The sequence below is a fragment of the Engystomops pustulosus genome, chromosome 5, assembly GCF_040894005.1.
Source record: "Engystomops pustulosus chromosome 5, aEngPut4.maternal, whole genome shotgun sequence".
Taxonomy (NCBI): domain Eukaryota; kingdom Metazoa; phylum Chordata; class Amphibia; order Anura; family Leptodactylidae; genus Engystomops; species Engystomops pustulosus.
In genome coordinates this window covers 188,130,216-188,202,304 of record NC_092415.1, presented here as the reverse complement: position 1 = coordinate 188,202,304, position 72,089 = coordinate 188,130,216, and the positions used below count along the sequence as shown (strand labels likewise).

The 72,089-nt window shown below is 44.1% G+C and overlaps 1 protein-coding gene across 1 annotated transcript; it reads right to left on the bottom strand.

The window, feature by feature from the left end:
* Nucleotides 1–17,687: 17,687 nt before the first annotated feature.
* MAP3K8 (mitogen-activated protein kinase kinase kinase 8) lies at nucleotides 17,688–47,343 on the bottom strand. Its single transcript, XM_072154078.1, has 8 exons — nucleotides 47,063–47,343; nucleotides 36,276–36,634; nucleotides 28,902–29,069; nucleotides 25,561–25,822; nucleotides 23,693–23,799; nucleotides 23,148–23,300; nucleotides 21,621–21,864; nucleotides 17,688–18,510 (listed from the first exon to the last, which is right to left on the bottom strand). The coding sequence occupies exons 1-8, from the start codon at nucleotides 47,085–47,087 to the stop codon at nucleotides 18,377–18,379; spliced, it is 1,452 nt and encodes a 483-aa protein (XP_072010179.1). The 5' UTR covers nucleotides 47,088–47,343; the 3' UTR covers nucleotides 17,688–18,376.
* Nucleotides 47,344–72,089: the final 24,746 nt, after the last annotated feature.

Below are 72,089 nucleotides of genomic sequence, written 5' to 3'. Positions count from 1 at the left end.
CGCCAATCCAAGCCCCTGTCTCTAGGCTACTCCCCAAACAGCACTTCTAAGAACCTTTTGTATAAGATCAAGTGTAGTAGCGTTCTTATAAGTTTAGGATATGGCGGGTGAGGGGAATGTAAACAGATGCGCAAGAAGCGCTGAAATAATATCCGTAAATGGTAAAAGTTTGCCAGTGTATTTTGTGGATAACACAGCAGGGTGGCGACAAAGTTAACAACTTTGATGTGGAATCCATGAAAACAACCCAAATTTCGGCCTGACAAACCTCGTTTGATAAAGGGACGATGTATGGAGGCAGCTATATGGACGACTTTTGGAGGTAGCAATGGAGACAACGTGTGGAGGCTGCTATGGAGACAATTCAATTTGGATAGTGCCTGTATGTGGCAGTCCAAAAAATTTTTCAAACCAGAGGAGCAGGTAGGTGGCCCTCCAGAAAAATGGAATAGATTGAGTGCCTGTATGTGGCAGTCCAAAAAAGTTTTTAAACCAGAGGAGCAGGTAGGTGGCCCTCCAGAAAAATGGAATAGATTGAGTGCCTGTATGTGGCAGTCCAAAAAAGTTTTTAAACCAGAGGAGCAGGTAGGTGGCCCTCCAGAAAAATGGAATAGATTGAGTGCCTGTATGTGGCAGTCCCAAAAAATTGTTTAAAACAGAGGACCGGAAAGGTGGCCCTCCAGAAAAATTGAATAGATTGAGTGCCTGTATGTGGCACTCCCAAAAATTGTTTAAAACAGAGGACCGTGTCGGTGGCCCTCCAGAAAAATTAAATGCATAAAGTACTATACCTAAAGCCAGTGGGCCCTGTCAAAAAACAGCCAGTTTCCTCTGCTTTACTGTAGAAAGAGGAGGAGAAGGAGGAAAATGAGGAGGAGGAGGAGTGGATAAATTATTCAGGTTGAGCTTCCTTCACCTGCTGGAGATTTGAAATTAGGAGAAATCCATGCTTTATTCATCTTGATAAGCGTCAGCCTGTCAGCGCTGTCAGTCGACAGGCGTGTACGCTTATCGGTGATGATGCCACCAGCTGCACTGAAAACCCGCTCTGACAAGACGCTAGCGGCAGGGCAGGCAAGAACCTCCAAGGCGTAGAGCGCCAGTTCGTGCCACATGTCCAGCTTTGAAACCCAGTAGTTGTAGGGAGCTGTGTGATCATTTAGGACGATGGTATGGTCAGCTACGTACTCCCTCACCATCTTTCTGTAAAGATCAGCCCTACTCTGCCGAGACTGGGGACAGGTGACAGTGTCTTGCTGGGGTGACATAAAGCTGGCAAAAGCCTTGTAAAGCGTACCCTTGCCAGTGCTGGACAAGCTGCCTGCTCGCCTACTCTCCCTCGCTACTTGTCCCGCAGAACTACGCACTCTGCCGCTAGCGCTGTCAGAAGGGAAATACTGTTTCAGCTTGTGCACCAGGGCCTGCTGGTATTCATGCATTCTCACACTCCTTTCCTCTCCAGGGATGAGAGTGGAAAGATTTTGCTTGTACCGTGGGTCCAGGAGAGTGAACACCCAGTAATCGGTGCTGGAATAAATTCTTTGAACGCGAGGGTCACGGGATAGGCAGCCTAGCATGAAATCTGCCATATGCGCCAGAGTACCAACGCGTAAGAATTCACTCCCCTCACTGGCCTGACTGTCCATTTCCTCCTCCTCCAACTCCTCTTCTTCTGCCCATACACGCTCAACAGTGTAGGACTCAACAATGGTCCCCTCTTGTGTCTCGCCAACATCCTCCTCTTCCTCCTCATCCTCCTCCACCTCCACCTCCTCCGATATGCGCTGAGAAACAGACCTAAGGGTGCTTTGGCTATCAACAAGGGAATCTTCTTCCCCTGTCTCTTGTGAGGAGCGCAAAGCTTCCGACTTCATGCTGACCAGAGAGTTTTTCAACAGGCCAAGCAGCGGGATGGTGAGGCTGATGATGGCGGCATCGCCACTGACCATCTGTGTTGACTCCTCAAAGTTACTCAGCACCTGACAGATATCAGACATCCACGTCCACTCCTCATTGTAGACTTGAGGAAGCTGACTGACCTGACTACCAGTTCTGGTGGAAGTTGACATCTGGCAGTCTACAATCGCTCGGCGCTGCTGGTAAACTCTGGATAACATGGTCAGTGTTGAATTCCACCTCGTGGGCACGTCGCACAACAGTCGGTGAGCGGGCAGTTGGAGGCGGCGCTGCGCTGCCCTGAGAGTGGCAGCATCTGTGCTGGACTTCCTGAAATGCGCACAGATGCGGCGCACCTTCGTGAGCAAATCAGACAGATTGGGGTATGTCTTGAGGAAACGCTGAACTATCAGATTTAACACATGGGCCAGGCATGGCACATGTGTCAGTCTGCCGAGTTGCAGAGCCGCCACCAGGTTACGGCCGTTGTCACACACAACCATGCCTGGCTTCAGGTTCAGCGGTGCCAGCCACAGATCAGTCTGCGCCGTGATGCCCTGTAATAGTTCTTGGGCGGTGTGCCTTTTATCGCCTAGGCTCAGCAGTTTGAGCACCGCCTGCTGTCGCTTAGCGACGGCACTGCTGCTGTGCCTAGAGCTACCGACTGATGGCGCCATGCCCACGGATGGTCGTTCGGAGGAGGAGGTGGAGGAGGGGTGGGAGGAGGAGGAGGCATAGTAGGCCTCAAACACCTGGACCGAGGTAGGCCCCGCAATCCTCGGCGTCGGCAGTATATGACCAGCCGCAGGGTCACACTCGGTCCCAGCCTCCACCAAGTTAACCCAATGTGCCGTCAGAGATATATAGTGGCCCTGCCCGGCAGCACTCGTCCACGTGTCCGTGGTCAGGTGGACCTTGTCAGAAACGGCGTTGGTCAGGGCACGGATTATGTTGTCTGACACGTGCTGGTGCAGGGCTGGGACGGCACATCGGGAAAAGTAGTGGCGGCTGGGGACCGAATACCGAGGGGCGGCCGCCGCCATGAGGCTGCGAAAGGCCTCGGTCTCTACTAGCCTATAGGGCAGCATCTCCAGGCTTAGCAATCTGGAAATGTGCACATTAAGGGCTTGGGCGTGCGGGTGGGTTGCACTATATTTGCGTTTCCGCTCCAGCGTCTGGGGTATGGAGAGCTGAACGCTGGTGGATGCTGTGGAGGATCGTGGAGGTGACGATGGGGTTTTTGTGGCAGGGTCCTGGGCAGGGGGCTGACTATCAGCTGACACAGGGGAAGGAGCAGTGGTGTGCACGGCCGGAGGTGAACGCGCTTGTTGCCACTGAGTGGGGTGTTTAGCATTCATATGCCTGCGCATACTGGTGGTAGTTAAGCTAGTAGTGGTGGAACCCCTGCTGATCCTGGTTTGGCAAATGTGGCACACCACAGTCCGTCGGTCATCCGGTGTTTCCTTAAAGAACCTCCAGACTTCTGAAAATCTAGCCCTCGCCGCAGGAGCCCTCGCCACGGGAGCTTCACTAGTTGACACATTTGGCGCTGATGCACCAGCTCTGGCCCTGCCTCTCCGTCTGGCCCCACCACTGCCTCTTCCAACCTGTTCTGGTCGAGGACTCTCCTCCGTCTCAGAAGCACTGTGTTCACCCGGCCTCTCAACCCAGCTTGGGTCTGTCACCTCATCATCCTCCGATCCCTCAGTCTGCTCCCCCCTCGGACTTCCTGCCCTGACAACAACTTCCCCACTGTCTGACAACCGTGTCTCCTCATCGTCGGACACCTCTTTACACACTTCTTCCAGTACGTCAACAAGGTCATCATCACCCACAGACTGCGACTGGTGGAAAACCTGGGCATCGGAAAATTGCTCATCAGCAACCGGACAAGTGGTTTGTGACTGTGGGAAGGGTCCAGAAAACAGTTCCTCAGAGTATGCCGGTTCAAATGGCAAATTTTGCTGGGAGGGGGCAGACTGGGGGGGAGGAGGCTGAGGTGCAGGAGCTGGAGGAGTGCCGATTTCGGTGACATGGGTGGACTGCGTGGAAGACTGACTGGTGGACAAATTGCTCGAAGCATTGTCGGCAATCCACGACATCACCTGTTCGCACTGTTCTGGCCTCAACAGTGCTCTACCACGAGTCTCAGTAACTTCAGACATGAACCTAGGGAGTGTAGCTCTGCGGCGTTCCCCTGCTCCCTCATAAGCAGGTGGTGTCTCACCCCGCCCAGGACCACGGCCTCTGACCCCTGCAGTAGTTGGACGCCCACGTCCCCGCCCTCGTCCTCTACCCCTAGCCCTGGGGTTAAACATTTTGAAAATGAGAGTTATAACTTGTATTTTTTTTTTAACTTTTTTTTTTTTTTTTTTTTTTGTGTTTTTTAGTTTTTAAAACCAAACGATGCTATCCTATTGCTATGGCTATTTTCTAGCCAAGTATTACAGCACACTACTATGCCAGATGAGATGACGCTGAGTTATAAAAAAAATAAACGTAAAATAAAAAAGGAAATGGCAGACTGTGCCTAGTTGAAATACAACCCCGGGCCCTAATAAATTTTCCCACTTTGGTCTTTGCGATGGATATGTGCGTCACTAAAACACAGTGGTCGCAAGTCTGACTCCAAATTGCTCCCAATTTGATAGTAGATGCACTGCAGCAAGTACAGCCACCAGCAGATCAACCAGAAATCAAATATATATAACGCTACTGTAGGCGTAATTAAGACGTTTGTATTCTCCTATGGCTATTTTCTAGCCAAGTATTACAGCACACTACTATGCCAGATGAGATGACGCTGAGTTATGAGAAAAATAAACGTAAAATAAAAAGAAACTGGCAGACTGTGCCTAATTGAAATACAACCCCGGGCCCTAATAAATTTTCCCACTTCGGTCTTTGCGATGGATATGTGCGTCACTAAAACACAGTGGTCGCAAGTCTGACTCCAAATTGCTCCCAATTTGATAGTAGATGCACTGCAGCAAGTACAGCCACCAGCAGATCAACCAGAAATCAAATATATATAACGCTACTGCAGGCGCAATTAAGCCGTTTGTATTCTCCTATGGCTATTTTCTAGCCAAGTATTACAGCACACTACTATGCCAGATGAGATGACGCTGAGTTATGAAAAAAATAAACGTAAAATAAAAAGAAACTGGCAGACTGTGCCTAATTCTACTCAAACCCCTAATAAATTTTCCCACTTTGGTGTTTGAGGTGGATATGTGTGTCACTAAGAGCTAAACACAACGGTAGCAAGTCCCCCTGCTAATTCCTCACAATATGGTACTAGCTGCAAATAAAAAAAAAAAAAAATTATAACGTTATTGTAGCCCTAAGAAGGGCTGTTGGGTTCTTTAAGAATCACTCCTGCCTAACAGTAAGCTAATAGAACACCCTAACGCTTTCCCTGAGCAGCAGCAGCTCTCTCCCTAGCGGCATCCAGACAGAGAATGATCCGAGCAGCGCGGGCAGCGGCTAGTCTATCCCAGGGTCACCTGATCTGGCCAGCCAACCACTGCTATCTACGTGTAAGGGTACCACGTCATGCTGGGTGGAGTGCAGAGTCTCCTGGCTTGTGATTGGCTCTGTTTCTGGCCGCCAAAGAGCAAAACGGCGGGAGCTGCCATTTTCTCGAGCGGGCGAAATACTCGTCCGAGCAACGAGCAGTTACGAGTACGCTAATGCTCGATCGAGCATCAAGCTCGGACGAGTATGTTCGCTCATCTCTAATTATGACCTATTCACAGAGTAGAGGGTGCTGGGTGTCTGGACCCAACAGATCTGGGCCATCAATATTTTATTCCGAAAAAACCCCTTTAACATATAGTCCACTTGAGGACAATCTATAGTAGGAGACCACCCTTCGAGGTATAACTGCTAAGTATCTCGTCAAATCTTAGACTTGAAGTCACCCAGCGAATACTTTATAGTTCCCTGAAGCCGCGTTTCCACATAAAAGTAGAGTCCTAGCGAGAATAGATTAATATTTGTAAAATATTCCGCTAAAAGCTTCCATTCATTTCTGTTCTGTCATTGGACCCGGCTTTTAACTCACCACCATGACATTGTTGGTCTGTTATTGTGAGGCTCCCGTCTAAAAATTCTCCCTTTCAAGTTTCCCAAACCTTTTATTTGCAGAAACACTTAAACGCAGCTAGAAAGTGGGAAGTATTTGAAGTCCGACTTCCTGTTTCTTGTCAAAATGTTTTTCATTTTCAACAAGTCTCAGCCATTGCTGGAGCCATGCGTCGCTTAGTCAAACAAACCGAAGTACAGAAGCTTCATTCTGCCCAAGCAGCCGCCCCAACAATGGAGAGAATTAAATCTGACCAGCAAACATAGCGAGCCGTGTCTCTCATATTCAACACATTCAAGGGAATTGCCAGCACAGACCTGACGAAGTCATGAGAGACAGAAGAGCCCAGGCTACATAAATGCCTGTTCTATTATACGAGACATTGGGGCACATTAACTAAGGGCCGTGCGCCAGTTTTCTGTCGGACATCTTTGGACATCTACCTGCTTGCACAGGTATTTCAAAGTTTCTGCACCACAAAATTGTTGCACAAAACCATTTTATGGCGGAGCTGCACTAGTCATCATGCAACACAAATTAGGGGGTGTTCTGGTGCTCAGTCGGACCGTGCGCCACATTTAAAATGCAAAGTCTGACAGAATTGTGTTGCACTCCCCATGTTAAAGTTGCACCCAAAAAAATAGTGGTGCACTCTGTCGGAGCAGTGCAGAGCGCACCAGATTCACGAAGAACGGCACACTATACCGGCAAACTGCTAAGCGATGTGCGTTAGTTTTCTTTAGGTGCAAACTGCTTGCACAGGAATTTAAGATGTGCCTGTGCTACATTTGAGATGCACGCGACTGGTTTGTGGCACAGCTCAACTAATTTTCATTCAACACAATGGGGGATATTCTGGTGCTCAGTCGGAACAGGCACCAGATTTATCATGCAAAGTCTGGCAGAAATGTGCCACATGCCCCATGTTAAAGGTGCACCAAAAAAAAGTGGTGCACTCTGTCGGGGCAGTTCCGGGGGTGCCAGATTGATGAAGAACATGCACCAGAAATCGTGAATCTGGCGCCCCCTGCATAGTACACAGGCAAACTGCACACAGTACAGACTGCACTTTTCTTAGTAAATGTGGGCCTGTGTCTTTTGAGTTTTCATTGTGCGCAAGATTATTGAATGCTGGCGCACGGTCTTCAATAATCTGGCATCCCCTGCACTGCTTGGGAAGTGTGCACCATCTTTTTTGGTGCACCTTTAACATAGAGCATGCAACACAATTTTGTTGCTGTACTATATGTGGCGCAAACTCCAACAAATTCCAACATGTACACAATTTTTTTGTCTTGACACATTACAGCTGCAACGCAAAACTGGCAGACACATAAATACATGTGCAAGCTCCAAAGATGTTGTTTTTAGTTCAAAGTACAACAGAAAAGTGGCACAATGATAGATCTGACACCATTTTTGTAACCTTCTTCTGTAACTTTAGGGCAGCACGGTGACTTAGTGGTTAGCATTACAGCCTTACAGCACTGGGAACCTGGATTCAAGTCTTCTCTCCGTGTTTGCATGGGTTTCCTCCGGGTCCTCCAATTTCCTCCCACACTCCAGAACATACTGGTAGGGCGATAAGATTGTGAGCCCCATTGGGGACAGGGACCAATTTGGCAAAACTCTGCGTAAACTGTGTGTGCAATATAAATAAAGGCATTATTATTATTAATTTTCCCAGAAATGTGCACTAATCTGGATTCTACCCCAAATGACTTTCTCATACAAATAAAAAAAGAGCTTAAAGGAATTGGCCACTTTCAATAAGTTTCTTCCATAAGACATGTCTATTTTTGTATGTATTTGTGTCTTTGCCTGTCTTCTACTTCGAGGGTGTCCCAGGAGGAAACCTTCATTGTCACGCAGCCTTCCCCTCTTGTTTCACCTTGCCAGTGGGGATGAGACCTACGCCAGGACAAGGGCTCCCTTGACACCTAGCCTCTATCAAGCCAGCGACCCCGCTCCTAGCCTCCAGGTGCCCCTGCATACTGTATGTTTACAGTACAGTACTCTACTGAGAGTTTGGGGGGATTTGCATAAGGGCTGACTCACACTGCCGTTGCCCGCCCGTACCATACCGTAGCGGGCAACGGCAGTGCACGGGGAGAGGAGGAGGAGGTGAGCGCAGCTCACCCCTGCCCCTCTCCATAGGAAGTTATGGCGCATGGCGCCGTACTACGGAGAAAGATAGGGCATGTCCTATCTTTTTCCGGGGTACGGAATGGTACGGTGCCGCACGTGTGCTGCACCGTACCGCTCCCGTAGGGCGCCGTGCGCCCATTGCCGTCTATGGAGGACATATAACGGCCGTATATAGGTCGGCCGTATATACGTCCCCCATACGGCAGTGTGAATGTAGCCTTACCTCTCACCTGACCTGATAGAGGGGTGGTTTCTATTACTTACTTATGTGGACTATTACACAGATAGGGCATGAGCTCATAAACCATGAAAGCCAAAAGAGAAAGCATAAGGCTAACTAATAAACGGATATGAAGATGTTTCTAGTCCCCATCTCTGTCTATATACCAGTTCCCTTCACTGATCGTCACTCATTACACTTTATTCTGCTCATTCAGTGATAAGTCAAACATAAGTTAATTAAAGAACAACATGGAATTGTGCATTTCGACATTTTCCCATGATACACTTCCCTCCCACATCCTGTCTTCCCAAATATCCATCGTAATGACTGTTATCTTCCTGGCGTCAGTTTTGCAGGTTCTCAGCTATTTTATGATGTAACCCCATGTAAAATATTGTAGGGTTGTTCTCACTCATAAATACACGACACAAGGTTTCGATCCGTAGGGAGACACCCACTCAGACCCCACAATAAAATGTATACGTTTTAGATTTTTCCTTCTTCCTGATGCAAGAACATTGAGCCAGAATTTACACAATAAGGACCTTCATTTTTATATTTTTGCACTGAATTAATCCAAGCCCACACAGCCATAGGTCAGCCTGCAACAATAATGTGCACAGAAATCCACAGCGTCTTGTAATATTTGGCAAAGCTCCTTCCATTGAGTGGATAATGTTGTTTTCTTATCTTTATTCATTCAGCATCTGGAACTATTTTGTAATGTTCTTGTGTATTAGGACCACACCGTCCATCTGAACCATATATCAGGGGTTGAAAGATTCGGTACCGCAAGAAAAAGGGAAGAAAAGCACATGCACCAAGGAGTAAGAGGTCCTGGATGGCAGCATAGAGGAATAATTGTGTATTGATAGGGTATCATATATCCATCATATATACACACTCACTGACAAGGCATCTAGATAGAAATATCGAATTGTGGCAAAACTGTGCGTTCTAATGTGCAAATAATTACAGACCTGGTCTGATAAGACGCTGAATGTAAAAGTATTTTCCCCTCTGTTCTATAAAAAGACTTAGAGGCTACTAATGGTTGTTTTACCTCTTGGTAAAATCCACTAAGTCAGGGCACTGGGCTGCTCTCTGCATCAGGGGCATAACTACAGTAGTAGCAGCCATGGCAGATGCTATGGGGCCTGCAGCATCAGGGGGCCCCAAAACCTGACTTTCCACACTAGGGAATGAAGCATGTGCACCACTATAAGGTATAAAAACGTCCGTATATGTGAGTAGCATAGGGGCCATTCATTTCAAGGGGCAATATGGCCATTTACATGAGCTGTATTAAAATAAAGAGCATGTCCGATTTTCTCATATATATTTCTGTTCCATATACACCATAGAAGTCAACGGGAATGTATAAAATATCGGCTGCATACGGTTGTTCACAGTATGCAGAGGGAGGTGCTTTTTGTCAATAGTCAGACATGCATCATTTGCCAGCCCATCGTATTTTATTTGTTGCGATTTCAAACGCATCGAAAAATTATTGGCGCCAGAATATGGCAATATTAAAAAAAAATAAAAATTGTACAGGTTTTCACTTTTGTAAATGTATGAAAACATTAATACAAACCTATACAAATTTGGTACCCCTGTGATTGTACCGACCCAAAGCATAAAGTAAATAAGTCATTTTGGGCGCATAGTGAAAGCTGTAAAATCCAAGGCCACAAGAAAACGGTGCAAATACGTTTTTTTCACCATTTTCACTGCATTTGGAATTTTTTTTCCCCCCTTCCCAGTACACATCATGGAATATTAAATACCATCAGTATGAAGTGTAATTTGTTACGTAGCTCTTTACGTGTAAAAATAAAAAAAGTTATAGATTTTTGAACGTAGGAAGTAAAAAATGGAAATGAAAAAACAAAAAGGGGCCTGGTCGTTAAGGGGTTAAAAGCCAGTATGCAAAAATTATGTTTTTTACAAGGATGCAAAAACCCAATGAAATAAACGCACCAAAAATGTCCATTGTATACGGATGTATATAACAGTGCACATGTCAGAACTCGCATCTGAATTAGATCAGGTTTGAAGCTTTGGTGCTTGAAAACCGCACCCAAAGATGCCTGTGATTGATAGTTCTGATCTTTCCTTGGGAAAGCTGGGTGTGAGTTTGAACTTGGTTTGTCTCATCTTGTTGTTTGCTATTCTGTGTATTTGACGTCTGCTTTGCCTACCAACCATTCTATTGCTATACGATTCCGCCATCTTTGTTTTGACCCAGTTTTGTCCGACTCTGCTTGTCTGTCTGTATCTGATGTTTGTCCCTCAGTGTCATGTATCTCCCGTTGTGACCGCGTTTTCCCTGTCTCTGACTTGTGTTGCTATCTATGTACAAGTGTTAACACTGGCCTATATCCCAATTCCTGTTACCTGTCCGCTCCACCATAGCAGCTTGCCAGATAAAGCAAGTCTTCCCTGTCACCTTTGTAGGGCCACTCAGGGACCATTAGTTAGGTTCCTGATAGTGAGTGTGCCCTTGTCAGGGCGGTTTTATCTGCTGCAGGCAGGGCCATAGCCCACAGGGACGTCACAGGGTGAGTTCACCATTACTTACCTAGCCTGGTTAGGGGTGCACTGTTACTGCACATGCTCTTTACAGCACATCATCCATACCACACAGCCGAGCCAGCAGTTTGGGATAAGAAATGTCCGGGAAGGGGACAGCTGGGCTAGGAATCTGTCATCTATACTTCCTTGAGTCAGATATGTGGCCTCTGGTCCTCTGTACTTTGGATTCCTTCTCCTTTGTTGTCTTCATTTTTTGATTCCACTAAACAAAATAATAATCATTCTCTCAAACATGTTTATGAACAACGATATGTACAATATTTACAACAACAAAAAAGTGCCACATTTTTTGGTAGATTCTTGAATATTAAAGTTAAAGCTGTCAAACCACCATTAAAAACAAAAGAGGTAAAAAGATAAAAGATAAAAAAATTATAAAGTGTGGGGGGGGGGGGGAGTCTATGGGTTGTTTGTGGTATCGTAGCACTACTCCACTTAATAAAGCATTGGTGCCCTGCAAAACCACAGGTAAGCTTTGGACAGGCATGGCAGTGTTTCTGATATAAAACAGACATCTTTTCTAATTCTGTACAATTCTATTAAGGAGTTAATAACTTTTTATTGTGTTTCTTCTCAAGGTTAAAACAATGTTGCAGTGTTTTCTTATAGCAGTCTATTTTTCCAATATCCGTGTATTTCCCTGCTATTTGTAGATATTTTAATACTTTTGTACTTTATATTACAATGTCTCCTCTGTCCTAAAATATAACGTTGCTGCCATCTCCTGGAATTACCAAATCTTGTCTTGTATTTCAAAGCTTCACAAAAAATGCATAAAAAGTTGCAGCACATACACCAGCAGGGGGCTCTGGAGTGACTATGCAACTTTTTGAATCTGGCTTTGCACGGCGCTGCACTAGCAGTAGTTCTAAATCATTGATACATTTCCCCTAATGTTCCCCCATCTCCCTGTAATATTGTGGCCCCCTCATATTGTGCTCCACAAGCAGCACCCTCTCATATTTTGCCCCCCAGAAGTTCCCTGGCATATGGTGCCCTCCAGTAGTTCCTCCTTATATTGGGTTTGCCTGAAATTGTTTCCCCATCCTCAGCAGCTCTTCATCATATTATGCCACCGAGCAACTCCCCCTCTGATTGTGCCCCCAAGCAGCTACCCCTCATATTGTGGCCCATTACCTCTTCCGTCATGTTTCTTTTGTTTAGTAAAAAGAAGTAATAAACACCATTTAGTTACTCACCTCTCCCCATTCCAACCCAGCAGTTCTTCTCTATGATGCTGCTGCTGTGTGCCGCTCTGAAGCCAACAGTTGGGATGAGATCTTATCATCACACAACAGCAGAAGAGGGACAGTGATAATGTGAGAGGTGACATGTATTCAGCTCTATTGACTAATAGAGATCATACTTCTGCTGCTTCAGACAGCAGGACAGAGTTGAAAATCTGAAACTGTCCCGCTGGATCCGAGATGGTTGGGAGGTATGGCATTAAACAAAGTGATGTCACAGTACAGGGATAATACGCTCAATGATGTCACAGTACAAAGATAATGCACACAGGGTTAACTCACACAGTGATGTCACAGTATAAGGGGTTACAGAAAGTAATGTAACCATATCTACTGAATGGGGACAGAAGCTATAAATTGGGTAGGTTTTATATGAACTTGAATGAGGGGAGTAATATGTTAATAGGTGATTCACAATAAGCTTAAATTAGGGGAAAACTATATGATTTGGAACAAACACTATGAATTTTAATGGGGTGTTATAATATGGATTTGATTGAGGGAGATACTATATTAGTTAGGGAGGCACCATGAATATGAATGAGGGAGTAACATATGAATAGATATTGAATAGAAACTATGTAAATGTTCTGAAGTTTTAATGCTGTTGGGTAAGTTTGCCTACTAAGGCTTTGTTACCCAAGGGAGCACTTACACCAGGAGTATAAGGTAACTGTATGGCAGGAATATGGGTATATCTGGGTTGCAGGCTCACATGGATGTGTTTTGTGCTGAATATAGCTAAAGTAACAATGTAATGCACTATTTTCCCACTAGAGGTCAGTGTTGGTATATGAATTGAATACGGCAAGTACTTACCAGGCAAAAAGTAAGGAACGTGAATAAACTGAAAAACATCTATCAAATGCAGATAATACACCCCTGGGGCACATTTACTTACCCGTCCGGAGGAGTTCACCGAACGTGCATCGTCCATCGATAATGCACTGTGCTGCAATTCACTAAGATCGTGCGCCTGATATCCTGCATGTGTCGCTGCCCCGCTCAGGTCCACCGGAGTTCACCTTCTTCTTCCTGGTGCATGTAAGTGCTTGATCTTGCGACACAATTTGAAAGTTAAATCATGCGCTCAGTCCGAATCAGTCGGATCGTCCGATGGCCCGCCCCCCCCCCCATTCCTGTCACATGAAAGCCAGCACAGCTGCGCCACAATCAGATCGCGTGCAACAAAATCTCCTGTTAAATATCTGTCACAGCCGTGCAAAACCCGAAAATGTCAGAAAGTCCAACGAAAGTGCGTCCGCGGACCCTTAGTAAATAAGTTCACTGTGTCTATATGGACAGGAGTGTAAATAGGCTTTTTATGTCAGGGAAAAACTGGAAGTTACTATCCCTGCACTGTGACATTATTGTATGTATTATCCATGTACTGTGACATCATAATAATCTTTATTTATATAGCGCCTTCATATTCCCTTTTTTTGTACTGTGACAATACTATGTGTATTATCCCTGTACTGTGACATCGCTGTGTGCATTATCCCTGCAATGTGATATCACTCTGTGTGTTATCCCTGTACTGTGACATTACTGTAATTATTATCCCTGTGATGTGAAATCATTATGTGTATTATATCGGAACTGTGACATCACTGTGTGTATCCCTGTACTGTGACATCACTGTGTGTATTATCCCTGTACTATGACATCACTATGTGTATTATCCCTGTACTGTGACATCACTGTGTTCATTAGCCCTGCAATGTGATATCACTCTGTGTGTTATCCCTGTACTGTGACATCACTGTGTTCATTAGCCCTGCAATGTGATATCACTCTGTGTGTTATCCCTGTACTGTGACATTACTGTAATTATTATCCCTGTGATGTGAAATCATTATTTGTATTATATCGGTACTGTGACATCACTGTGCTTATTATCCCTGTACTGTGACATCACTGTGTGTATTATCCCTGTACTGTGACATCACTGTGTGTATTATCCCTGTACTGTGACATCACTGTGTATATTATCCCTCTACTGTGACATCACTGTGTGTATTATCCCTGTACTATGACATCACTGTGTGTATTATCCCTGTACTGTGACATCACTGTGTGTATTATCCCTGTACTGTGACATCACTGTGTGTATTATCCCTCTTAAGATAATACATGTAGCTTGTGCTTTCATCTCCAACTATAAAACTTTCTTATATGGTCCCTAGGCAGAAGCCAAATTGCAATGTGTTAAAATGTAAGTTACCAAAGTGCATGGAACAATGAGCTTCTATATACCTTATATAAACCTTTCACAACTTTCACCTTCGTAGCACCTACTGCTTCCTTTTCTCATAGTTAGATCAATGTGGAACTTACTGAAATCTATGGGGCCATTTTTAGGCAATTCTCCATTAGAAAAAATGAGTATGAGTAATTAACTCTTCCCAGCAAAACCAAAGACACCCCTCCGCCCAAGCCATTAAATCGTGCATGGAGGAGCGCCCATATCTGCTTGCGTAATAGAAAATGACATTAACATGAACTTATGTACAGATAAAACTGATACTACACAACCTCCTCTGCATTTCCTTCAGCTGGCAGCTCTGAAGATGTCAGATTGTGTAATAGTGGATCTTCCGGTCCTCCCCAGGACATGATAACCTCTCACCCAGATACATCTGCACCTTCTGCCTCATACCATTTAGAGTCAATGTGATCAAATCTAATAGATTACAGTGTTTCTTCTTCTACCTTCCTAGGCCATTGTAGGAGCTCCCCCTATTGGTGGATTAAGCCGCAATAAATTTTGTTGCACAAAATTCTGCTGCAGAAATGGCGCGACGCAGCATCAGTGGCCAATGCCAAAAAAAATAGACAACGGGTGTTACGACATTTGTCATCATGGCTGACATCCAGAAGAGGATTATGAGAAGCCAGTGGAAACGTACATAATCCCAGTGGACGCACGTCATCATCTACGTCACCTGGAGCTAGATCCAGTTTCTGCTGTGCAAAAGGAGGGGGGTGTGGCATACACAGTTTTGTGGTGGAGCTGAACTTCGTAATACCCTGTGATAGTACAGGGTATTATATATCGCCATACTTACCTTATTAGGATTTTGGCCATTAAAGGAAACCTACCCCCACAGATCTACCTATTAAGGTAGATCTGGTGGTAGGTGCATCTAACGTATGTAAGGATAGCCCTTTTAAGGGCTAATCCTTTAGTCCCCTGTATCTTTTGTTATCTTTAACTGCGGAATATGCAAATTTTCTAAAGAGGCTACCAGGGCATGGATTAGCCGGAGCTGAGGGTACACGCCTCAGTAGCCGCTTTGATACTCCTACCAGATAGCAAGGAGCTGCACGCACTCGTCGCAAAACCGGAGTTCCGGCAGCTCAGGCTTCGGAGGCCAGATTGCGCAGCCGCCGGCCTGCATTTTGTGCATGTGCAGAACTCTGGTTTTGTGGACGAATACTGAAGAGGCTACAGGGGGCCTGGAGTATCCGCGCCGTGTAGCCTCAACTCTGGTTACTACACGCCCCAGTATCCTCTTTAGAAAATTAGCATACACCCCAATTAAAGATTACAAAAGATAGAGGAGAGTAAAGGATTATCCCTAAAAAGGGCTATCCTTACATATGTTAGATGCACCTACTTAATAGGTAGATCAGTGGTGGTAGGCTTCCTTTAATACACTTTAAACAATGCCCACAGTAACAATGCAATTTAAGTTCCTCCTGACATGACCTTAGTAATGCCTGCGTTTTTCTTTTTGATATCTTCTTTGTATTCTTTCCTTTTTCGTTATATATGTGATCCAACCCTGTTGAGCACCCCTTGTTTTGAGTTACTTGGACAAAATACGGCATCCTTCTATCAATATAGTGCTAGATGTGGTGTGCTCGCTAACCTGTATGTAGAGGTGCTGCGCATGCGCACTGTGGATTTACCGCATTGCGTTCCAATGTGCGATTCATGCTCGGCTCCGTTTGTTTGTGTATGTGCCGACAGCGATGGGCTGTATTTCTAGTGTAGTAGACAATGGAGAAATACATCCATCACCTCGTGAGGGTCTGTTTTTAACTTTTACATGATATGTGTGATCACATACAGGACACTGAATCCTCACCGCAACATTTCTCCACTGTTAATTATAGTTTTTAATGGATTTAAGTCACTTTAATAGTGTGTATGAATTTGTATAAATAAATGTATTTGGATGTAATTTGTCAAAGATGCAATGTTTCTACACTTGATAGCACTATAGCACTTTTTTATAGTAAGGGTGGGGTTTGCATCATGTGATGCGTCTAACCGGTGGTATATAAATGAGGCTGTGATTGAGCTAGATTTAGCTTGAGAAATGCTAACACCTTGAGCCGAAACTTCCCTGGTATGGAATTATGGAATTGTCTGGAGTGCTGTTATTGCCTTTCTATATACTATATAATATATATATATATATATATATATATACACACACACACATATATATATATCGGCTAATGGTTATGACTGTAGATGGCCATTTGGACCTTCTGAAGTACATGATGTTTGATGGGGTGGTGCTGGACTCCCCTGACCTGTCTTTTGCACTGTATATACAATCACATGTATGCTCATGCCCCATGCACATCAAAAACATTTCCAGAATCCGCCCATTTCTGACCATGGAAACTGCTAAAACCATTATTCTCTCTGATTCAGTCTCCTCTGAATCACTGTAACTCCCTACTAATCGATCTTCCACTTACTCTCACAAATACAATCTGTTCTTACCTCAGCAGCCAGGCTTTTCTTTTAGACCAGACGCTAAACGGATGCCTCCAATCAGTGCCAGTCACTGCACTGGTTGCCGGTCTACGTCCGAATGCAGTTTAAATTAATCACCCTCATCCACAAAACTCTGCATAATGCTGCACCTCCCTACCCATCTTCTCGTCCTATCCATGCTCTTTGATCTGCCAGAAATGTAAGATTTTTCTGTTCTTTAAATCAAACCTACCACTCGAATCTCCTGGACTTTTCCTCAGTTGCACCAATTTTCTGGAATACCTTACCCCGGATTATCAGTAGGTTCAAACTTCTCTTTTTTCTCTCTGATTGCCTGATTGTATATTAGTTCAAGTCTCTTTTCAATAACTGACCCTGTATACTATTTATCTATGTAATCCTGCATGCACTAGATACCATTATAAAGGCTACTGAGCAGTCCTATGCCCCTTAGATTGCGGCTAGTGGCTTGTTCATTCAGAATGATTTTTACTTTGATATTTTCATTGTTAATTTTAATATTTTATTTATGTTATCCCTGGAGCATTGTGCATGCACCTCCTTTGTCCCTCCTCCTCTCATTAGTGGCTTATAATGGTGGCCTATAATATAAATCAGCCCCATTAAAGTGTGTGATTTTTATCTATAAGATGTCAAAGGGTTAAGTTATAAGGAACTAATGACCATATTTTGGGCACATTGTTACAGAAATCCTGATTTTCAGTAAAGGGTCATGACACAATCTTCCGTTTCAGTATTTTTATTACTTTTTTGCAACCTGACACTCTAAAACGAATGCCTTGTCCGGACACACTCTATAGTCACCATACACAGTATGATTTACTCAACAGTAAGCGAAATTAACCTTATAAATGCCAGAGATGCGATCAACGCAGCCCCTGGCACCGGCATTATCAATCATCCGTGAGGATGTACAACATGTGTGATAAAACATAACCATTCTTATTTCACACGTAACATAACGTACACTTCGGAACCGGCTCCTATCCTATAGATATACTGGTTTTAGAGACAATTTATATAATTTACAGCAGACAAACATAAGAAACTCTATAATGCAGCATTAATGATAAGGTGTGCTTTCTTATATACATATAGCTTAAGTGAGATATTAACCATTTACATTGCACTTTGCTGTGTGGGACTAGGCCATCCATATTCCTACACTATAACACCCCTTTAAGGGGTTAAAGTCAATGGGGTCCATTATATCTTCCTTGTGATCCATTGGTAGATGTGAGTGGAGGTTATAACCAATGCTGGTTATGCAGGTGTTCTTCTTTCACACTTTTACCGTCTCCCATCTACCTCTCCCAATATCAAGCAGCTTCCTTTTATAGATGTCCGCAAAAACTAAATGTAGATATTCCTTTCACATTTTTTTATCATCTGTCCATTTTCTTTTCCTCCATTTACTGACATTCATATTCTACAGTGGGAGGTCCTTGTACAAGGTTGAAATATCCAGCGAGGGCACCCAGGTCAATGGATAGAGATCGCTGTCTCCTCAGCAGCTCAGACTCCTCACTTGCGTATAGAGAAGAATCTATAGGGCGACAAGAAGTGTCAAAACTAAGTGAATCATAAAAACGGCAACTGATATATGTAAATACACCCATATAGGAAACCTGTAAGAAGAATTTCCTCCTATTCCAGGATTGTAGCTGGACTTGGAGCAATGGATGATTGTCCTGTGTTCTTAGATCTGTATTCAAACTGCTCCCCAGCCTGTTCCCTTGTGTTATGAATTAACCACAAGCCTGCCAGCTCTTACTCAGAGTGCCGGGGCTGTGCAGTGAGATCTCACACAGGAGTGTACCACAGTTCTCCAAGTCCAGCTACAATACTGGAATATAAATACATTTTATTTACAGTCCTGCTTCTACTAACAATACACACACAGGTATGTTTACACCGATTTCCTGGACTCATAGCTAACAATGTCTGCAGCTTTATATGGTCAAAAGGGCTGGTGGTTAAAACTATGATGTCTCCAAAGATATAGGTTAGGTAGAGTGGACCAGACCGCCAATCCGGCAAGTTGTTGCCCCTAGCAAATAGCAATGGCTATGACTGGCCAGGGGGAGAATCTTGGCCAATCATAGGCAGGGCCAGTTGCTAGGGGCGTCAGTCTCCTGAAGATTTGGGCATCAGTCCTGCAATATGTTTGGGTCTTGGGACCGAACCCAAACATCAGTTCCACTCATCTCTAATGTTAGGCTAAACTTTGATTTTAAAAAAATCACAATATGACATCTGTGATAAAAAAACATTTTATAAATTAATTTGAAACTTCTAATCTGTACTTTTTGAAGTCCTTCCAGTGTTTGCCATAAAAATCTGCACAGGATATTTATAGATTGAGGAAGTTGTTTTCACAAGTTCCTATTTTCAATCTCCACAAAATCCACCCAGGGTCAAAGTTCTCCATTTCTTCATAGACTTGATTAAAAGTGGAAAACCTAGTTTCTGGTGGAACACGTCATAGACAAGTCTCCAGTGATTTTTGATGTAATTTTAGAAACAATCTTATGCAAATTAGCTTTTTGGCAAAGCCCCACCCCTGGTGCACAGTAAGTTCATTTGCATAAAGATAACAAAACTAGAGTTAGGCTGTTTCATATGGTGATCATATACGCGGTTGCTTTTTAGGGACACTTGGACCCTGCACATTTATACTGGGCTTAGCTTTGATCATCATAGGGCTCTATAGTGATTAACATCAATGGGGGAGATTGATCAGAAGCGTCAGAGCAAAGCTGTTCTAGTTGTTCATATCAACCAATCAGAGTTCAGCTTTCATTTTATAAACTGATGTGACAAAATGCAAACTGAGCTCTGATTGGTTGCCATGAGCAACTAGATTCTTCTGATAAATATTCCCCATTTGCTGCCATAGAACTGGTTTTCTAAGACTGTAATAGATAGTTAAGGGGTTGGTTGCTTTTTGCTATCTTATTTTTTCAGACCCCAATACTTCCAGTGGCTGCACACACCAAGCAACTGGTTTAATCAAGGTTGTAGTTAAAGGGGTTTTTCCACAAAGCAAGCTAGGCCCAATCCACAGGATAAGGCCTAACTTGCTGATCTGTGGGGGTCTCAGTGATGGGACCCCCACGGATTATGAGAACGAGGGTCTGATGTAGCTCCATCCCATCCCTTGTAGCACTACCAAGATGGCTTGAACAGCCGGTCAACAGATGTCCCATTCATCTCTATGGAGCTGACAGAGATTGCTGAGTGCCGTACCCGGCAATCTCTGTCAGCTCCATAGCCATGAATTCTGGGCAGCCTGGCCATGCAATCTCAGTGTTGTTATGAGGGGTGGGACGGGGTTACATCTGACCCCCTTTCTAGTGATCTATGAGGTCCCATGATTGAGATCCCCACCGATCAGCAAGTTAGGCCCTATCCTGTGGATAGGGCCTAACTTGCTTTGTGGCAAAACCCCTTTAAAGCTGGTAAAAGCAACACATAAGTCTCTTAAGGGATATACCAAACTAGACTGGTGGGAGTCCTACTGCTGTGACCCCCACACCAATCACGTGAATGAGTCCTATTCTCACTAGTGAATGAAGCTGCAGGTCTGGTAAGCATCCGGCCTATACATTCATTAGTATGGGGTGGGTGGAAATTTCTGAGGATAGGAATAAGGTATATGCAGCACTCTCATAGACAGTGAATGGTAACTCCAGTGATACCTGTGCGCTGTGCTCAGCAATTTTTGATACTCCCTTAGTGTGGAGGTGCATTTTTGACTTTCTGTTCCATCAATTAATAACAGGACTCCTGTTTTTATGATAGTTGGGGGTCCCAGGAGTAGGGGATAACAATCCAATTTATCAGTAAAGTATCAGTATTTGTGGAAATACCGATACTTTATGAAGTCACTGTTAGCTCATGTTGAGATTAAGGCCTCACACAAAGGTTTATGGTGTTTATGATCCAACATACCACAACTATATCACAACTATAAGAGGTCCAAGAGTGCAAGTTACAGTAAGAGTTGGAGGCATCTGAATCCACCATCAAAATCCATCATGATAAACCAGGGGCACTTACTCATAGATGCAGGAATCATGACTGTGGTAATCATATTATCCATGGAGCAGGGAAGGGGGAAACAGCCTTTTAAGCTACAGCACAGAGGGGCTCTGGTAACACAACCCAGACCCATTCAGGTTGATTAGCATAATTTTAAAAGTTGATTTTAGAAGGAAGAAGACCGTTGATAAATAATTGTCCCTGGTTTATCATGCTGGATTTTCCTATGAGGATTTCTACTCCTCCACAATGATTTAGAGTGACGGCTTACAAATCCTATCATATTCTGCTGATTCTTAGGGCAGAATTAAAGCTTTGCCATGAAAAGGTTGAACTTCGCCCCCTCGCTGCTGGTAAATTGTGTCTGAATCCCTGTGGATCGCCCGCTGTTCACATTCCACAGCGAGGTTGTACCCAACATTTGGCAATAAAAAATGTTATCAAGTCTTTTATTTTGTTTGCAGTTGTAGCTAAAGCATATGTCAAAACATAACCCTTCATTCACATCAGGAAACTGGAAAAAAACAAAAAAAAAACCCTGCTCTAATATTTTCCACATACACTGCCACAAAAATAGAAAAAATTTTGGATAAAAATAGTAACATTTTGTACCTGTAATGTTCTCAGGCAGCTCGAGTTCCTTTTTCAGCATTCTTTTCCTCTCGAGTAACGCCGTGTCCAGGCTCTGGCAGCGCGGCTGGTCCTCTGGCGGGGGGTTTAGCGCCTCGTGTTTTAGTAGCTCTGCCGCAGTTGGTCGCTGATTTGGATTCTTATCCAGGATTGAAACCAAAAAATCTCTCATGACGGGGCTGCAGTCTTCGTGAATGTCCTCTAATGGGGGAGCTTGTTTGTGTATCTGTGGGAAAATATCAAATTTAGGGAATGTTTTTAGGTTTTGTTGCAGTTGAACAATTAACATTCTACTTTGACACCTGCAAAATATATCTTGTCATACGGAACATAATTGTTTGATTGTATTGTATACGTCATATTTTTGACTCTTAGTGGATGAGTACGGTAACATGTTGAGTCAATCTTGGGTATTTATGAGGTTTCTGTAACACCACTGCTGGTCTAGGGCAATGGAGGGGTTCCAAGTGTTTTTTTTTTTTTTAGAGGGGGGGGGGGGCAAGGGAGATGATATTCATGCATGGATGGGCTAGGGCAGTAATGAAGATGGTGATAGGGCATTGAGGGGTCCCTGGAGCACTCCTTTTTGGATAAGGGTAATAAACAAAGGGGGATCAAGAGAGTCAGTTATAGCATCCCTGGTCATCTAAGGAAGAGAAGGGATTCCTAGTTCTATCTTCTTTAGGTAAGGGAGATAATATTCATGCATGGGGTGGACTAGGGCACAAATGATAACATCCCTGGTGGTCTAGGGCAGTGAAGGGATTTCAAGTTCTGTCATTTTTGTTAATGAGAGAAAACATTCATGCATGTGGTGTGCATGTGGTATCAATTATAACATCCCTGGTGGTCTAAGGCAGCAAAGGGGTTCCCAGTGATATCTTGTTTAGGAAAGGGAGATGAAATTCATCAATGTGGTGGGCTAAGACGGTATTGTAGTCAATGATAACATCCCTGGTGGTTTAGGGTAGCTAAGGGGTTCCCGTTGCTGTCTTTTTTGGGTATGGGAGAAAACATTCATGCATGGGGTGGGCTAGGGCAGTTATGCAGTGAATGATAACCTGGTGGTTTAGAGTATTGAAGGAGTTTCCATTGCTATATTATTTGGAAAATGGAGAAAACTTTCATGAATGTGGTGGTGTCAAGGGCTGTAATGGAGTCAATGATAACATCCCTGGTGGTCTATGGCAATGAAGGTTTTTCCCAGTGCTATCTTGTTTGGGAAATGTAGATGAAATGTATATATGGGGTGGGCTAGGGCAGTAATGGAGTCAATTCAGCCTTCCAGTTATATTAAAAACCTACATTTTCCATAGGACAGAAGCAGATTGCAAGAAAATTATCCGGGACTTACATATTAGAATTGAATGCTCTAATATATAGAAAAACATTGAAGGTTGGCAACAGATAGTTACTAATAATGGTGGAAAGCGTGCTAGAACATGCAATCTTTGAAACATTTTCCCAAAATAGCCAATGCAATACAAGATATAGGGAAACACAACTTACAATATAGAGGTAAGAGGGGTAGGCTGATCGGGGGTAGCGTTTCACCCAGGGCGGGTTTCCTGTCTGCATGTGAATGATGGTGGCCCCCATACTGTAGATATCAGCTTTAGTCGAATGTCCTCTGCATAGAACAACTTCAGGACTCATATAAATCTGTAAGAAATGGAATGAAAATTATATTCAATAAATTTTATATAAACTTGTTCCGGGATAAAATGTTTGGCCTAAGAGTTTTTTTTATTTCCTGCTTTCCAACCTATGTGCATGGTAATGTATTGCATCACGTCTTCAGTCTGGAGAGACGTCCTTATTAGATCTGTAGTTAGTTTTCAGGACTCGAGTTGTTGTGTGTCATAAAACATGTATAAACCAGACTGAACCCAAAAGAGGAAGGAGGAAACACGGGACCTGGAACAGTCAGAAGTACCGAGCATTCCTTCCTTCTTTGCTTAATATGATTTACCGTCCTTCAGGATTATAGTCATTCCCCGGCCAATACATGTGAATGGCCTAAGTGTTCTCAGCCACCAGCCCCAGCTAATTACCTCCGTCCCCCTCAGGTCTTTCGGTAAATACAGATCACCAGTCATCTGAATGCTCAGGCCAAAATCCACCAGCACTGCTTTTGTCGACATGAATACAATGTTGCTGGCTGCAAGAGATGAAAAAAATTATTTTAAGTGGAAGTTATTCTGTGCTTTTATGTCACAATAAAAATGATGTGCAAACTAAGCCATGTTATAGAGCAAGAGGAGCTGAACAGATTGTATATTATGTCCTATGTGCAGGCAACATGATACTGCGCCGGATAACCTAAGCAGATACAGTACACAGTGTTCTATGTAAAGGCAGCATTTTATAGAGCAGGGTAAACAAGTTATAGCACAGGAGGATCTGAGCAGATTGTATACAATGTCCTATCTGCAGACAGCACGTTATAGAGCAGGAGGAGCTGAGCAGATTGTACATAGTGTCCTAACTGCAGGCAGCATGTTATAGAGCATAAGGAGCTGAGAAGATTATATATAGTTTCCTATATGTAGGCAGAATGTTATAGAGCAGGAACTAAGCATATTATACTTAGTAGCAGCATGTTATAGAGCAGTAGGAGCTGAGCAAATTATATATTATGTCCTAACTGCAGGCAGCATGTTATAAAGCAAGAGGAGATGAGCAGATTGTATATTATGTCCTATCTGCAGATAGCATGTTATAGAGCAGGAGGAGCTGAGCAGATTGTATATAATGTCCTATATAAAGACAGTATGTCATAGAGCAGGAGGAACAGAGCAGACTGTACATAGATTCTTATTTTTAGGAAACAAGTTATAGCACAGGAGGAGTTGAGAAGATTGTACATAATGTTGCATAGTTGCATAGTTGTGGGAAAATGTTCAAAATAATTATGTATTCATTTATTTATTTAAATTTTAGTAGTCTAGTAGGTGTCCCTCTGCCACCACCCCTGTATGGAGGAACCTATAGCTGAATAGAAAAGCCCACAGGACCCCTAAACACAGAATGAGGTGAAAATGAGCAGTTTGAAAGTTATTCTACCTTCTCCCCCCAAACTCAGTTTGCTCACCTTTGTATAACATTATGACTGTAGATTGAATCGCTTTATTAGTGTGACCAATTCCCTTCCACCCTCAACTATAAGACTCAACAAACCTGATTATCAATGGGCGTGCCACTTTGTTTTGGAAAACTATTTTATAGAATTATATAAGCGATTGTTTCTGTATTCATAGGGTTGATGAGTAATCACATAATGGCTAAGTTTCTGCAAAACTATTCAGAACCACAAGAAAATATGGATCATGCTTTAAGAATATTGATATTCCGGTTTCAGTGAGTTTATTTTTCAATATAGATCCTTTAACACTTATATAAGATCTTTGTTCATGGTGATACAATAGGAACCTGTACTGATCTTCTGATGGAGGACATGGATCTGCAGGTGGCATATTATAGAGCAGGAGGGACTGAGCGGATTGGCTAGTGGCAATTTTCCAGACATCATGATATCGAGCAGGAGGAGCTGAGCAGATTGTATATAGTGTCCTATCTGCAGGCAGTATGTTATAGAGCAGGAGGAGCTGAGCAGATTGTATGTAGTATCGTATCTGCAGGCAGCATGTTATAGAGCAGGAGGAGCTGAGCAGATTGTATATAGTGTCCTATCTGCAGGCAGTATGTTATAGAGCAGGAGGAGCTGAGCAGATTGTATGTAGTATCATATCTGCAGGCAGCATGTTATAGAGCAGGGGGAGCTGAGCAGATTTTACATAGTGTCCTATCTGCATGTATAGGAAACATGGCATGTGCCGATAGGACAACATTTTGAGAGAAAGTGATTTTCAAGTAAAAAAAAAAAATTAAAAAAATACACAAAATGATTGCATTAACTTACGTTTAATGTCGTGGTGGATGACATTTTTAGAGTGAAGGAAATCAAGACCCTTCAAAATATGTTTGGTGACCCAGATAATTTCAAATTCCCGCAGTGGTCCACAGCTCTCCAGCTTCTCCAGTACTGATCCGCCTTCTCCAGCTTCCATGTATAGATGGACCATATTCTCAGACAAGATGATCCCATACAGTTCTGCAATGTTCTCGTGTTGGAACTGGACTTGAAACTCCACATCTGCAGGTTTGAAGTGCTCCACCGGGATCTGGTGTGGGATAAAGAGATACTTGACTACACAGAAGGTAGTGATATATGGGCATTAACCAATATTACTCCACATTGATTCAACATTTATACATTAGCACAGACATGTAGTAGATCAGGGTCTGCTCCAGGTTTCAATGGGCCCCTTTGGAGTGAACTCACATGGCGACATTAAAAATTCTGAAACTAAAACAGTCTATAGTATATCAGTCCTCCTTCCTTCTAAAAGCAACTTAAAATGATGCTAATGAGCTACAAGGGCTATGTGGGATAGTTAGCTGAGCCTCTCTGTGCTGTCGATTCACAAACTGTTACACTATACAGGAGAACCTACCCACTGCTAAAACTCCCTGCTGTTGAAAGATTGCAGCAGGGGGTAAAAGGTGCTTTTGCACAGTGTAACAGCCTTAGAAGCCAGAGCAGCGATGGGCTCTGGTAAAGCCCCCTAGATCCCTTCTGGATCATTAGCATAATTTTAAAAGTTGATTGTAGAAGAAAGAACACCATGGGTAACAAATATAAGAAGATTACCATAGTTATGGTGCCTGAATTGATGAGCTAGTGCCCCTGGTTTATCATTCTTGATTTTGATGATGGTAGTCAAGTAAGTTGCTGTCAGTTACCATCAGCCATGGGAGCAAGGATTAGACTTGAGAAGAATCAACATGTCTGATCCTTTTCCCCCTTCCCACCTAGTCTGCTGAAGTCAAGAAACCCCAAGATACACAAGACAGTAGACCCCCCTTATGTATATAGGGTACGTTCATACACCCTCAGGGCCGGCGCCAGCACTGGGCATACCTGGGCAAGGGCTGGGGCCCAGAGCTGCTGAGGGTGCTCACATAAGGCTGTGTATGAGAAAACCACAGGGGCTGAGGGGGCTTTATATAAAATAACCATGAGGGGGTATTTGGGTAGAGAAAACAAGGGAATATTTTAGGGAACAGGAGATAGTTTTTGAATTTTTAATGCTGCCATGGGAGTTCACTGCAAAGGGGCCCACTGAGGCTCTGTCACTCAGGAGCCTGCTGAAACCTGGGGCCGACCCTGTGCATATATGTGTATGGGACAGAAAGAACCAATTATGTCTTGCATAATCGTGGACTGAATGCTGATTTCTGTACACTGCCATGGTATATGCAAGCAACAATTGACTACTACATTGAGAAAACCATACACTCTGTTACTTATAATCTATTTCCATGAGGTCACTGGAGGATTTGAATGTGGCACAGAACAGGGAACATATTGTAACATGTAAACTTCCTTGTATCGGCAGCAACGGGAAAACTATTTATCTTAGATACACAAAGGAACGAAGTATTATGCACCTCGTCTCTACGGAAAGCCGATACGATCTGATTTTACTTTAGAAATATTTTACGGCTGAACGGATTCATTGTGTAATTTTAGTAACAAATATTGGTCTAAAAATAAACAAGAAATAACAAGGGATATGCGTGACCTTTATATAACGTGGGTGTTATTATGTCTTCTGCCAGAACTCGATCTCTTTTACGTCTGCATTAAGAATGTATAAGCCTCAACATTTACACCAAGTCTTCCACGTAGTGAAATGAGGTCATGCTGGTAGGTTTGCTAAGAACATTGCAAATGTTTTTGTAGTTTAAGTTTACGGGTCAAGGGTTAATAAAGTTTTGAGAAGCGGTCTTTAAAAACCTAAAGGAGATATTTTAGAGAGACCATGAAGATGATCATATATGTGGCTTTACACAGTACTGGATTATAATATAGAGGGTTTGGGTGGTAGCCCTAGGCCCAAGCCTTCTGGAGGGCCCATAGCCACTCAAACAGCCCACCAAATTCACCCATGAAATCTTCATACATCTGTTCCTGCTCTCAATACACATGTACAAAAAGAGTCATTTCAGGACCTTTAAAAGTCCTCCAAGGTCCTGAAACTGAATGAAAGCAGCCAGAAGGGACACATCCTCCATTCTCCAAGAAGACCGATCATAGTACCATACGTAGGAAGTGATTCCAGACTTGTAGGGGCTACAATATTCTTACAGCCCTCATAAAATGGATGTTATGAAAAGCTGTAGATGAATTTAGAGGGTTTGGAGGCTCATAATTTCAGGTCACTCATTGATTGACACATTGGGGGTCATTTACTAAGGGCCCGATTTGCATTTTCCCGACGGAATATTTCCGATTTGCGCCGATTTCCCCTGAATTGCCCCGGGATTTTGGCGCACGCGATCGTTTTGTGGCGCATCGGCGCTGGCATGCACGCGACGGAAATTGGGGGGCGTGGCCAAACGGTAACCCGACGGATTCGGAAAAACCGCCGTATTTAAAAAAAAAAAAAAAGTGTCGCGGAGCTTGCACTTACCTTCACTAGGAATAGGCCGGTGAACTTGAGTGCGTTCCGATGCTCTTCAGCGCAGCAGCGCCACCTGGAGGACGTCGGAGGAACTGCCTTAGTGAATCCCGGCCGCACCCGAATCCAACGCAGAGAACGTGCCGCTGGATCGCGAATGGACCGGGTAAGTAAATCTGCCCCATTATTTCCTCATAGAACTGGGGATACTGGGTCCAAATCTTACCTGGGGCAACATCTGAATAAAGTTAGTAAATTATTTCTGTGTTTGCATGTATTTTCCCCCCGTCCATGGACTGGCATGTAACAGCATGAGTTGTACAGGGGCCAGTACTTAAGGATCCCTATATCACCATTAAAGAAGTTGGCCCAAATACTAAATTACCTAATAGGGTTACCCATATTGTATTTACTTTGGTCTCCTGTCTTTACGAGCTACACGCCGCGCAACCCTCTGACAGTTCCTTTTGGGACTTATGAGATTCGGTGTCCTGCAGCTCTACTGATGGGTTAATGGGCCAAGCTCTAATGAGATAACAAGAGGACAGATAAATCTCCCCCATAGTCTTCTGCTATTGTTTTCTCCATAGAGGTTATGGGATGAATTTCTCACTAGGTAACCTTCTTTATGATCCAGAAGGGAGTGCAGTCCATTTGAATTGAACACATGCATCATTGTCCATTGCACTTGGCAGATACCACTAAAGACACAGGTAGATCATGCAGTGGAACATACCAGTTTACACGCCATCCTCTTCCTCGTCTCAATATCTTGTGCCAGATGAACTTTACCGAAGGCGCCCCTAGGGATGAACTCTGAGCCCATGCTCTTGTACGTCATCTTCCAGGGAAACAATAGCACGTCGGTGTCTGTCTGATAGCGCCCCTTACGTATTGTGAGCATCTAAAATTAAAGATATCAAAAAGGAAAACTCAAACTTTGTTCCTGCAACTTAGAATCATTACTATTTTACAGGTAGATTCCGAGATATGGGTCCAGTGTATTCATCAGCGCATGGCTGTAAAGTGGTATTTTCCAGATTGTAACCCTCTAAACGGCAATTCGTGATAAAATCTGTGTCTAGTTCAACATGTTATCAAAAAAATGGAGACCCATATATTGGTGACAGACAGATGTATAATGTATATAAATATGTGTACACATAGATAGATAGATAGATAGATAGATAGATAGATAGTTAAAAGTTTTCCTGTAATAGGGAGTATATGTGCAGAACATTTGCCAGAATATCCGAGTCCTGACAAAAAAATGTGATTTAATATTGTGACAAACCAGCTCTTCTTCCATTATTGTTTACAACACGTTACCACCTTATGCAATAAGCCGGCGGCCCTATATAGAGCAGGATAAACCCTGTGACCCATCCTGCCGGAATGCCGCTCCGAGGTGTGGTGGGCGCAGGATTTATTCAGCAGCAAATCACCAGCGTAAACACGAATATTGAATAGATGTGTAGTCAGACTTTCATTAGTCAGCGGCTGTATGGTAACATATGATGTAATTACTGTCACGTAAGGTCTTCCTCTAAAGGTAGTGAAGCACTTGACAAACAGAATAGTTGTACAAAAATTTCTGTGTATGTCCTGAAGTTATATACATTTTGCTGTGCAACATCCCCCACCGGGGCCTAGCCCTCGAGGTGAGGCCTGGAGACAGCCTGGGGCCCGCTGTACCGGAGTGGCTGGCGGTTGCGGCCTAAGCACGCTATTGTCACGGTGCTTGGTACGGGGGAACCGGAGGGCTGTCCTACAGCCTGGCAGGTCTCCAGCAGGGTGGTGTTGGCAAGAAATGATGAGGGAGTGGCTGCTATAGCGGATCTCCCTGGGGCAACCCCTTAATGTCCCGAGTGTGAGTCTCTGGGTGATGGACAGGGTGCCGGTGATGAGGGTAGTTGTAGTAGCAGGGACCAGACGGAGACAGAGGTTGAAGAAAACAACTTACAGTTCGTTTATTGCAACCGGCAGGAACTGCAGAAAACGTGTCTTTAACAGGTGGAGTACTGGAGAGGTATTTGGAGGGAGCCACAGGATGTAGTTCACCAGCCTGGATGTGGAGGGCAGGCTGGGAGGCAGCTGTGTCCTGGTAGGAAGCTTCAGCTCGGTCCTGGATCTCTTCAGGTATCACCCTTGAAGGTAGGATGATACCCCTTTTCCTCACTACACTAGCTCTAGTCTAATCTTCCACTTCAGGCAGGGGCTAGGCTCTTCCTGCACTGGTCTGGTATGCTAGAGTCTCTGAGCTGCTGCTCAGCTAACTACTCTCTGCTTGCGTCCTGCAGACCCAGAGGGCCTGACTAGGACCGGTCTCTCTCCTGAGAGAGATTTCTCTCTTTCTCCCCCAGAACATTCCAGGCTAGGGGGTTTTATTACCTCCCTTTGGTCAGGTGGTGGCTGCTCCTCCAATTACCTCTCAGTGCACAGAGACAGGATGCAACACATATCATTGGATAATAGAAATTACATCACATATTAACATCTGCCTTGCCAGGCAGGATTAACCACTGCAATTTCCCTTTTGATCCTATAAGGACCATGTAGTGCAATGTGGTGTTACCTACAGGTGGGACGTATTCGCAAGCACTACCTCGCCATTGCATCGGCGAGGGTGTTGCATACCCCGGGGGCAATTGAAAGAGCCGCCCTCGGCTCGACTACAGATGTTTTGGGGCACAGAGGGGGCTAAAGGCACTTCTAGGAAGTGCAGGCTATGTGAGGTGTAGGGACAAACCGCCCATGGTCCTGGAGACAGGCACCTGGGTTGGTGTCGGACTAAGACAAAAATATAGCTGTATGACAGTTGGTCGCTGACGCCATTAAACCGAACTGTACAGTAGGAAAGGTGTGGTGTCATGTCCTGTAATCCACTCCTTGCACCAAGGCCTGTATATTTGTTTGATCAACGCTTCTTCCCTGGCGGCAATTATATGGTGTCTATATGCATACATTGGCATATGTGACACAAGTACCTCCTGACTGACAACCTTACCCATGTATGAGTGGCATCCAGGTGCTAACTGTGTAACACCCCCGGTCCCCTAAGGACCCGCAGTTTACGGACTACCCCCATGTGCAAACCTCAGTTTGAGGGATCAGGTAGCGGTCAGTGTTTCACATAAAAGACGGTCCGACACAGCCACACTACAACCTGAAAAGCCTATAAAAGGGTTAATGCAGACTACTGGCAGATATGACAGTGTGCAACAGGTTAGCAAAATCACATTGGCTTAGCAGCCCAATGGGTACACATCTTATAACATTGCAAACGTTACAGAGGTGGATAGGCTACTCAGGGTAGCAAGATAGTAAATGTCTCTTTTCCTGCAAAGAAAAGGCATAAAAAGTGCAAACAGAATGTCCGTACCTAAAAAGGAAGGCATTAAGTGCAAAATAATAAGTCAATAGACATAGCAACTTTTCCCTGGTAGTATCTGGCAAAAGTCTCTCAGAAGGTCTCTACTGACAAAGTCCATCTTCTGGGTACAGCCCTTGATGTGGGGAAAAGTGCAATGAAGAAGCAAAGGGTCTCCTCTTTTTGGAGAGGGACAGAGTCCTTTGAAGAAATCTCTGCTGTGGCAGAGGAAGGGTGCTATCATAGCACAAGACAATGTATAATCTCTTGACTGAGATAAATAAGGGTAAGAGTCTCAGGACAGTCTCTGGCTCTTTAGGGAAAGTGGAGATAAATACACACAATATGTACAAAGTACCTGGAGAGGGCTACAGCCCTTCAGGGATTAGTCAGTATCGCTGGGTTCAGCAAAGACAGGATCTAGCTCCTGCAGGGAATCCTGTGCATCCTCAGCGGGAGTAGGTACCGGCTGGGGACACCCGGTGGCAGCAGTGGGTACTGCAGGTGCAGCAACATCCTCCGGACCTTCAGGGGGAGGAGCGCTGTCGCCCGGGGTGTCGGCTGTTCCAGCCGGGGGCTCAACTGAGCCAGGGACCACAGAGGGGTCCAGGAAAAAATAAACGGAGTCCAGCGGCCGCGCCGCGGCTCCTTCCAGCTCCGGTTCTTCCGGGGCCGGGTCATCACCCCATTGGTAACCGGCAAGGGGAGATGCGGGCCTAGATGGAACCTCCGGACAAGGTTCGCTAGCCGGGATGTCTTCTCCCACAGAAGAGCCGCGGGACCTGGCAATGCTCCCGGCAGGGGAACCGGTGGGGGTGGCGCCCTGTATCATGCCTGGCCCATGGATGGCAATGGGACCCGTACTCACAATTACTGTGGATGGGGCATTCACGTGGGTCACCGCCCGGGGACTTGCCGCCGAGGAGGAAGAGGTGTTCGGAGACTCCGGCCACTCGTCGTCCTCATACCAGTCGTCCTGCGGGAAGTAGCGGTCCTCGTCGGAATCGGGGATCCGGATCACGCCAGCCGCCCAGGGTCCTCGAGGTCCTTCCTGCAGGGAGAACTCGATGCACTCTCCCGGCTTCAGGTTGTGCAGGCTCTCCGGCAGATCAGGTCTCTTGACGGACCGGCGGGGTATAAATACTTCCCGTCCGGTGTAGTCCTGGGTGGCGAAGCCATAGCCCTTCCGCTTGTCGAAGAACCGGACCATGCCGGTGGTGCGGTTCTTCTCGACCCAAGCTCCAGCTGTAGATCGACCGGCCATGTACCGCTGGGCCTCTTTCTCTCTGCGTCGCTGGTCCGAGACAGCGTCTCGGAGTCGCCGGCGGGCGGCCTCACCTCGGCCTTGAGGCTGCGGAGGTTTCGGTGCTGGGGCTCGTGGCTCCGGTTCAGGCTCGGATCTCCTTGGACGACAGGTCGGTGCCGGAACAGGAGCAGGAACCACCGGAGGGTCAGGAGCCACTACAGCGGGGCTAGCAGGCCGCGCAGCAGGAGTAGTAGGCCTCGGAGCAGGTGGAGCGGCCACACTAGGCCCAGGCGTTGGCTCAACAGGAGTCGGGGCCTCCCCACGTGGCGCCTCCACGTGGACCCGCGGTACCGGGATGGTAGCCGGGATAGGGACGAGGAACCGCCCGGGTGGGATTTGGTACTGCGTCACCGTTTGGTAGCATGTCCTGGTGACGAAGGCCCGAGTCAATCCTCGGTGCAGCCGATGTCCAGCGGAGGGTCTTCGGACGGGCTGCGCAGAGACCACCACCATAGTCTCTAAGACCTCATAAAACTCCGGACGCTCCACAGGAGGGAAAGGCGGAGGACCCCACATGGCGTTGTCCTCTCTGTCCAAAGTCCACTCCAGTTCTGGCGCTTCTCTGAGGCAGGGCAGGAAGTCCGCCTCGAGCCAGTGGGAGGAGTCCGAGTCCTTCCCGCCAAGAGCTGTGGCGGGCTCTAATTTTTCCTGCGCCACAGGAGGCGGGCTTCGCGCGTGGGTGGAGCTTGATGCGTCATCTGGGTTTCCCGCCAGTGAAGGTTTTGGCGGGCTGGAATTATTTGCTGCGCCACAGTTTCTGAGGTAAAAATCTTCGGGCGCGGCAGCGCCGGATGTAGCAGAGCTGGTACAGTTCTTGCCAGGATTAACCTCTGGAGTGCGGGAGCGGCGCTCGACCGTACGTGGCAGCAGTATAACACAGTTCATTCCAGAAACGCACAAGTCCTGGGCCTAAACCCGGATGGCAGCAGGGTTAGGCAGCACAGTCTTTTAATAAAGGAAAGTCTTTAATGCCGTAATAAGGCACAGAAGTAAATATCCTGTTCGTGACGCCACTTGCAACATCCCCCACCGGGGCCTAGCCCTCGAGGTGAGGCCTGGAGACAGCCTGGGGCCCGCTGTACCGGAGTGGCTGGCGGTTGCGGCCTAAGCACGCTATTGTCACGGTGCTTGGTACGGGGGAACCGGAGGGCTGTCCTACAGCCTGGCAGGTCTCCAGCAGGGTGGTGTTGGCAAGAAATGATGAGGGAGTGGCTGCTATAGCGGATCTCCCTGGGGCAACCCCTTAATGTCCCGAGTGTGAGTCTCTGGGTGATGGACAGGGTGCCGGTGATGAGGGTAGTTGTAGTAGCAGGGACCAGACGGAGACAGAGGTTGAAGAAAACAACTTACAGTTCGTTTATTGCAACCGGCAGGAACTGCAGAAAACGTGTCTTTAACAGGTGGAGTACTGGAGAGGTATTTGGAGGGAGCCACAGGATGTAGTTCACCAGCCTGGATGTGGAGGGCAGGCTGGGAGGCAGCTGTGTCCTGGTAGGAAGCTTCAGCTCGGTCCTGGATCTCTTCAGGTATCACCCTTGAAGGTAGGATGATACCCCTTTTCCTCACTACACTAGCTCTAGTCTAATCTTCCACTTCAGGCAGGGGCTAGGCTCTTCCTGCACTGGTCTGGTATGCTAGAGTCTCTGAGCTGCTGCTCAGCTAACTACTCTCTGCTTGCGTCCTGCAGACCCAGAGGGCCTGACTAGGACCGGTCTCTCTCCTGAGAGAGATTTCTCTCTTTCTCCCCCAGAACATTCCAGGCTAGGGGGTTTTATTACCTCCCTTTGGTCAGGTGGTGGCTGCTCCTACAATTACCTCTCAGTGCACAGAGACAGGATGCAACACATATCATTGGATAATAGAAATTACATCACATATTAACATCTGCCTTGCCAGGCAGGATTAACCACTGCAATTTCCCTTTTGATCCTATAAGGACCATGTAGTGCAATGTGGTGTTACCTACAGGTGGGACGTATTCGCAAGCACTACCTCGCCATTGCATCGGCGAGGGTGTTGCAGCTGCTTTATATTAAACACAGCACCACATCTGGCTACAGGTTATGTGTAGTATTGCAGTTCAACTCCTTTGACTTCAGCTTACATATCCTCTAGACATGGGTATAGTAATGTTGAGAAGAAAGCAGACATGGTTTTCTAAAGGACAATTTAAAAGGTATCTGTCAGCAGTTTTGGCCATACAGAGCTGCAGGCAGTGTTCGTTATAGTCCCTGGAGATCTGTGTAACCATACCTCTGTAAACAGGATTGTAGCAGGACTTGAAACACTGGGGTGCACTGGTGTGCAATATTACACAGAGGATATCACCTTTTACTCTGAGTAAGAGCTGTAGCAGCTTCCGACAAAGAACACAACAGTGTAAGGACATTCCCCCAGTCCAGCTACAACCCTGGATGAAAATTGGATTTTTCACAGTCCTCCTGCTACACAAGGTTATGGTTGCACGGATCTTCAGGGCTACTGCAGATTTGTATGGTCAAAACTGTTGGTAGACTGCCTTTAATAACCAAAATTATGATGAAGTGCAACAATCCCGGAACTATGCCATCAATATATCATCACCCTCTTATTAGAGAGTTGTGCAAGTAGAAGATTATTTGGAACTGGATATGTACCAAAGTTATATTCATATACTTCACATGTTATACAGGCAGTTCCCGGGTTACGTACAAGATAGGTTTCAAAGGTTTGTTCTTAAGTTGAATTTGTATGTAAGTCGAAACTTTATATTTTATAATTGTAGATCCAGACAAAAACATTTTTTGCCCCAGTGACAATTGGAGTTTCAAAATTTTGGCTGTAATTGGGCCAAGGATTATGAATAAAGCTTCATTACAGACACCTTACAGCTGATCATTGCAATCTGGGACTATAGTAACATCCAGAGACTTCACCAGAGGTCACAGTGGGGAGAGGGGTCCGTCTTTAACTACGGGTCGTCTGTAAGTCGGGTGTCCTTAAGTAGGGGACTGTCAGTATATCTAATTTACACAAGTCAAGTAGAAGCAATAGTACCGTAAAGTCACTGATTGGACAGTGTGAATATGGACAAAAGCCCAATAGATTGACCAGTTGACCATTTATTCATAAACAGCATAATGCAGAGCACTAAGAAAGATGCAAGGAGTTTCTATAGCAGGTGGTGTACAGCTACTTACTAACACAGGCATATCAGGAGAGGTCCTCTTTAATATTTCCATCTTCTAGAGCTGAGGTTTTAGGTTGATTTACTTATGAGAGAGATCTATAAGTACAGAGTACATATGCAGTACCTATTTGAAGTGCTTTGATGTTTCATTTAGACATGCCAGAAGGTTATATTGGTGGGTTTTGGACCTAGAAACCTTGAAGAAACGTAAAGTGGTCCATATGGCTTTGACTTGTAGTAGCTGTAGGTTCTAACATCTTCTTACCTTGTTTAATATAATGCCGCACTCCTGTTGAAAGCACTTATGTAAATGTTTTGTTGCATCTGACACTTGATTTGCAAAGTTGAGTAACTCCTTGGTGGTCCCGTATTTGACCGATGAGAGTAGAGAAGTCTCTTGACCACTGAGAAAGAGAGAGTCCGTCCTCTCCTCATTGTTCTGAGCTTCTTGATCATGAGTGATGGTGTTCTTCTCTCCTGCACACACTTCCCCATCTCGGTACAGATTTTCCATTATAGTTACCAAATCTGTAACATTCAAATACGTCAGAAGAAGCTCAGCTTCCTCTTTCTGGTCACTGGTGGTGCTCATGAAATCCATAATGGTGCCGTTTTCCAAAGCACCTACAAAAATAAAATTGATTGACATGAGTCAGATTTCTTTCCTATTATCCTAAGTAGTATTGCTATTGCTCCAAACATAATGCTTCAACATCACTTCAGATACTTTTCAGTAGGATCTGAAAATCTAAAGCCAAAAAATTCTGAAACCAACATGGCCTGGGCATTATTGGCCTATAGACAACTACATACTCCCTGGATCACCTGTCCAACGCCACTCTTTAAAGGACACCTGTCATCAGGTCTGTGTCACTTGTCCTGTCACCTCTACCTGTTGGAGCAGCTCACAAGGATCCCATCCCAACCTTTATCTAGTTATTTCATACATTATTCATTGTAAAATCATCTATTTTTTATCATGTAAATGAGGCTGGTCACATGGTCAGAGGCAGTGATGTCACCCATTACCCCTCCCCTCTCCTCCCCCTGCTCATGTCTGTGTGTAATGTATAGTAAAGTATTGCTGGTATCTGTGCTGCATCTGCTGACATGCTGCATCCTCCTAATATACAGGTGAGAGACACAGACATCAGCTACACATGAATCTGACATGTTCTGCTGTAACATGGCTGCATGGAGCTGCTGTATCTCTCCTATACACACACACACACATGCACACACAGGCTGCAGGGGGCGTGGCCACCAGCACCAGGAAGCACATCATTATACAGCCTCACATCATTATACAGGCTGTCAGTCAAGCACTGGGGGTGTGGCTGTGCCTCCCACTCATGAATAGAGTGGACAGCTTGAATATGCTAATGCTTCATTGGACATTTCACAGGTCATTTGCATACAGCTTTAGGACCTCATTGCTTAGGTTTACAGGCATGTAGAGGGACAATGAAGGGATAGAGGCAATGCTCTCTAATGGCAGTTTATGAAAATATATTTAGTTTAGGGGGGTTATTTTGCATGACGGGTTCTCTTTAAGTTCCCATGACCCACATCATGAGAGACCAGACATGCCACTGGAAATATTAATATTAAAAATTACAGCCCATATTAGGCTGGGTTCAGATCTGATTTCTCAATATTCTGTTCAGGTCTTACATGACAGACACTGGTGACACAGGACGGATCCCACCGACCCAATAGTGCCAATCCCTGTTCCAGTAGTACTCCTGTGTGTCTCACAACACTAGAGGGAGACGTTTTGCTTATAAATGGCATTAAATCGCATGTCAGCCTCGGATTGGCTGGACTGAATCTCGAGAGCTTCCTGTGGTGTTGGGAGACATACAGGAAGTGAGGTGCAATGCAGACAGGAAGCAGCGCTACAGCTGATGTGGTGGAGCGGGCAACTTCCAAATTCTTTAAGAGACTAATTTTTCTTTTTAAGAAACCTTTTTAAACTCAAAAGTCAAAATAGGTGGATCCAAAAGAGTGAAGCGGTCTTATAGCATTGACTCTAACTGTTTTTTACAATTCTTATGTCTTCTATTGTGGCAAAGATGCCTTTGGGCGCCACAGAGTTTTTAGGCCCAGATGAAACTGCTACCTCTTCCCCTCCTACGCCGAAGCCCCTCTGAGTTTGTATAAACTTGGAGGGCTTATCAATCTTGTTGAGTTTGTGGCTCATGAATAACCACATAAAGACATCCCTTATACATATCTCGAGGCTTCATTTTTAATTATTGTATTATGTAATAATCAACAGTACATGTCTCTTGATAGCTGTCATAGTTCAGATACATGGATTATACAACACATCTACGAGGGCACCTAAGGCACCGGACTTATGTCTCATAAGGAACCAGCCCTAGCCAACAGCATTAGATGAAATCAGCTTCCTATTATGTACAGGGTGTTACGAATGGGAAACAATAGTCATTGTGAGATTTACAAGAATGCCTGCTGGTTCCTTTAATTCTGCCCCCCCCCCTTCCTAATTTGCATTTCCAGAAACAACACACAACATAACCATTGTGTTATCTGCAGATTAAGTAGGAAAATATTCAATAAAATGGGTTTATTTAAGACTTCAACTAGCATCACTGTGTAATTAGCCTACTGGGAGTTGTAGTTGCACAATATCCAGACAAGGGTCATAGACTACTGAATTTTATCATGCTACTTTATGTGAATTCCTTCAAATCAAGTCACCATTACAATCTAAGAATAGCAGGATGACCTCAGATTTCAGATTTTACCCCTGGAAGAGATAAACAAGATCTCTGGCCGAAGTGACTTAAGGAGGAAAACAATTTCCAAATCCAAATAAGGCAAAATAACTCTGATCGGGTTGCCAGAAAACAAAAGCAGAGAACTAAGAGATCCAGTAATGAAGGACTATGTGAATGGAAAATTTTCTCAAGACACTTGTATAAAAAAAATATACAGGCAGTCCCCGGGTTACATACAAGATAGGGTCCGGAGGTTTGTTCTTAAGTTGAATTTGTATGTAAGTCAAAACTGTATATTTTATAATTGTAGATCCAGACAAAAAAAAAAATTTGGCCCCAGTGACAATTGGAATTTAAACATTTTCTGCTGTAATGGGACCAAGGATTATCAATAAAGCTTCATTACAGACACCTTACAGCTGATTATTGCAGTCTGGGACTATAGTAAAGCATCCACAAAGCTTCACCAGAGGTCAGAGGGGTCTGTCTGTAACTATGGGTTGTCTGTAAGTCGGGTGTCCTTAAAGGGGTATTCTCATCTGGGCATTCACATTCAGTTTCACTAATCTTCCATATATAAACATTTCTTCAATTGGATGTTATTAAAAAAAAATGTTCCTGTGTGAAGATAAATTCTCATAAATGTAGCCATATGGTCCCTTAGAAACGAGATAGCTTCCTCGGATACGACCACGTCACACTCTGGCAGCGGTGGTCAGACTTGCGCTATAGAGTCCGGCCTGATCTGGCTTCAGCGATCATTACCACAGGACGGCTGTAGGACCTGCAGTAACTCCCGGACATTTCATATACAAAAACCTTTGTGTTTATTTGTGCAATCACTCCAGCAGAGGTGGCCGTATCCGAGGAAGCTATCTCGTTTCTAAGGGACCAAATCACTACATTTATGAGAAATTATCTTCACACAGGAACATTTTTTTTAATAACATCCAATTGAAGAAATGTTTATATATGGCATAATTATCAAACTGAATGTGAATGCCCAGATGAGAATACCGCTTTAAGTAGGGGACCCCCTGTGTGTGTATATATATATATATATATATATTCATATGGGGGAATTCATCTTAAGTGTCTGAGAGCAGAACTGTTCTAACCAATCAGAGCTCAGCTTCCATTTCCCCACAGCTGTTTGTAAAATGATAATTGATCTCTGATTGGTTTCCTTGGACAAGAACAGTTTTACCTCAGACACTTCTGATAATTCTCCCTCATAACATACAGGACAAACCAGAGCCAAAACTGTAGTCATAGGTGTATGTTTTAGGCTTTGTTCAGTGGCGTAACTTGAAGCTGATGAGCCCCAGTGCAAAGTCTGTGCCAGGCCCCCGACTATAATGTATTGTTTACTGTAATAGTCTTCTCATATGGGAAAGTGACACCTTATGGGCCCCATAAGCCTTGTGAGCCTGTTTGCGACCGCACTCTCTGCATCCCCCCAAGTTACACACCCGGCTTTGTTCACATCTCTGTAATATGTATTTATAGCAATACTTTGGGCCTCGAAGCTGACTTCATATAAGTGTCCTCATATCTACATCATATATAAGTATCCTATGAAATCATCCCTCTGTGTCTCTGTAATTACTGTGTCTCTGGATCCTGCAAATCCCCTGAAGCACCCTATATGATTGAAGAGCTGCGCATGCTCAACCAATTCTCCATACATATCTATAGGACTAAGGAGGATGGCCGAGCATGTATGCCAGTGCTTCAGTCCAGTGGTACAACTAGGGCCAGGGCCCCATAGGAAATTTTTGAATGGGGCCACGCTCATGCCTTAAAAATAAGCATACAGCATATATACACATATATACAGTACCATACAGTACCATATACACCCATATACACATCACATATGCATACACATTTAGAGCATATACACAAATATACACATACAGCATATTCACATTCAATACCCCAGATGCCGGGGGCCCCCTGACATTGACATTGTGGGCCCATAGCAGCTGCTACCCATGCAATTATGCTCCTGCTTCAGTCATCAGGGCAATTGTTCTCATGATAGCTGGGCATCACTGCAGTTGGATCTAGGAGTAAGTGTCCCTGGTTTATCATGATGGATTTTGATGATAGATTTTCTTTAAGTATCAGGTAAATAGTATGAAGTGCGTCTGTACACTGTGCCCTAATTTGACCATGAAATATAGGTCAGTAGTGGTCTGTGGCTGAGGTTTTCACAGTAATTGCAGTCGTCGGTTCCACTTATCTTACTACTTTCTTAGTAAACATGTTTATGTCTCTGTGTTGCATAATAAAGCTGGCGTGCAATGAGAATGGTCTCTCTTCTACCAAAATCTGTCACATGGGAAAAGAAGTGCAGCATGACACACAAAAAGTGAGATTGTGGTCCATTGCAGAGCCTAACACAAAGTCACAATCATAACTAAGACTGTAGGGGAACATTGTATTAGCATTATTGACTGTTTTTGGCGTTTATTTTTCTTGCTGCCCCTTGTGCGCCAAATTTATAAAGTGTTGGTGCCACAATATTGTCTTTTTTATTTGGTCGCTTAATTTGGGCCCAGCTTGGGAATCCCAACACTTTTTTTGGTGCACAATTAGCCCAGCTAAAAAGCTGCTCTACCAAAGTTCTACTTCACCTTCATGAATGTGGAGTCAGTTCAGACCCTTTTTAGGTTGTGCACCAAAACATTAAACCTATGCGGCAAAAATGTACATCCCAGTCTAAATTACCCCAGATTTTTGGCGCCACCATAACAGACCTTGCAACACTATTAATTAATGACCCCCAATAAATCACACGTGTCCATCGTTCCACTGTGTTCCTATCTGTATCTCCTATTATCAATGCTCAGTAAGGCAGAAAGTTTTTATCATCAACTTATATCTAACTATGGTCTGTATGGTGTTGATAACGTTCTATTGTGAAGTCTACCAAAAAAAGCTAATGGGGCCTCCATAACCTGAACCCTAAGGCCCCTTCCACACTAGCGAGTGTGATGCGATGAACTCGCATCACACTCGCTACGCAAGCTGCCGGGAACGCACGGCCCGAACGCTGCACCGCGGGAGTGAACTGACATGCTGAGTTCACTCCCGCGGTGCAGCGTTCGGGCCGTACGTTCCCGGCAGCTTGCGTTGCGAGTGTGATGCGAGTTCATCGCATCACACTCGCTAGTGTGGAAGGGGCCTAAGGCTCCACAGGAGTCATGGATCGTTGCTTCCCATCCTTGAAACAGAGTTGCGATCAGTCCTCCAGTAATTGGAAGGTTCAGAAACCTTTCTGGATGCCTTTTCTTGGCCTTTACGCATAAGAGTTATAGAATGGGAAATTCAAGAGTAAATGTGAATTTCCTGCTTTATAGGGTGAATACTGCACTCCCTAGTTATATGGCTTCAGTCCAAAAGGCTACATTAACATGGTAATTTTCTTTCCTCTTATGACTTCACTACAAGATGGACTTTGCAATGTCAACAGAGACACAGAGCATAGAACTTATAGAGGGACAATTATGATCGACTTTCAAACGGAAAACAGGCAGAAATTTCTTTCCTTGCTGCGCTTCTTGCGCCTTATTTATGATGCGTCAGCGCCAGAAACTTGCTGCTTTTCCGACATACACAATTGTAATGCCACTTGTGAATCTGAAACATTTCTAGCTCTTCTATTTTTCCGACTCGTTTTTTTTGGCACAATTTTTGGTGCACAATTTTACCAGCTAAAAGTTGGTCCAGGGAGTTCTATTTCACATCCATGAATGGGAAGACAGTTCTAAACCTTTTTGTCCGTGCACCAAATCATTAATCCCTTGCGCCACAAACTAACTGGAAATCATAGCACTGAAAAGCACTGAAAATTATAGCACGTTTCCAGTGCTACCAGGCGCCGGAATTGATAAATGCCCCACCCCATAGCATCTGGGTTTGGGATTTAAAGGGGTAGTATCAAGTTTTGCAAGCTACGACAAGCTGATTAGTAGGGGTCCAACTGCCGGGGACCCCCACCCATTTTCACTTATGGTTGGAAAAGAAGTGAAGCGTGCCTCCTGCTGCTACATTCAATAAATGACACAGTCAGCAATAGCTAAGAATACCACTTTGCTGCCTATGGCAAGCTCATTCACTGTCTATGAGATTGCCGCAGATAACTCAGTGAAAAGTTCTAATAAATTGAGCAGCAGGACCAATACTCAACCAGTTGCTCCACCCATTAGTGAGAACCGGATCCCCATTTTCCAGAATGCTTGGGGTCCGCTCTTGTGATTGGTGCAGGTCCCAGCAGTCAGATCAGCTAGTTATCCCCAATATAACTTGCAAAAATGGTACAATCCCTTTAAATCGAAAACCCAAAAGGCATATTTTTTGTAAAAAGATCACACTAACATCATGTTACATCTGAAACAAAATGCACTCACCACAAAAAAAACACAGAAAACACAAGTCATAAAGCAAAACTGTGAGCATGGAGATATTCACATATTCCTATAGAACAATGATCTCCAACCACAACAAAATTTCTAGCTGTAGTATCTATGACTCCACAAAAAATCCAGCGAATCACTGTGTGTAAACATCACCTAAAAGTGTCCTATATTTTTTTTTAATCTAAATTCAACAATTCTGGACAAATATTATAATCTGTGCCCTGCAAGGACGCACATTACTCATCTCAAGGTCGGGAGGGAAAGTCCCATTATGTAGGGAAAAACAAGTGTGGTTATTTCCCTCACTGGCCACTTGATCAATCATAAGTTGCAACATTTTTTGCAGAAAAATCTGAAAAAGACTTTCATATTCAATAGAAAATAGAAAATTTAAAAATAGTAAAATCTTGCACTTGTTCCCATCAGCTCCCTCCACACCTTGGCATCATCTAAGAACATGGATGACATTATAACATTGGAATGTATTTGTTCTGCTGTTCCCATTGAACCCCTATGCACAAAACACAGAAGCAGGATATCTTACACATGATTCATCCATACCTCACACTGAAAGACAATTCCAGTCAGGAATCCCAAAAATTCTGCCCTCCATATATAGTAACAAAATGCGGGGAGATGCTCAACCGTAAAGCCAAATGGGATTAGACTTCAAGGCATAACATATTAGAGAAATGTGATCCAGGCTACAAACAACATAATCATATTGTAAAGGAGATGAAGACGGCCAAACAGAGCCCAGAATAGAATCCCGTGTAGCAGTGCCAAGAAGGTTTATGGAGTAGTCTAGGAAACCGACCTCCCCGGAGTCAGTGGTTACCCACCAGGGATCATCCATTAACCTCCCCTGTGATGTGGCTGCTCATTACAGCAGCTACAATCTCTCACAGCTGGGTCTAGTTGGTTACATTGTTGCAGTTTATTCCTCAATAGTTGTACCTTTGATTAATATTCATGTGAAGTTGCAAACTGGGTAGCAGAGGTTAAAGGGGTTGTCCACTTTCAGTAAATAATAGATATTGTTTGTGTGATGAAAAGCTATACAATTTTCCCCATTTACTTTCTGTATCAGTTCCTCACAGTTTTCAACATTTCAGCTTGCAAGCTCCATTGTGGATAAACACTATGATGTCACAAGGAGCACAACAGGTTATATCCCCGAGTGTATGATGTCACACGGGTGCACAGCTTGTAAATTCCTGGTCATGTGATGTCACACGGGTGCATGGCTTATTATATCCCTGTTCCTGGGATGTCACACAGGTGCCGGGCTTGTTATATCTCTGGTCATGTGATGTAACACAGGTGCACGGCTCGTTGTATCCCTGGTTTGTGATGTCACACAGGTGCACGGCTCGTTATATCCCTGGTCATGTGATGTCACACAGGTGCCGGGCTCGTTATATCTCTGGTCATGTGATGTAACACAGGTGCACGGCTCGTTGTATCCCTGGTTTGTGATGTCACACAGGTGCACGGCTCGTTATATCCCTGGTCATGTGATGTCACATAGGTGCACAGCTTGTTATATCCCTGGTCATGTGATATCACACAGGTGCACAGTTTGTTATAGTTCTGGTCATGTGATATCACACAGTTGCGCAGCTTGTTTTATCCCTGGTCATGTGATATCACACAGGTGCACAGTTTGTTATAGTTCTGGTCATGTGATATCACACAGGTGCGCAGCTTGTTTTATCCCTGGTCATGTGATGTCACACAGGTGAATCCCTGGTAATGTGATGCTACACAGTTGATCTGCTCAAATTGATACAGAAAGTATATTGGAAAATTTGATAACTTTTCATTACACCAACAATATCAATTATTTGCTGAAAGTGGACAAGCCCTTAAATAGGTGATTTAAAAGCCCCTGGCCCCTCTTGGCTGCAGTAAGCTACAAAGTATCTGAGATAAACCTTCTACTATGTGGTGCTTCCCCCTTATCATAGCCACCACCCAACAGTGTGGTTTCACAAGCTGAGGCTAGAATCCTCCCCCAGAAAACCACAGGAGGGATTTCCACCAAAAAATGGCATATAACAGTTACATATTTTGGTGGAAGTATCATTCACACACACACAGGAAAAATTAAAATTTGTAGATTTTTTTCCCCATTGTTCTTGTTGCAATTCCAAAAGTGGACAGGGTTTAGTAAGTGCGACACGGCCTCCTGAGGCCAACACATACACCATGATATGTGACAGAGACCACCACAAACCTCTGCTAGTTGATAGCGGCACGGATTTACCTTCCTGCTGCTCGGACAAGTAAAAGTTGCAGCAAATTTATTAGTATTTGTTAATACTTATTTTGCAGTCTATTCCAGTATGGTCTGTACTTGCAGCATTTAGAGATCTAGGTTACTGTAAATTTAATGCATTAGACCCTATGATGGATATGATACAGACCATATATAATCAAGACCATCCTTTTAATTCTACATACTGCATCTCCTTGGCCCAGCAGATAAAATTTTCCTGGGGTCCCATCAGGTAGTGCACTCCATTAGTCTTCAAAAGTGGTCATCTTTTACCAGACTTGTAGAAAGGTGTAGTATTAGGTTAGAACCTGGTCCCACTGGAGGATCCACCGATTCTCTGGTGGGCCAGTCCAACACGGTATATGATACAGCCTCCAGATACAGTTTCCTGATATCTGCAATACTGGCAGGGATTGCTGGTGCCACCAAGTGCAAGAGAAGCTACACATGGGGTTATCCTAAAATGTGGTTTCAGAGGATGTGAAACTGCAAAGTCAGCATGTCCTTCTAAATTGTGGATTTGTATCACCCCCCCACATCAGAAGACAAAAACCTGGGGTGACCTTTTAGGTTGCTCCACGCATGATGCCACACACCCACGGGAGCTAACCTGTCACCAGCGTACACACACACTTAGAACATGACGGCAATACTATTAATATCACTTAATTATATGTCACTGACATCATCTATAGTGCAGATCCTATCTCTAAGATCTCTCGCATGCAGACATCTCTACATCAGAGTAGAGTCCTAATAGATGTCCATGAGCTTTAGACTGCTCCTCCATGTCTTTAAATGAAACTTTTCCCAAAATAAAGAAAGTCATGGCATATTCCAAGGGAATGTAAGGGAGAATATCCTCATACACACAGCCTTTACAGCAGCAGACAGAGGTTGTGCAGCCAAATACAATGTATGTCACCAGGATCGGATTAAGACTGTCATGGGTCCTGGGCTGTATGATTATTATGGCCCCTACAAGTCTGGAATCTCTTCCTACATCTGGTACTAGAATCAGCTTCTTGGGGAATTAAGGATGCGCCCCTTCTGCCTGCTTTCAATCTGCGGTTTCAGGACCTTTGGAGGACCTTGAAAGTTCCTAAAATGGCTCATATGAATTGAAAGCAGGAACAGGTGTACGGGTGAAGGTCCTTCTCAGTATAAAATTTGGTGGGTGGTTTGGTTGGCCACGGGCCCCTTAAAAGCCTTGGGCCCTCGGCTACTGCCCCCAAACCACCTATATTATAATCCACTAACGTATGTCCCCCCTGCTCCAGCATGCACAATGTAGTATGGGTGACTAGCTATATGTCCATGGGCTGCAATGCAGTTTGTGTGCAAACTAATACATGCTACTAGAGACAACCTGACAAGCAGTAAAAAACACACACAAAAAGAAACCGAGTCAAAAAAGACAAACAACTAAAATAAATGCAAAGAGAATGCAGCTTTAGATCTGATCCTTGACCTCAGAGCTTGCACTCTAATGCACGCAAGATAGTCTTGTAGTAGATACAGAGGGGAGATTTCATACCGTGAACTTGTAGAGTAGAGTATATAGTCCATAAATGAATGTCCATAGGCTGCGACTTACCTTTACACTCCATATGTGCCAGCATGGCTAGGACAGTGGAAGTCACTTGCCCATTCGTAGTCCAGGACTGAGCATGTACACAGCTCCCATGTCCCGCTCGCTTGCTCTGCCTGCAGCTCAATGCTGGAAAGTCCAGGCAGGAAGTTTTTCTCAAGAAGCAGGCAGTGCTCTTTCAGGAAATGATGAGAACAGAAACAGAAGGAGAATTTAACCCTTTACAGCGCCGCCAGGCGTAGAGAGACACCAACAAACATCCTCACCCGACAGGGACAAACTGAAAAGTGATCTCAGGCATTAGGGCCACCCAGTGGAAATCCCCAATATAAGTAGACACCCCCGGGGAGGGCTCATAATATTTTACATATTAGCAACAACGTGATGAAAGGAAACTCGTTTCAAAGGAAACAAGTCTATTGTTTCTGTTTCCAATGAATGATATGATAACAATATCGCTCTATGTGACTTGTTCACTCCCTAAATCTGATTATAATGTATCTATAAAACAATAATAAATCATTATTTATATATATATTGCTAACATATTCCACAGCGCTGCACAGATTATGGGGCATGGGGTATAGTAACAAAATCAGACATTACAGAGTATTAATAATAGGTGACCGCTCGCAAGAGCTGACAATCTATGAGTAAATTGAACTTTTTATGCCAGCATTCCAGTAAACGAGAGGTTAACCACGAGCGCAGGTTTTTCGACAGAGATAAGAGAGAGAACTTGCATCACTTCCAGGATTTTTGGGCTTTTTATTGAGAAAGTTGCAAAACAATGCCTGGTATGGGGCCCCTGGGCAAACTGGCAGGTTGTTCTAATCACTTCATGAAGGGGCCAGGGGTCTGCATTGTAGGACCACCACTGATCTCAGGGGGCAGTCGGGTGCAATGTGGGTGGCTGCAGAGTTTGTGACTAGGGGTCATAGTAAACTTACATAGCAGGTGACTGGGTTAGTGCTGCAGCCTGAGGTCACATACCATATGTGGGACATAGAAGGGGGAAGGGGGGCATTGTCACCTACAAAGCAGATTCCAATGTATGTAAGTGACTGAGTTTATCATCTCCCTACCTCCTACTTAGCAGCGCTTCTTAGGCTGGGTTCACATCACGTATTTTTTGTATCCAGCTGACGTATGATGCATTGTCAATACATTGATACATTTTTTGGCATCTGTCAACGTTTTTTGACATATACGTCTCATCTGTAGCATCCGTTTTTTACACTTTAAAAACATATCCTTTTTTTCACTTCCTGTACCTTCTGAAGCCATTCCAATGCGTTCTTACCAAGATGGAGAATTTGAAATGAACCAGGAACAGGGTTTCACATTTTTAATTTTATATGGGAGTTTTATAATATATTGGGCATTTAGAAGACTTTTTAAAAATTTTTATTTTATTTTTTTTTCACTTTTGGTGACTCTGGTGATTTGAATCATATGATCGCTTATTCAAACTTTTACATTGGTTTCCTCCGGTTTCCTCCCAAACTCCAAAAAACATACTGGTAGGTTGATTAGATTGTGAGCCCCATGGGGACAGGGACTTATTTGGCAAGCTCGGTGCAGTGCTGTGTAATCTTTGTGCACTATATAAATAAAGGAATTATTATTATTATTATTATTATTATTATTAAACTAATATACTATGCAAATACATAGGCGGACATGCAGAATGCAGAGAGATAGGTCTTGCACAGAATATCACAGAATATCACAATACCAGCTGTCACATGCAGCCAGGCTCCCACACGTTGTCTCGGTGACTGTTTGGTGCAGGACAAAAGGGAACATCCTGGTGCGGGAACTACCCACCAACTTAGACGTGCATTTTCATTGTAGGTTGGCAAGGTTATAAGGCTGATTCTTACCATAGTAAAATACCCTTTTATATTATTTCTATTAAGTATATTTGACATAAAACCAATGAGCCAAAACTTTATAAAAACTAAATCTTTAATTTCTAAATGCAACCCCAAAATTAACTTTTTCCCCCAAAACACATTTCAACTTCATTGCAGGCCTGCCTTAAAATGAGCAGCTAACATGGTTTCAGTGATTGCTCCAGTAACACAGGTGTGGGTGCTGATGAGGACAGGGCTGGAGATCAATCTGTCATGATTAAGTAAGAATCACACCACTGGACACTTTAAAAGGAGGCTGGTGCTTGGCATCATTGTTTACTCTTCTGTTAACCATGGTTATCTCTAAAGAAACACGTGCAGTCATCATTGCACTGCACAAAACTGGCCTAACAGGGAAGAGTATCGCAGCTAGAAAGATTGCACCTCAGTCACCAATCTATTATTGGAGCAAGGCCTGGTGTCAAGGAGGGCAGCAAAGAAGCCACTTCTCTCCAGAATAACATCAGGGACAGACTGATATTCTGCAAAAGGTACAGGGAGGGGACTGCTGAGGACTGGGGTAAAGTCATTTTCTCTGATGAATCCCCTTTCTGATTGTTTGGAACATCTGGATAACAGCTTGTTGGGAGAAGACAAGGTGAGCGATACCACCAGTCTTGTCTCATGCCAACTGTAACGCCTCCTGCAACCATTCATGTGTGGGGCGGCTTCTCAGCCAAGGGAATCGGCTCTCTCACAGTCTTGCCTAAAACACATCCATGAATAAAGAATGGGACCAGAATGTCCTCCAAGAGCAACTTCTCCCAACCGTCCAAGAGCAGTTTGGTGATCAACAATGCCTTTCCCAGCATGATGGAGCACCTTGCCATAAATCAAAGGTGATAACTAAATGGCTCAGGGAACAAAACATAGAGATTTTGGGTTCATGGCCTGGAAACTCCCCAGATCTTAATCCCATTGAGAACTTGTGATCAATCATCAAGAGACGGGTGGACAAACAAAAACCAACAAATTGTGACAAAATGCAAGGATTGATTGTGCAGGAATGGACGACTATCAGTCAGGATTTGGTCCAGAAGATGATTGAGAGCTGCCAGGGAGAATTGCAGAGTCCTGAAGAAGAAGGGACAACACTGCAAATATTGACTTGCTGCAGTAACTCATTCTAACTGTCAATAAAAGCTTTTGTTACAGATAATATGATTGTACTTGTATTTCTGTATGTGATAAAAACATGTGATAAATCAGAGGGCAACACATCATGTGAAAATATAATATTTGTGTCATTCTCAAAACTTTTGGACATGACTGTACTGGGGGCAGTGTGCTGGATACCTATGTATTGAGGGGGCAGTTTGCTGGATACATTTATACTGGGGCAGTGTGCTGGATACATATATAATGGGGGCAGTGTGATGGATACATATATACTAGGGAGCAGTGTGCTGGATACATATATACGCTGGGGGCAGTGTGCTGGATACATATATAGTGGGGGCAGTGTGCTGGATACATATATAATGGGGCAGTGTGATGGATACATATATACTAGGGGGCAGTGTGCTGGATACATATATACTGGGGGCAGTGTGCTGGATACATATATGCTGGGGGAAGTGTGCTGGATACATATATACTGGGGGAAGTGTGCTGGATACATATATACTAAGGCAGTGTGGTGCATACATATATTCTGGGGTCAGTGTGCTGCATACATATATTCTGGGGGCAGTGTGCTGGATACATATATACTGGGGGAAGTGTGCTGGATACATATATACTAAGGCAGTGTGGTGCATACATATATTCTGGGGTCAGTGTGCTGCATACATATATTCTGGGGGCAGTGTGCTGGATACATATATAATGGGGGCAGTGTGCTGGATACATATATACTGGGAAGCAGTGTGCTGGATACATATATACACTGGGGTCAGTGTGCTGGATACATATATACTAAGGCAGTGTGGTGCATTCATATATTCTGGGGTCAGTGTGCTGCATACATATATTCTGGGGGCAGTGTGCTGGATACATATATACTGGGGGCAGTGTGCTGGATACATATATACTTGGGGCAGTGTGCTGGATACATATATACTGGGGGCAGTTTGCTGGATACATATATCGTGGGGGCAGTATGCTGGATACATATACACTGGGGGCAGTGTGCTGGATACAATATACTGGGAAGCAGTGTGCTGGATACATATATACACTGGGGTCAGTGTGCTGGATACATATATATTGGGGGCCGTGTGCTGGATACATATATAGTGGGGGCAGTGTGCTGGATACATATATATTGGGGCAGTGTGAAGGATACATATATATACTGGGGGCAGTGTGCTGGATACATATACACTGGGGCAGTGTGCTGGATTCATACATACTGGTATAGTGTGAAGGACACATATACACTGGGGTCAGTGTGCTAGATACATGTATATATTGGGGGCAGTGTGCAGGATAGATATACACTGGGGGCAGTGTGTTGGATACATATATACTGGGGCAGTGTGCTGGATACATATATACTGGGGGCAGTGTGCTGGATACATATATACTGGGGGGCAGTGTGCTGGATACATATATACTGGGGGCAGTGGGCTGGATACATATATAATGGGGGCAGTGTGCAGGATACATATACACTGGGGTCAGTGTGCTGGATACATGTATATACTGGGGGCAGTGTGCAGGATAGATATACACTGGGGGCAGTGTGAAGGATACATATACACTGGGGTCAGTGTGCTGGATACATATATACTGGGGGGCAGTGTGCTGGATACATATATACTGGGGGCAGTGTGCTGGATACATATATAATGGGGGCAGTGTGCTGGATACATATATAGTGGGGGCAGTGTGCTGGATACATATATACTGGGGGCAGTGTGCTGGATACATATATACTGGGGGCAGTGTGCTGGATACATATATAATGGGGGCAGTGTGCTGGATACATATATAGTGGGGGCAGTGTGCTGGATACATATATAATGGGGGCAGTGTGCTGGATACATATATACTGGGGGGCAGTGTGCTGGATACATATATAAATTAAAATGAAAGTTACAAATAGCAATATACAGCTCACCTGAACATTTAAGAGAATCTCAAAACTAGAACCACAGGCAAGTTACATATCCATAAAACATCAGTACAGTGATGGCAACTACTCAAAAATATACAGATTGTATCCAGAACTCCCAGGTTTTTGTAATATTTGTACCGGCATCACCCTCTGTCCTCATATTGCGTCTAAGAAGACTTTGATGTCTGTTGGTGTCTTTCGTGTGTGAACTGTGGTTTATTTAGGTCTTTCATGATCTCACTGCAACCCATTGGTCAATGAAACTTTAAATCATCACTTTTATTATCAGTTTATTAAAAAAGAAAAAAGTTTGTTAATATCTTGCATGGAGTCTTATTTCCATTTGTGAGTTAAAAATTACATAACCAGCTAGGAATATTAATTTTGTGTCAAGGTGTCTCAAGTAATGTGGAGGGGTGCATGGTACAATAGTACTTGATATTCCATGATTTTTACACATCAACACTGTAGCTGTTAGGGTTAGATAAACCTATATACTTCTGAGAAGTTGTATATAACAGTCATCTCAGACACCATGGGGGTCATTTACTAAGGGCCCGATTCGCGTTTTCCCGACGTGTTACCCGAATATTTCCGATTTGCGCTGATTTTCCCTGTATTGCCCCGGGATTTTGGCGCACGCGATCGGATTGTGGTGCATCGGCGCCGGCACGCGCGCGACGGAAATCGGGGGGCGTGGCCGAACGAAAACCCGACATATTCGGAAAAACCGCCGCATTTAAAAACGGAAAATGTGTCGCGGAGCTTGCACTTACTTTCACTCAGCCGGCCTCGGTGAACTCCAGCGCGTTCCGATGCTCTTCAGCGCAGCAGCACCACCTAGTGGACGGCGGAGGAACTGCCTTAGTAAATCCCGGCCGTACCCGAATCCACCGCAGAGAACGCGCCGCTGGATCGCGAATGGGCCGGGTAAGTAAATCTGCCCCCCTATGTTGGTGTGTGGCACAGTCTAAGGTTACTACGGTGTGTTATACCTTCAAATTATCAGCTCTATAGTGTGGAGAATAAACAGTACCATAAAGAGACAATGGGGGTCATTTACGGGGCCCGATTCGCGTTTTCCCGACGTGTTACCCGAATATTTCCGATTTGCGGCGATTTTCCCTGAATTGCCCTGGGATTTTGGCGCACGCGATCGGTTTGTGGCGCATCGGCGCGGGCATGCATGCGACGGAAATCGGGGGGGCGTGGCCGAACGGTAACCCGACGGATTCGGAAAAACCGCCGCATTTAAAAAAAAAAATTGGTCGCACGGGCCATACTCACATGCACCACGATGAAGACAATGAACTCCGGGGCACCTCGGCGGACTTCGGCGCAGCAGCGCCACCTGGTGGACATCGGGCGCAGGACCTTCATGAATTGCCAGAAGACCTGAACGCTTGTCAGAGAAGCCGCCGCTGGAACGTGAATGGCCCGGGTAAGTAAATGTGCCCCAATAGGTGTCACTGTTGCTCTCTATAGATAACACTTCTTGATTATTCCAGAATCAATCATTAGATCTTGTATCCTTTTATGTCAATACTTAAACATGTGGTTCTGAGACTATGATGTATAAGAGAGGGAATCACTCATTTACCTAGTTGTTCCTACGACTCTACCCACCCAGTATATAGGTGACCCCAGCACATTGCAGCCACCCAGTATATAGGTGACCCCAGCACACTGCAGCCACTCCCCAATATATATGTAACCCCAGCACACTGCAACCACCCCCAATATATATATATATATATATATATATATATATGTGTGTGTGTAGCCCCAAAACACTGCAGTCCCCAGTATATTGGTAGCCCCAGCTTACTGCAGTCACCCCCCTAGTATACAGGTAGCCCCAGAACACTGAAGCCAACCCTGCCCCAGTATATAGGAAACCCCAGCACAATGCAGTTTCCCCTAGCATGTGAATAGCCCCAGGACAATTCAGCCAACCATTCATCCATACTGGTGGCATCCTCTCTGCCTAATGGGGAGGCAGTTCTACCATAGACGGAGTATATTCTTCACACAGAGGAGAGGTGGTTCTACCATCAACGCAGACAAGGGGCATCCTCTACACCAGGAGGAGAGGTGGTTCTACTATCACCGCAGACAAGGGGTATCTCCTACACCTTCAGGAGAGGTGGTTCTACCATCACCATAGACAGGTGGCATCCTCTATGCCTGGAGAAGAGGCAGTTCTTCCATCACCATAGACAGGGGGCGTCCTCTACACCTAGAGGAGAGGCAGATCTACCATCACCATAGAGAGGACATCCTCTACACCTAGAGGAGAGTAGGTTCTACCATCACCATAGACAGGGGGCATCCTCTACACCTAGAGGAGAGGAGGTACTACCATCACCATAGACAGGGGGCATCCTCTACACCTAGAGGAGAGGCAGTTCTACCATCATCATAGACAAGGGGAATCCTCTACACCTAGAGGAGAGGAAGATTTACCATCAGCGTAGACAGGGGGCATCCTCTACACCGAGAGGAGAGGAGGTTCTACCATCACCATAGACAGGGGGCAACCTCTACACCTAGAGGAGAGGTGGTTCTACCATCGTCATAGTCAGGGGCAGCCTCTACACCTAGTGGAGAGGCGGTTCTACCTCCATTATAGACGGGGTCATCCTTTACACCTAGAGGAGAGGTGGTTCTATGATCCCCATGGACAAGGGGCATCCTCTACACCTAGAGGAGAGCTGGTTCTACCATCACCATAGTCAGGGGGGATCCTCTACACCTAGAGGAGAGCTGGTTCTACCATCACCATAGACAGGGGGCAGCCTCTACACCTAGAGCAGAGGTGGTTCTACCATTGCCATAGTCAGGGGTATCCTCTACACCAGGAGGATAGGAGGTTCTACCAGCACCATAGACAGGGGGCATCCTCTACACCTAGAGGAGAGGTGGTTCTACCATCACCATAGACAGGGGGCATCGTCTACACCTAGAGGAGAGGCGGCTCTACCATCACCATAGACAGGGGTATCCTCTACACCAGGAGGATAGGAGGTTCTACCATCACCATAGACAGGAGGCATCCTCTACACCTAGAGGAAAGGAAGTTCTACAATCACCATAGACAGGGGGCATCCTCTACACCTAGAGGAGAGGCGGCCCTACCAGCACCATAGACAGGGGGCATCCTCTACACCTAGAGGAGAGGTGGTTCTACCATCACCATAGACAGGGGGCATCGTCTACACCTAGAGGAGAGGCGGCCCTACCATCACCATAGACAGGGGACATCCTCTACACCTAGAGGAGAGGAGGTTCTGCCATCACCATAGACAGGGGGCATCCTCTACACCTAGAGGAGAGGAGGTTCTACCATCACCATAGACAAGGGGCATCTTCTACACCTAGAGGAGAGGTGGTTCTACCATCACCATAGACAGGGTGCATCCTCTACACCTAGAGGAGAGGAGGATCTACCATCACCATAGACAGGGGGCATCCTCTACACCTAGAGGAGAGGAGGATCTGCCATCACCATAGACAGGGGGCATCCTCTACACCTAGAGGAAAGGTGATTCTACCATCACCATAGACAGGGGGCATCCTCTACACCTGGAGGAGAGGTGGTTCTACCATCACCATAGACAGGGGGCATCCTCCACACCTAGAGGAGAGGAGGTTCTATCATCGCCATTGACCATGGGTGCGTGCTTCAGTTAGTTTACAGAGGAAGGCGCTTAGATCGGACAACTGGTCTGGTCTGGTCGGTGGCTACAGCATGGAATCTACTGCTGTGTCCAGCACGTGACAGTGGTCGGGTGGACCCTTCCTCTGTATACAAACAGAGACACGTTACCAACGTGCTGGGGCACGGGACATTGGTAGCACCGGAGAAGATAAGTATACATTCTTTTTTCTTTCCTTAGCCCCCCTGGGTTGTAATATATTTTTATTTAAACCCGGAAAACCCCTTTACAGCACCGATGGGGGCCTAAAATAATAGTCTTTTTTTTTTTAAATCAACCCACTTTAATAGACCAGACATAAAAATAAATGAGAAAAATAATAAAAATGTCAGGGTATGGCTGCGCCCCATAATTCCACATTTGTCAAAGTATAAAAATGATTATTCCAGGTAGTGAACATTGTAACAAAAAATAATACTCCGATCTCCAAATTACCACTTTTTACCATTTTGCTATCAACAAAAAAATGTTAATAAAAAGTGATCCAAAGGTCATATAGGTCATTTTTGCTACAAATGATTTTTTTTAAAAATCTACTTTATTATAATAAAAAAACTTTATATAAATTTGTTATCGCCATGAAGGTATTGACCTGAAGAATAAAGCCAAGGCATCATTCGGAGCTCATAGTGAAAGCCATAAAAACAAGTCCACAACAAAATGGCGCAAAGGCGTTTGTCAATTTCACCACATTTGGAATTTTCTTCCAGCTTCCCAGTACACAGCATGGAAAATTATACACTGACACTCAGAAATATAGGAGTTTTATGCAGAACATTCCCTCTTACAGCTTTGTACATGGAATAAAAATTTGGTTTTTGGAAGGTGAGGAGTAAAAAAACAGTAAAAAAAAAAAAAAAAACACAGAAAAGGTCTCAGTGTCTAAGAGGATCTTGCTATATTATTGAACTAATTAATAAAAGATGAGCCGTCTGATGACTTCTGCTGTTATTTTTCTTTTTTAGTGGATACTACAACTAAGACCAATAATAGAGGCAATATACATTATTCATTGCTGCCTCCTCTAGTCACACTTCTTGCCCTCCTCACCATCTCAGCTTTATTGACACTTCTGTACTATTGTATCAAGAAAATGTAAGTTTTGTAATCTATAACTCTATTATAGAAACAATCCCCTGTATCATTTTATAAACATTGATAAAACTGGCTGCCTGCTGCCTCCACTAGGGGGAGATGAACGGAATTATAGCAGGTACTATAGCAAATTATGGAATCTGTAAAATCTATTTGCACTTAGTTCCACTGCATTTTCTTTCAGCTAACACCCAGGGTATCTTTTTTGAGAAGCGGGAAAGGGAATATACAGGGTTGAGAAAGCGCCACTGAGCTTGCTTCTCCATGCATGTGATTTTACGCTTCTTCACCTGAATAAAGGACATTACACTTTTCTAACAAGTGGGTGAGTGCCGTTACTTTCTTCTACTTGTTTTATGGAGATCTAAGCGATCTCTGGTTCCAGGATTGGTCTGTGGCTTAATGTGGCTTAATGTGTGTCGAGTGGGGATACTGCTTGAGTGGTGCCTGCCAGTTTTCCTTCATGTGAACTATGGTTAGTAGGCCTCTGTTATGGGACACACAAGAGTCTGCATAGAAGATACCACATCCTCAGGCTATCACAGGACCCTGCAGGATTTAGTCTTGTCTTCTTAGGGATTCCAAACATGTCACATTGGAGTTAGACACTCATGGGGTACACACTGGGCTTTAGAATGGAAATGCTGGTTGTCATAGAGGCCAAATATTAGATTAGATTAGGCAATGTATTGTAGATATGGATAGATTGAAAGGGTGAAGACATAGATGAGGCTTTATTACATTCTGCATAATACAAATCAGTTTTACTCATTTACAATATAACTTTTATTTTTATAACTCTAAAGAATGATGAAGACTAAGAACGATGACAACTCCTCTAATAGTAAGTTTTATCTTATCATATATCCAATATTTTTATACACCTGGATCACCATCATAAAAGATACATTTTCACATGTTTCCTGTAGTTGCAGATCAGCTACTGTATAATCACGGTGGGCGGCCAGGGAACCCAAAATCCTGTGCCAGGGTATATTTACAGCAACAGCTTTAGGGGGAAAGCCGAGCGTTGTGTCCCCCACTACACTAGCTGTGTCCCCCACTACTGGCAGCTGCTGGGGATTACTTCTCCCTTTTCCTTGTGGCTCAGACAGACATGTGCACAGAGAAGGAGGTTTCTCTGCATCCTGGTGGTCACTTGACTGAACATGTGATCGCCGAAACACTGATAATGAGAGGCTGCTACTGGATCTCTCTAGACCCAGCAGCCCAAACAGTGACAAATATTACCATATCTGTGCCCCTTTTCACCAGTGACGAGGACTGCACAGCAACCTCAGTTACATTGGAACAGTTTATAAAAATGTGCATTTCATAAATATGGAATCCAATGTTCTGTGTTACAGGAGAACAAGAGACATCTGTGGAAATAGAAGTCCTAATTTCAGCCAAGGTCACCACTAATAGTAAGTGTCCCCAAATGTCACTAATGCCCCCTATATAACAGCCAGTGACCCTAAACACTCAACTGTCCTACATATTATACACTAATGCAAGTAAAAAAGTCATTAGGGTAAAAGGTGAATATCAGAAAGTATATTAAGTATATTAAAACAAACACCAATATCAAAGTCACCTAAAGCTACAAATCAGAACAGCAGCAAACACCAAACTTCCTATAACATTATCCAAACTCTCACTTAGAGACAAGTGGTCACATGATGTGTCGCCCCAACATACGCTTAACCCTCTGGCCTTCTTCTAAGGGGTCTCATAATTTGGTTGGTATGTGAAAGCCCTCCCCCCAATTATTATTACCTGTGACCGCTGATCAACAGTAAGTTCTATCATAGATAGTAAGTTCTATCATTTTACCCTTTAAGCCTAATAGATTGAGTCTCAAGACTTTAAACCTTTAATGTCCATGTAGAGAGTGAATGGAGAGGTGGCTTTTCCAGTGACTATAGTCACACACATCTACTGTCCCCTCACCTCCCCCTCAAAGAAGGGCAAGGTACCCCAATTTTAGAGAGGATGGATACACATTTATCAGACATTTGTAGCATATAATAATAATTCCTTTATTTATACAGTGCACACAGATTACACAGCGCTGCACAGAGCTTCCCAAATCTGTCCCTGTCCCCAATGGGGCTCACAATCTAATCAAACTACCAGTATGTTTTAGAGTGTGGGAGGCAACCGGAGGACCTGGAGGAAACCAACGTAAACACGTAGAGAACATACAAACTGTTTGCAGATATTGACCGTGGGACGTAAACCCAAGTCCTCAGCGCTGCAAGGCTGTAGTGCTAACCACTAACCCTTATATAACTACATACTATATGACATAAGACACGTGTATAACACAAAAATAAACAACAGCATAAAAACTGTGAACATTAATTTTTTTTATCAACATCTCAAATTTCTAAACATAACATTGGGGGATAAAATTATTTGGACAAAGCTGTAGATTAATTGCCCATGAAATGTATAGCTTTTCTTATAGACGCTGTCTCTATTACAGGCCAAGAGAAAGATCCAGACAGCGACACAGAGCCCCTGCTAGAAGGTAAGTTGTCTTTGTATATTTTACGAAATGTTAAATGGAAATGGGGATAGAGATCTTAGTTCTGCATACATTTAAAGAAAAAATACCATCATAGTCAAGCATGATAAACCGGGGACACTTACTCATAGATCCAGGCACAGTGACTGTGATAATCTTCTTATATTTGTTACCCATGGCCTCCTTCCTTCTAAAATCAACTTTTGAAATTATGCCAATAAAACAGCAGTGCTCTGGCTTTACAAGCTGTTGATACACTGCAGCAGCACATGTCCGTCTCCCCCTCCCTCTGCACATCCAGTAATCTCAGCAGAAGTGAGAACACAGTCTAAGGGGGAAACGGCTCCTGCACAGTGTAACAGCCTGTGAATCTGCAGCATGGAGGGACCCTGATAACATGCCCATAGCCTTTCTTGCTCATTAGCACAATTGAAATACAGGCGGTCCCCTACTTAAGAACACTCGACTTACATACGACCCCTAGTTACAAACGGACCTCTGGATATTGGTAATTTATTGTACTTTAGTCCTAGGCTACAATGATCAGCTATAACAGTTATCACAGGTGTCTGTAATGAAGCTTTAGGGTTAATCTTGATTCTTATGACAACCCAACATTTTTAAAATCCAATTGTCACAGAGACCAAAAAAGTTCTGGCTGGGATTACAATGATAAAATATACAGGTCCGACTTACATACAAATTCAACTTAAGAACAAACCTACAGACCCTATCTTGTATGTAACCCGGGGACCGCATGTAGTTAATTTTAGAAGAAAGGAAACCCTGGATAACAAATATAAGAAGATTACCACAGTCTCAGTGCCTGGATCTATGAGTAAATGTCTCAGCTTTACCATGCTCAAAGCCCCCACCCACTCTCAGTACTCACACCATAAGAAGGTCCAGAAATACTACATCTTGTATATTATTTATAAAGATTTTTTTTTTTTTTAGACCAGAAAGTTAATAACAAGAGCAGGAAAAATCGGATGTTGGGCCCTTTTTTCTTCGTTACGAAAAAAAGGGTCCTCTTCTGAAGGTAAGTTCTTTGGGCGTTCCTCCTTTCATATTGCTGGGGCTAATATCCACCAAAACCCCAACTTACCACCATGTGAGACCCTGATTTTAAACGAGTGGGTTTCACATTTACCTGATCTTTATGGCAATTAGAAATTCTGCATTTTTAAGGCTAATTATTAGGATATTAGTATTTCATATTTTTATCTAATGACAGGTTCCCATAACCTTTTTAATACTAAATCCAAAACAACACAATTTTAAAAGTATCTTAAACATGCACCTGGCCAGAAAGCTGGTTTGAGTCACATCTGAATCCCTGTGCCATCATCATTCTCTCCTCACCGCTCTCCCTCCTCCCCCTCCCTCCTAACAACCTGAGCTGACTGAGATTTGTTTGCAGCACAGGGTCAGTTCATGTCTGCACGAGGAAGGGAACAGGAGGGGGAAGAGGATTTTGGGGGATGAGAGCTGTGAGGAGATAATGATGATGATACAGGGATTTGGATGCCCCCATGAATTGATGCAGTTTGTTATCAGGGAGCCAGATACACTTTTATAAACTTTTAAAAGTTAGTGGAATCATTCATGTTAATAATAAAAGCAGATTGTGAATTAGTATTAAAAAGTCTGTGGGAACCGGTGATTAGGTAGAAGCCACCTGCGTCCTCCATACTGCTCTAATAGGAGACTCTTAATTATATATGATTTCATTAGACAGTAATAAGAAATCTACTAGTGGGTTATCAGAATCTGTCTTAATAATATTAACCCCTTCCCGACGCAGCCCTTTTTCATTTTTGCGTTTTAATTTTTCACTCCCCACCTTCAAAAATCTATAACTTTTTTTTATTTTCCCATGTACAGAGCTGTGTGATGGCTTATTTTCTGCGTAACAAATGACACTTCAAAATGGTGGTATTTAATATTCCATGCCGTGTACTGGGAAGCGGGAAAAAAATTCCAAATGCAGTGAAATTGGTAAAGAATGCATTTGTGCCTTATTGTTGTGGGCTTGGATTTTACGGATTTCACTGTACTGTGCGCCCCAAATGACAGGTCTACTTTATTCTTTGGGTCGGTACGATTACGGGGATACCAAATTTGTATAGGTTTTATAAAGTTTTCATACATTTACAAAAATTAAAACCTCCTGTACAAAAAAAAAATGTTTGGATTTTGCGATCTTCTGGCGCTAATAACTTTTTTATACTTTGGTGTACAGAGCTTTGGGAGGTGTCGTTCTTTTGCAGCTTTTGATGACGTTTACAATGTTATCATTTTTAGGACTGTAGGACCTTTTGATAACTTTTTTTAGAATTTTTAATTTTTTTTTAATAGCAAAAAAGTGCAATTTTCGACTTTGGGCACTATTTTCCATTACGGGGTTAAACGCAGTGAAAAACCGTTATTATATTTTGATAGATCGGGCATTTTCAGATGCGGCGATACCTAATGTGTTTATGATTTTTACTGTTTATTTATATTTATATCAGTTCTAGGGAAAGGGGGGTGATTTGAGTTTTTAGGGTTTTTTATTATAATTTTTTTTTTTAACTTTTTTTATTTTTACTATTTAACCCTAGGTTGTCTGTACAATCCTATCATATACTGCCATACTACAGTAATGAATAGGTTAACACGAAGCAGCCTCGGAAGACCCGTGGCTGTCATGGAGACGGATTGCCGCTCCCCGATGATGTAAGGCGCCACCATCTTTTTGAAGCTGCCGGCGGCGATCAGCAGGAGAACACTGCTGGCACCGATCGCGGGTGTTACCGGTAAGTCTTTGCTGCAATATCCAGCAAAGACTTACCGGCTATGGAGAGGGCTCAGCCCGTGAGCCCTCTCCATGCACCCGCACCCGGCATGTGACGTAGTATTGTCACATGTCGGTAAGGGGTTAATAATAAATCTGTATGTCTATGGCGCCATCATATGCCACAGCACATTACAGATAATTGGGTGCATGTACAAACAACACAAGACATTACAGAGTAATAACATGATCCTATGAAACAATATTGATGTACATTTTTTATTTTTAGGCCTGAACACCAAACGAGAGGAGAAGCAGCAGCATTTACCACCAGAGCTGCTGCCAGAGGAGAAGAAGGAGGAGGAGGAAGAGGAGGAGGAGGAGAAGAAACATCAATAGTAAGAAGGTAAAACAAGATGTCATCATGAATCACAAATATATTTGCAACATCCCCCACCGGGGCCTAGCCTTAAAGGGGAGGCCTGGAGACAGCCGGGGCCCGCTGTACCGGAGTGGCTGGCGGTTGCGGCCTAAGCACGCTATCGTCACGGTGCTTGGTACGGGGTAACCGGAGGGCTGTCCTACAGCCTGGCAGGTCTCCAGCAGGGTGGTGTTGGCAAGAAAAGATGAGGGAGCGGCTGCTATAGCGGATCTCCCTGGGGCAACCCCTTAATGTCCCGAGTGTGAGTCTCTGGGTGATGGACAGGGTGCCGGTGATGAGGGTAGTTGTAGTAGCAGGGACCAGACAGAGACAGAGGTTGAAGAAAACAACTTACAGTTCGTTTATTGCAACCGGCAGGAACTGCAGAAAACGTGTCTTTAACAGGTGGAGTACTGGAGAGGTATTTGGAGGGAGCCACAGGATGTAGTTCACCAGCCTGGTTGTGGAGGGCAGGCTGGGAGGCAGCTGTGTCCTAGAGGATACTTCAGCTCGGTCCTGGATCTCTTCAGGTATCACCCTTGAAGGTAGGATGATACCCCTTTCCTCACTACACTAACTCTAGTCTTATCTTCCACTTCAGGCAGGGGCTAGGCTCTTCCTGCACTGGTCTGGTATGCTAGAGTCTCTGAGCTACTGCTCAGCTAACTACTCTCTGCTTGTGTCCTGCAGACCCAGAGGGCCTGACTAGGACCGGTCTCTTCTCCCTTCTGGGAGAGACTGCTCTCTTCTCTCTCTGGGGAGAGACTTCTCTCTTTCTCCTCTAGAACTGGAATCCTCCAGAACATTCTTGGCTAGGGGGTTTTATTACCTCCCTTTGGTCAGGTGGTGGCTGCTCCTCCAATTACTTCTCAGTGCACAGAGACAGGATGCAACACATATCATTGGATAATAGAAATTACATCACATATTAACATCTGCCTTGCCAGGCAGGATTAACCACTGCAATTTCCCCTTGATCCTATAAGGACCATGTAGTGTAATGTGGTGTTACCTACAGGTGGGACGTATTCGCAAGCACTACCTCGCCATTGCATCGGCGAGGGTGTTGCATACCCCGGGGGCAATTGAAAGAGCCGCCCTCGGCTCGACTACAGATGTTTTGGGGCACAGAGGGGGCTAAGGGCACTTCTAGGAAGTGCAGGCTATGTGAGGTGTAGGGACAGACCGCCCATGGTCCTGGAGACAGGCACCTGGGTTGGTGTCGGACTAAGACAAACATGTAGCTGTATGACAGTTGGTCGCTGACGCCATTAAACCGAACTGTACAGTAGGAAAGGTGTGGTGTCATGTCCTGTAATCCACTCCTTGCACCAAGGCCTGTATATTTGTTTGATCAACGCTTCTTCCCTGGCGGCAATTATATGGCATTGCGTTAGCATATGCGACACGAGTACCTCCTGACTGACAACCTTACCCATGTATGAGTGGCATCCAGGTGCTAGCTGTGTAACACCCCCGGTCCCCTAAAGACCCGCAGTTTACGGACTACCCCCATGTGCAAACCTCAGTTTGAGGGATCAGGTAGCGGTCAGTGTTTTACACAAAAAGACGGTCCGACACAGCCACACTACAACCTGAAAAGCCTATGAAAGGGTTAATGCAGACTACTGGCATATAGACAGGGTGCTAGCATATTGTAAGCTCACATTGGCTTAGGAGCCCAATGGGTACATATCTTAAACGTTACAACGTTACATAGGTAGATAGGCTACTTAGGGTAGCAGCATAGAATGTCTCTTTCCTGCAAAGAAAAGGCATGGAAGTGCAAGCATAATGTCCGTACCTAAAAAGGAAGGCATCAAGTGCAATATAATAGTCAATAGACATGGCAACTTTTCCTCAAGATTGGCAACAGTCTCTCAGAAGGTCTCCAATAGGAAAGTCCATCTTCTGGGCACAGCCCTTGATGTGGGGAAAAGTGCAATAAAGTTGCAAAGGGTCTCCTCTTTTTGGGTAGAGGGACAGAGTCCTTTGAAGAAATCTCTGCTGTGGCAGAGGAAGGGTGCTATCATAGCACATAACAGTGTATAATCTCTTGATTGAGATAAATAAGGGTAAGAGTCTCAGGACTGTCTCTGGCTCTATAGGGTAGAAAAAAGCAAATATACAATATGTACAATGGACAAAGTACCTGAAGAGGGCTTTCAGCCCTTCAGGGATTACTCTGCATCGCTGGGTTCAGCAAAGACAGGATCCAGCTCCTGCAGGGAATCCTGTACATCCTCAGCGGGAGTAGGTGCCGGCTGGGGACACCCGGTGGCAGCAGTGGGTACTGCAGGTGCAGCAACATCCTCCGGACCTTCAGGGGGAGGAGCGCTGTCGCCCGGGGTGTCGGCTGTTCCAGCCGGGGGCTCAACTGAGCCAGGGACCACGGAGGGGTCCAGGAAAAAATAAACGGAGTCCAGCGGCCGCGCCGCGGCTCCTTCCGGCTCCGGTTCTTCCGGGGCCGGGTCATCACCCCATTGGTAACCGGCAAGGGGAGATGCGGGCCTAGATGGAACCTCCGGACAAGGTTCGCTAGCCGGGATGTCTTCTCCCACAGAAGAGCCGCGGGACCTGGCAATACTCCCGGCAGGGGAACCGGTGGGGGTGGCGCCCTGTATCATGCCCGGCCCATGGATGGCAATGGGACACGTACTCACAATTACTGTGGATGGGGCATTCACGTGGGTCACCGCCCGGGGACTTGCAGCCGAGGAGGAAGAGGTGTTCGGAGACTCCGGCCACTCGTCGTCCTCATACCAGTCGTCCTGCGGGAAGTAGCGGTCCTCGTCGGAATCGGGGATCCGGATCACGCCAGCCGCCCAGGGTCCTCGAGGTCCTTCCTGCAGGGAGAACTCGATGCACTCTCCCGGCTTCAGGTTGTGCAGGCTCTCCGGCAGATCAGGCCTCTTGACGGACCGGCGGGGTATAAATACTTCCCGTCCGGTGTAGTCCTGGGTGGCGAAGCCATAGCCCTTCCGCTTGTCGAAGAACCGGACCATGCCGGTGGTGCGATTCTTCTCGACCCAAGCTCCAGCTGTAGATCGGCCGGCCATATACCGCTGGGCCTCCTTCTCTCGGCGTCGCTGGTCCGAGACAGCGTCTCGGAGTCGCCGGCGGGCGGCCTCACCTCGGCCTTGAGGCTGCGGAGGTTTCGGTGCTGGGGCTCGTGGCTCCGGTTCAGGCTCGGATCTCCTTGGACGACAGGTAGGTGCCGGAACAGGAGCAGGAACCACCGGAGGGTCAGGAGCCACCACAGCGGGGCTAGCAGGCCGCGCGGCAGGAGGAGTAGGCCTCGGAGCAGGTGGAGCGGCAACATTAGGCCCAGGCGTTGGCTCAGCAGGAGTCGGGGCCTCCCCACGTGGCGCCTCCACGTGGACCCGCGGTACCGGGATGGTAGCCGGGATAGGGACGAGGAACCGCCCGGGTGGAATTTGATACTGCGTCACCGTTTGGTAGCATGTCCTGGTGACGAAGGCCCGAGTCAATCCTCGGTGCAGCCGATGTCCCGCGGAGGGTCTTCGGACAGGCTGCGCAGAGACCACCACCATAGTCTCTAAGACCTCATAAAACTCCGGACGCTCCACAGGAGGGAAAGGCGGAGGACCCCACATGGCGTTGTCCTCTCTGTCCAAAGTCCACTCCAGTTCTGGCGCTTCTCTGAGGCAGGGCAGGAAGTCCGCCTCGAGCCAGTGGGAGGAGTCCAGGTCCTTCCCGCCAAGAGCTGTGGCAGGCTCTAATTTTTCCTGCGCCACAGGAGGCGGGGTTCGCGCCCTTCGCGCGTGGGTGGAGCTTGATGCGTCATCTGGGTTTCCCGCCAGTGGAGGTTTTGGCGGGCTGGAATTATTTGCTGCGCCACAGTTTCTGAGGTAAAAGTCTTCGGGCGCGGCAGCGCCGGATGTAGCAGAGCTGGTACAGTTCTTGCCAGGATTAACCTCTGGAGTGCGGGAGCGGCGCTCGACCGCACGTGGCAGCAGTATAACACAGTTCATTCCAGAAACACACAAGTCCTTGGGCCTAAACCCGGATGGCAGCAGGGTTAGGCAGCACAGTCTTTTAATAAAGGAAAGTCTTTAATGCCGTAATAAGGCACAGAAGTCTATATCCTGTTCGTGACGCCACTTGCAACATCCCCCACCGGGGCCTAGCCTTAAAGGGGAGGCCTGGAGACAGCCGGGGCCCGCTGTACCGGAGTGGCTGGCGGTTGCGGCCTAAGCACGCTATCGTCACGGTGCTTGGTACGGGGTAACCGGAGGGCTGTCCTACAGCCTGGCAGGTCTCCAGCAGGGTGGTGTTGGCAAGAAAAGATGAGGCAGCGGCTGCTATAGCGGATCTCCCTGGGGCAACCCCTTAATGTCCCGAGTGTGAGTCTCTGGGTGATGGACAGGGTGCCGGTGATGAGGGTAGTTGTAGTAGCAGGGACCAGACGGAGACAGAGGTTGAAGAAAACAACTTACAGTTCGTTTATTGCAACCGGCAGGAACTGCAGAAAACGTGTCTTTAACAGGTGGAGTACTGGAGAGGTATTTGGAGGGAGCCACAGGATGTAGTTCACCAGCCTGGTTGTGGAGGGCAGGCTGGGAGGCAGCTGTGTCCTAGAGGATACTTCAGCTCGGTCCTGGATCTCTTCAGGTATCACCCTTGAAGGTAAGATGATACCCCTTTCCTCACTACACTAACTCTAGTCTTATCTTCCACTTCAGGCAGGGGCTAGGCTCTTCCTGCACTGGTCTGGTATGCTAGAGTCTCTGAGCTACTGCTCAGCTAACTACTCTCTGCTTGTGTCCTGCAGACCCAGAGGGCCTGACTAGGACCGGTCTCTTCTCCCTTCTGGGAGAGACTGCTCTCTTCTCTCTCTGGGGAGAGACTTCTCTCTTTCTCCTCTAGAACTGGAATCCTCCAGAACATTCTTGGCTAGGGGGTTTTATTACCTCCCTTTGGTCAGGTGGTGGCTGCTCCTCCAATTACCTCTCAGTGCACAGAGACAGGATGCAACACATATCATTGGATAATAGAAATTACATCACATATTAACATCTGCCTTGCCAGGCAGGATTAACCACTGCAATTTCCCCTTGATCCTATAAGGACCATGTAGTGTAATGTGGTGTTACCTACAGGTGGGACGTATTCGCAAGCACTACCTCGCCATTGCATCGGCGAGGGTGTTGCATATTTCTATAGTAATAGAAGGGATAACATATAGTATTGTGTTTGCTCTGTTGTTTTAGGAGTTTAAAATCAAGTATCATCTGCCACCATCTACCATCTGCCACTTCCATCAGTCCTGCTTAGTTACCATCTGCCACAGCCACTACAAGCCGCCATACAAATAGCCACCACATCCGCCATGTCCTGCCCGCCGTGACCATCCTGCCTGCCGTAATATGTCACCACCGCCACTAAGTCCTGCCCGCCGTGACCATCCTGCCTGCCGTAATATGTCACCACCGCCACTAAGTCCTGCCCGCCGTGACCATCCTGCTTATTTTTGCTACCACAGCCAAAAAATTAAATACTGTAAATATGTAAATAGTGTAAATAGTATATGTGTATATGTGTATATATGTATATATGTATATATCAATATATGTATATATGTATATATCAATATATGTATATATGTATATATCAATATATGTATATATGTATATATCAATATATGTATATATGTATATATCAATATATGTATATATCAATATATGTATATATGTATATATCAATATATGTATATATCAATATATGTATATATCAATATATGTATATGTATATATCAATATATGTATATATCAATATATGTATATGTATATATCAATATATGTATATATCAATATATGTATATATCAATATATGTATATGTATATATCAATATATGTATATATCAATATATGTATATATCAATATATGTATATGTCAATATATGTATATATCAATATATGTATATGTCAATATATGTATATATCAATATATGTATATATCAATATATGTATATATCAATATATGTATATGTATATATCAATATATGTATATATCAATATATGTATATATCAATATATGTATATGTATATATCAATATATGTATATGTATATATCAATATATGTATATATCAATATATGTATATATATATGTATATGTCAATATATGTATATATCAATATATGTATATATATATGTATATGTCAATATATGTATATATCAATATATGTATATATATATGTATATGTCAATATATGTATATGTCAATATATGTATATATATATGTATATGTCAATATATGTATATATATATGTATATGTCAATATATGTATATATATGTATATGTCAATATATGTATATATATATGTATATGTCAATATATGTATATATATATGTATATGTCAATATATGTATATATATGTATATGTCAATATATGTATATATATATGTATATGTCAATATATGTATATATATATGTATATGTCAATATATGTATATATATATGTATATGTCAATATATGTATATATATATGTATATGTCAATATATGTATATATATATGTATATGTCAATATATGTATATATATATATGTATATGTCAATATATGTATATATATATGTATATGTCAATATATGTATATATATATGTATATGTCAATATATGTATATATATATGTATATGTCAATATATGTATATATATATGTATATGTCAATATATGTATATATATATGTATATGTCAATATATGTATATGTATATGTCAATATATGCATATGTATATGTCAATATATGTATATATATATGTATATGTCAATATATGTATATATATATGTATATGTCAATATATGTATATATATATGTCAATATATGTATATGTATATGTCAATATATGTATATGTATATGTCAATATATGTATATATATATGTATATGTCAATATATGTATATGTATATGTATGTCAATATATGTATATGTCAATATATGTATATGTATATGTATGTCAATATATGTATATGTCAATATATGTATATGTCAATATATGTATATGTCAATATATGTATATATATATGTATATGTCAATATATGTATATATATATGTATATGTCAATATATGTATATATATATGTATATGTCAATATATGTATATATATATGTATATGTCAATATATGTATATATATATGTATATGTCAATATATGTATATATATATGTATATGTCAATATATGTATATATATATGTCAATATATGTATATATATATGTATATGTCAATATATGTATATGTCAATATATGTATATGTATATGTATGTCAATATATGTATATGTCAATATATGTATATGTATATGTATGTCAATATCTGTATATGTCAATATCTGTATATGTCAATATCTGTATATGTCAATATCAAATGTTGGAGTCTGTGTTTTTTTTGTACTTCTGTCCCAGGACATTGCAATCCAGTTACAATATATAAATCCACATATTTGTGGGGTTATAAGATGTTGCACTATGGGATACACATAGATTTACACAACAAAACATAAGAAACACAATAGCAGATCATAGTTCATAGTAGATAAGAATGAATAAAGGGTGTGGGTGCATCAGGTCTAACGTATAAGTCTAAAGTGTTAATCCAGAAGAAGAGGACGATCCCTGACGTGGCTATGATGCTACATCCCCGGATCACCATCCCAGCACAGAGGCGAGGTGGAGTAAGGCTGCATTTACATTAACATAGGCCGTAGTCGGGCAGGAATAAATCAGGCGCGCTGGAGAGGAGTGCTGGTGAGTGCTACCGTACTCGCCCCTCCTCTCTCCATAGGAAATACAGCTGCACGGCCATTCCTGCGGCCAAAGGTATAGCATATTCTATCTTTTTTGCGGCCACAGCACGGTACTGAGCGCCATAGATGACTATGGGGGACGTATATCCGGCCACAAATATCCGGCTGGATATATGTCCCTCATATGTTTGTGTGAATGCAATTTATGTGCTGCACATGTGATTTTGTCCCTCTTTCACAGTCCGGAGCTATGACTACACTAGTCTCTGCTTTATCTTTGTCTTTGGCAGACCAACAGAGTTAAAATATTAGGGAGTAGGCCTAGAGCAACACACAATTCAATCGCATTGTGGGAAAATGGACTTAGGGTCCATCTTAAGGTAGGACTTCTTATTAAAATCATAAAATCATCTCCCCTCTCATATTGTTGCCCGACTCATGTTGTGGCCATGTCTCATCTCCCTCTCATTTTATGACCCCATCATCCCTCCCTCATATTGTGGCCCTTTTGATCTCATCCTCATATTGTCGCGCCTCTCATCTCCCCCTCATACTGTGTGTGGCTTCTCATCTCCCCCTCAAATTGTAGCCACTCACCCCTTCATATTTGGTACTCTCATCTGATCCTCATATGTTGGCCTCTCTTCTTCCCCTCATATTGTGGCCCCTCAAGACTGAGTGGTCTACCCACCTCCTTAACTGCATCTTGGACAAGAATAAAAGTCCTTTTTGGAGAAGTAAAGCAATATTGCCCACCTATGCCCACATGCTCTAAAGACTTCCAACCTGCTTAACAAGGTACTATTTGTGGATTTGGCTGGGTACAGGTGGTGACAGGTTCCGTTTTAATGTTATTTCCTATCTATAAAATAGTGGAGTTTAAAGTGGAGTGTGTGAGATCTCTTCACTGAACACAGTACAGCTCCTCTCCTCTGCTCTGAGTACGAGCTGTAGAAGGCTTCTGGTTACATATTACAGCAGATGGGAAGGGAGAGAGGAGATAAGTGCAGACTTCATAAAACACAGAAGTAAGAAGAGATTCCCTCAGTGTTCCAAGTCCAGCTACAGCCCTGGAATAGAAATGCATTAAATTCCCTTTAATTATGTTTTATTAAGTTGATAATTAAATTGTAAAATTATATCAAACTATGACACATGATTAGATATTATTGTCACGCCTGAGAAATCCCAAAAAAGCAGAAGTGCTGAGTTTTACTGAGAACATGACTCAAAACTGAAAATGGGTGAAGTCGGGATGAATATAATGAAGTGAATAGGTCTGTACATTCTTTCTAGTCTTTTTACAAGTTCATGAATCATACAGAACAGGGGCACTGGGTCACAGGAGATTTATGTACACCCCATAGTACACTGACAATTGCATATAGGTGTCACTCTTATTATTAGATAAGAACAGACTCCTTCATGAAAGATTCATATGCTCAACAAGATGTTGACGTAAAGAGCTAAGCAATAAGGACTAGACAGAAACACTGTCCCTGATACGCAATTTTATCAATTATCATCATGTTACAAATCAAACCCAAAGTCCAGGTAAGTCGGTGGGTTTTATGATGACGCAACTGGGACTTGAGATACAAAAAATTTCAGTGCTGTTCCAGGTATTTTGTATCTAAGGCGCAGCCACTATGTACCCCCAAACTTGCTTGACAGTAACTTTGATTTGTGAAACAAAGTTGTGCTAAAGTTCCAACATAGGCCTAGTCTAAGGGAAGTGGGG

Bases quoted from the DNA above. Each gene is read 5' to 3' on its own strand.
- MAP3K8 (XM_072154078.1), bottom strand. From the start codon at position 47,087: ATGCTGGCACATATGGAGTGTAAAG. The intron at 29,070-36,275 runs GTAAGAAGATGT...CTTTAATTTTAG, and splicing joins GCGGCATTATATTAAACAAG to ATGCTCACAATACGTAAGGG. The intron at 23,800-25,560 runs GTAAGTTAATGC...CATCTCTTGCAG, and splicing joins CATCCACCACGACATTAAAC to CCAGCAACATTGTATTCATG.